The sequence below is a fragment of the Rhinolophus ferrumequinum genome, chromosome 2, assembly GCF_004115265.2.
Source record: "Rhinolophus ferrumequinum isolate MPI-CBG mRhiFer1 chromosome 2, mRhiFer1_v1.p, whole genome shotgun sequence".
In the NCBI taxonomy this organism is placed as follows: Eukaryota; Metazoa; Chordata; class Mammalia; order Chiroptera; family Rhinolophidae; genus Rhinolophus; species Rhinolophus ferrumequinum.
The window spans coordinates 28,863,542-28,935,630 of record NC_046285.1 but is presented as its reverse complement, the minus strand read 5'-3'; the positions used below and the strand labels follow the sequence as shown (position 1 = coordinate 28,935,630).

General features: G+C 39.2%; 1 pseudogene; it reads right to left on the bottom strand.

The window, feature by feature from the left end:
• Positions 1-41,591: 41,591 nt before the first annotated feature.
• On the bottom strand, positions 41,592-52,928 carry LOC117032482 (THO complex subunit 5 homolog; annotated as a pseudogene).
• Between the last annotated feature and the right edge of the window lie 19,161 nt (positions 52,929-72,089).

The following is a 72,089-nucleotide window of genomic DNA, read 5'->3' as shown; positions in this document are numbered from 1 at the left end:
CCATGTTTTTGTTTATCCATGCATCAGTTGATGGACATTTGGGTTGTTGCCACTATTTGGCTACTATGAATAATGCTGCTATTAACACTGATGTACAAGTTTTGTTCAGTCATATGTCTTTATTTCTCTTGGGTATATCCTAGGAGTGGAGTTTCAGGGTCATATGGTAACTCTATGATTACTGTTTGAGGAACTGCGAAACAGTTTTCCAAAGTGGTGGCACTATTTTGCATTCCCACCAGCAATGTATAAGAATTTCTAGAAATCTTTGTCAACACTTGTTATTGCTCATCTTTTTTATTATTACCTTATTGTCCATCTTTCTGATTATAGCCATCCTACTAGGTGAGAAGTGATATTTCATTGTGGTTTTGATTTGCATTTCCATGATGACTAATGATGTTAAACATATTTCTCATGCTTATTGGCCTTTGGTTTATCTTCTTTGGAGAAATGTCTCTTTCAATCAGTTTTCTTTCTTTTTACACCATCTCCTCTTGTTTAAATGTTGCTTTTCTCTTTACACTGCTACATTCTGATTACTCAATCCACAGCTGTAGTATTGATCAACAACTATGTATCAAGTGTGGTGCAAAGTGCTGGGAAACATGATGAATAAGGCTTGGTTTCTCTGCTGATGCCCTTTGATATCTGGACATATTTAAATGGATATTGCAGTATAATAAGATGCAGTCACAGGAAGAGAATCAAATACTGGGGAAGCTCCAACAAGGGGGGCAGCTTGCTGTCCCTGAGGCCATCTGAGGTGGCTTCAAGGAAGAGGGTCCCTGGAGTGTCTTCCCACATTCTGATTCCCTGAATCTAGGATCTCCTTCCCTTTCAATGTGTACATTTTGTTGTATTAAATGGAGAAATTATATTGCACATCAAGATGTGCAGCCCCACAGTTAGTAATGTTTGAGTTCATTAGAAAAAAATGACTAATAGAATGCTCCTCAATTCTTGACTCCATGGGTAGGACCAGGCTTTATTTGTCTTTGTATCTGAGTCCATAGTGTATGTTGAATGAATGAATCATTTCAGATAGAAGGGGGAATTACAAACTACATTTTGGGGCCTCAACTGTAATTTTTCCTTTCACACTTGAGACCCAAATAATAATAATATTCACTTTTGTGAATATTTGTGAACCCAAATGTCCATCAATGGAATATTTTGTCAAATGCTTTTTCTGCATCTATTAGTATGATCATATGATTTTCATCCTTCATTTTGCTTATGTGGTGTTTCTGTTCATTGATTTGTGGATATTGGACCAACCTTGCATTCCAGCAATATCCCACTTGATCATTGTAATTCCACTCTGCTCTTTTTAATACATTGCTGAATTAGGTTTGCTATACATTGTGAAGGATTTTTGCATCTATGCTCATCAGGGATATTGGTCTATCTTTTTTTTTTTTTTGTAGTGACTTCTTCTGGTTTTGAAATGAGGGTAATACTGGCTTTGTAAAATGAGCGTGGGTGCCTTTCCTCCTCCTGAATATTTTTGGAATAGTTTGAGAAGGATAAGTGTTAATTCTTCTTTAATAGTTTGGTAAAAATCACCTGTGAGGCCATCCAGTCTAGGACTTTTGCTTGTTGGGAGTTTTTTGATTACTCATTTGATTTCGTTAGTAGTTATCAATCTGTTCAGATTTTGTGTTTCTTCTTGACTCAGTCTTGGAAGATTGTATGTTACTAGGAATTTACATATTTCTTCCATTACTGCCAACTCAAAGAGGTCTGCTTGCCTGTGCACATCCAAGCCAAAAGAAAACACAAACAGGAGTTTGCATCAGAGAAAGTAAAGGTTTATTTAAGGAATTGGCTCCAAATCCAGAGACACAGGTGAGCTAGTGCTCCCAAAAACATGGCTCCTGGTGACCTCTAATGGCTAAATTACATAAGGGAAAAATCATTCATCATGGTTGCTATGGGAGTTGGGGCTGGGGGCTCTACTGATTGGTTGGGGCTAAGGCAGGGAGCAGTTGATTATGGCTTTAGGCCCTGGTGCCAGTCATGGCATTGTTCTGTCTGGTTTCCAGGGGTTGCGGTCCATGAAACTGTTCTGTTCTCATGAGTCTGGAGCTGCGACATAAGTGAAGTCAAGGTGTTAGCTTTGTTTTAGTAAACCCTTACTCATTGTTTGAGGTTTAGTTATTATATCCTAGTCATGGTTGATAGACCTGAAGCTTTATTCTTAAGTTCTGGTGTGGACCAGAACCTAATGTCCTAAGGGCTTAATGACTAGAAGGAGTGGACATACAACATAAGTCCAGGTAGGAGGATCCTAGGAAAGAATCAAGGGAGTTATAGTTCTATCAGGATAAACAAAGCTAGCTTGGATTAAAGCAGAATGCATAAAGTTCATATATGGTTATACTTCCGGATTGTCCAATTTGTTGGCATTTAATTGCAGCATTTTCTTGTAATCCTTTATATTTCTGTGTTGTCAGTTGTCACTTCTCTTTTATTGGGTGAGTTATATTTCTGATTTTATTTATTTGGGTTTTCTTTTTCTATTTTTTTCTTGATGAGTCTGGTTAAAGGTTTATCAACTTTGTTCATGTCTTCAAAGAACCAGCTCTTGGTTTCACTGCTTTTTTTGTATTTTTTTTAAACTCTATTTTGTTTACTTCTTCTCTGATCTTTATTATCTCCTTTCTTCTACTCACTTTGGGCTTTATTTTTTTTAAATTAAAGTTTATTGGGGTGACAATTGTTAGTAAAGATACATAGGTTTCAGGTGTACAATTCTGTAATATGTCGTCTGTATATCACATTGTGTGTTCACCACCCAAAGTCAGTTCTTTTTCCATCACCATATATTTTATCTCTTTTCCCCTCACCTACTTTGGGCTTCCTTTGTTTTTCGTTTTCTAGTTCCTTTAGGTGTAAGGTTAGATTGCTTATTTGAGATTTCTCTTGTTTCTTGAGGTAGGCCTGTATTGCTATGAATTTCCCTCTTAGCACTGCTTTTACTGTGTCCTAGATTTTGGCTCGTGTTTTAATTTTCATTTATCTCAAAGCATTTTTTAATTTCTTTCTTGATCTTATTTTAACCCACTTGTTGTTCAGTAGCATGTTACTTAGCTTCCATGTGTTTGTGTGTTTTTCAGTTTTTTTCTTGTAATTGATTTCTAGTTTCATACCATTGTGGTCAGAGAAGATGCGTGATATGAATTCAATTTTCTTAAATTTGTTGAGAGTTGTTTTATGGCTTAACATGTGGTCTGTCCTGGAAAATGTTCCATGTGCACTTAAAGAATGTAAATTCTGCTGCTTTTGGATGAAATGTTCTAAACTATCAATTGAATCCATGTGGTCTAATGTTTTTTTTAAAGGCACTGTTCCCTTGTTGATTTTCTATCTGGATGATCTACCCATTGATGTCAATTTGGTATTAAAATCCCTTACAATTGCTGTATTACTGTTGATCTCTTCCCTTATGTCCATCGATATATTTGCTTTATAAATTTAGGTGCTCCTACATTGGGTGCCTAAATGTTTACAAGGGTAATATCCTTTTATCATTATGTAGTGTCCTTCTTTGTTTCTTGTTACAGCCTTTGTTTTAAAGCCTATTTTGTTTGGTATACTCCAACTTTTTTTTTTTCATTTCCATTTGCATGAAATATCTTTTACCATCCCTTTACTTTCAGTCTTTGTGTGTCTTTCAATCTGAAATGGGTCTTGTTGTGTGGGAGACCCTGCTCGCTGCACCATGTGTCATTCAGGGTGGTCTGCGGGGTCTCAGCTCCCACTCCCCACATAAGAATGCAGGATGTGGCTAGGCCAAAAAGGAACACCAACGGACCCATAGATAGGGGAGTCACACCACTATAGTCTCACTGGCGGCTGGGTTGGAGACACAGGAAGCAGGAGCCACACTATCTGCAACCTGCCATCCACTTTTCTCTGCCAACCAACTTCACTTGCTAGCTGCAATCCGCCTCTCTGCAATCCGCAATCCACACTCCGCCGCTTGCTAACTCAGCCACCATCTTCTTGCTAGCCCCGATTTTCTGCTAGCGTAGCCACGGCAGTTATATTCGTGGCCAATGGCTCACTGGTTACAGCTGACGGCCAACTAGCCATAGCTGATGGCCATCCAATCACAGTTGATGGCCATTAACTTGCTGAGCCGGCACCTTTCTATGTGAGGCCGAGAGCCTGGAAACTGCTCTCTGGGGCTCTGTCCCCACAGTCTCTTGTAGACAGCATATGTATGGACCTTGTTTTCTTACCCATTCAGCCACCCTATGTCTTTTGATTGGAGCATTTAAACCATTTACATTTAAAGTGATTATTGATAGGTATGTGTCATTTTATTATTAATAGTTATGTTTCCCCCCACCCCCTGTTTTCTTTTTAGAGAAGTCCTTTTAACATTTCTTGTAATACTGGTTTGGTGATGATGAACTCTTTTAGCTTTTTCTTGTCTGGGAAGCTCTTAATCTCTCCTTTGATTCTAAATGATAGCCTTGCTGTGTAGAGTAGTCTTGGCTGTAGGTCATAGCTATTCATCACTTTGAATATTTCATGCCAATCCCTTCTGGCCTGCAAAGTTTCTTGTGAGAAATCAGCTGACAATTTTATGGGAACACCCTTATAGTAACTAGTTGCCTTTCTCTTGCTGCTTTTAGAATTCTCTCATTGTTTTTAACCTTTGCCCTTTTAATTACATTGTGTCTTGGTGTGGGCCTGTTTGGTTTAATCTTGTTTGGCACTCTTTGCGCTTCCTGGATGTGTATGTCTATTTTCTTTGCGTGTTAGACTAGTTTTCCATTATTATTTCTTCAAATAGGTTTTCAATTACTCACTCTCTCTCTTCTCCTTCTGGTACCCCATATGATGCAAATGTTGGTACACTTGATGTTGTCCCAGAGACCCCATTAACTATCCTCATTTTGGGGGATTCTTTTTTTTCGTTTTGTTGTTCTGATTCGGTATTTTCTGCTACATGTCTTCCAAATAGCTGATTTGATCCTCTATTTCATCTAATCTGCCATCAATTCCTAGTGTATTTTTTGTTTCAATTATTATATTCTTCATTTATGACTGGTTCTCATGGTCTCTATGTCCTTTTTTATATTTACTGTCTCTTTGTTGAAGTTCTCATGGAGTTGATCTATTCTTCCCCTAAGTTCATTGAGCATCCTTATAACCATTGTTTTGAACTCTTTCTGGTAGATTGCTTGCCTCCATTTCATTTAGTTCTTTTTCTGGAATTTTATCCTGTTCTTTTATTTGGGACATATTTCTTTGTTTCCTCATTTTGTGTACCTCTCTTTGTTTTTTTTTGTATGTATTAGATAGATCTGCTACATCTTCTAATCTTGGCAGGGTGGTCAAGATCTCTAATCTCATTGCACTAGGAACCATCCCTTATGACCTCATTTAACTTTAGTTACCTCCTAAAAACCCTATCTCCAAATACCGTTACACTGGGAGGTAGGGCTTTAATATATGAATTTTGGGCAGGTAGGGGGATACAATTTAGTTCATAGCACTAATGGAATAATTTTTCAGTTCTTTCATCCTCTCCCTCTTTCCCTGACTCATAAGGGATGTTGGGGGTGAGGTATTTATAACATAATATATTGGAAGATTTTCTTTTATCTCTGAAAAATATTCTGTTTGTGTGTGCATATGCATGTGTGTATGTGTGCGTGTAATAACTGAAATACATATTACAATTCCCTAACTAAAGTTTAAATATTGTTTCCAATCACCTCTAAGAACTTCTCTTTGAACTGCTGACATGGAAAAGAGCTAAACCAGGGGACCATAAAATTATTGCAGTAACTGAGCATTGGCTCTGTTATTATTCAAAATGTTCAAGCAGAATCTGGCCTGAGTGACTATTTGTCAAGGATAGGCTAGAGGAGATTCCAGCACTGGGTTGGAGTTGGAATAGATAACCTTGGAGATTACTTCCAATTTTAAGATTTTATGATTATCAGCAGAATATTGGGTGGGTTTGAGTTTTACCTGCTCTTTCCTACTGAACACTCTTGATGGAGGTGGTCACAAGCAATGAATTGTCCCAAATGCAAGTAGCAGGGTGGTGCGAGGAACAAAGCCAGGTTTCTGGAAAATCCACTATCAAAACTCAGAGTTTTGCATATTATTAGTATGCTGCATTATTAGTGATAGTCAATAAGTAATGATGACTTTGGAATGTTAATACACTAGCATTGAAAAGAGAAGATACTATCGCCACTCAAGGAGCAATGGTTAACAAAGTGAGAAAAACAGAGAAACATCTACTGATGAAAGAGGGCTTTATGTGAAAGGGATTGCTTACATCAGTTATTAAATTTATTCAGTATTTTGATATACAGGAAACATAAGAAACATTAACTATCATCTTTGAAAAAGATATCACAGCTTACCTTTCCCTTAGGGTAGGTGTTTATTATTTCACAAATTTGTGAAGTTCTTGGGAAGGCGTGTCATATTTTAGAAATATTTCTGTTCCCAGCATCTAGCACAATGCCTAGCACATAAGAACCATAAGGTAACTGTTGAATGAATTAGGTAATAACTATATCTGAATAATACGGATTACTTATTTTCTATATTTATTTAAAAACTTTCCTTGAGTGTATTCTTGAGATCACTATCGAGTTACAATTGACTACAATAACCTGCACATGTTTATAGTGTGCAATTTGATGTTTAGACATGTACATCCTTGAAACCATCATCACATTCAAGAGAGTGAACATACGCATCTCCCCCAAAAGTTTTCTCATGCTCTTTTGTAATCCTTTTCTTTTACCCAAGTCCATATACCTTCTCCCCAAGGAACCGCTGACGTTTCTGTCACTATCAATTATTTTGTATTTTTTAAAGTTTTATATAAAAGTAATCATACAATGTGTATTATTCTTTTATATGGCTTTTTTCGCCTGGCATAAGTATTTTGAGATTCATCCATGTTGCTGTGTTGTTGCATGTATCGATAATTCACTTTTTAAAAAATTCACTCGTTATTATTGTTGAGTAGTACTCCATTGTATGGATATACCAAAGTTTGTTTATTTATTCACCTGTTGATGATTTGGGTTGCTCCTAATTTTGGGCTATTACAAATAAAGAACATTTACCTATAAGTCTCTATGTGGATATATGCTTTCTCTTTCTTTGGGTAAATACCTAGGAGTATTATAGAATGCCTGTACTGGTATGATGTATCAATATGGTATAATTTTGAATATTCAGGAAACTGCCAAACTATTTTCAAAAGTGATTGAACTATTTTACATTCCTACCAGCAGTTTATCAGTTTATCAGTTTCTCAACATCCTCACCAACATTTGGTATGGACAATCTTTCTAATTTTAGCCAATGTAATAGGAGTATAGTCATATCTCATTGTGGTTATTTTTATTTCCCTAATGATGAATTATAGTGAGCATATTTTTATGTGTTTATTTGCCATCCATATATTTCCTTGGTGAAGTGTCTGTTCAAATATGTTGTCTGTTTTATTATAATTGGATTGTTTGTTTTTTTAAAATTAGGTCAGAGTTCTTTCCATATTTTGGATACAAGTCCTTTATCAGCTACAGGTGTCCCCCCTTATTCATGACTTCATTACCTATAGTTTCAGTTTCCCATGGCCAACCATAGTCTGAAAATATTAAATGGAAAATTTCAGAAATAAACAATTTATAAGTGTTAAATTGCACACTATTCTGAATAGTGTGATGAAATCTCGCTGTCCTGCTCCATCCTGCTCAGGATGTGAATCAGCCCTTTGTCTGTCCATTCATTATATCCGGGATTTATATGCTACCCCTCACTCCCTAACCCCCTGCCAGTTAGTCACTTAGTAGTCTTCTCAGTTATCAGATTGACTGTTCTGAAATATGAATGAGCTTGGTTTTCAATTCTTTTTGATCTTTCTGTAGCAGGTGTTGTAGGTGCCATGCCAGATTCCCTTTAATAGCTGGCATTCCCCAGCTTCAGGAGGTGTTAGCTTGTTAATGACTTAAGTCTGAAGCCTTTTCTGGAAGCTGCTGGCCTGATAGAGCATTGGAATGACCTTTTGATGGTACAATTGAGGGACCTGTTGCTCCCTGCAAGTGCTGGGCACTGTCCTTCAGGGTCCAGTACTTGCCCTAAACCAATGATCTTTGTATGTTGCATTGCCCTTGGCAGGTAGACTACACGCATCTGGGACCTAAAGGATGTAAGTTAGCATGATCCAACTCAACATCACTATGCAACTCTCAAGTTCTATGGGTCTAGAGATCCTGGTTCCAGAAGGAGAATTATTCCACCTGGGTATATAATAAGAGTTCAACTTAATTTAAAGTTACAGTGGCCACCTGACATTCTGGGATGCCTCATTCCAGCAGACCAGCAGTCAAAGGAAGAAACTGCCATATTGGCAAGGGTAATTGGCAGGTGGTCAAGTTGCTGTTATATAATCGGGGCAGGGTGGAATACGTTGGCATTCCTGGGACATCTCTGGATATTCCTAGGCCCAATTTGACTGTAAATTGGCAAGTGAGGCAATAAAGCCATGATAACCAGGGACTGAGACTACCCAGGATAAGAGTCTCAGTCATCCCATTAGATGAGTCACATGGATCATCAACAATGCTAGCAGGAGGGGAGGGAAATCTAGAAAGGGTGGAAGAGGAGGGAGATGTTGTATGTCAGTTATGATCTTGGTACCAACCTCAGCAGAAGGATAACAGTTCATCTTACTAACTTCTCCTCTTAGTTTTACCGGAAATTGCAATCAACTAGAATCCTGGAGAGGCAGGGACCAGATGGACTAAAATAAACTTAATATGAGAAACAAGTAGACTGAGATGTGCAAGGGTTAAAAGATGCTGGCGGTAGGTATCCTGTCCCCACCCCATTTACTGCAGGTGCACACCACCCCTCAGCTGTTGCAGATGCTGGCTATTAATGGCTCACACCTGCACATACTTCTTTGAAAGATGTTCTTTGGCTGAGGGGAGTATCTTTATCCAGAGATACGTGGGAGATTACACTTTTCCCCCTTTGCCTGGGGCAGCCCCATGGCTGTGGAGTAACTGATAACAGGGGCACAACAGCCCAGCCTCCTTCTGTCTGGATGAGATAACCTTTTCTTTTCTTTTCTTTTTTTTTTTTAAGACTATTCTTCTTTTTTTGACATTCAATATTATTTTCTATTAATTTCAAGTGTACAGCACAGTGTGTAGACATTTGTATAGTTTAAGAAGTGATCCCCCTTGACTAGTCTAGGAACCACCTGGCACTATACATAGTTATTACCATATCATTGACTATATTCCCTATGCTGTACTTTACATCCTCATAACTATTTTGTTAACTACCAATTTGTACTTCTTAATCCCTTCACCATTTTTCGTCCTGTCCCCCAACCCCCTCCCATCTATCACCTCAATAAATCTAGTACCTATCTGACTCCATACATAGTTATTACACTATTATTGACTATATTCTTTATGCTATACCCTACATTCTCATGACTACTTTGTAACAACCAATCTGTACATCTTAATCCCTTCCCTTCCCCTCCCCCGCCATCTGGCAATCATCAAAATGTTCCCTGTATCTATGAGTTTGTTTCTGTTTCATTTCTTTGTTTTGTCCATTAGATTGCACATATAAGCAGACTCACATTGCATCTGTCTTTCTCAGTCTAACATACTCCACTCAGCACAATACCCTCCAGGTCCATCCATACTGCTGCAGACTGCAAGAATCCATTGCTGTCCATGGCCGAGCAATGTTCCACTGGATATATGCATCACCTCGTCTTTATCCATCCATCCATCGACAGACACTCGGGCTGCTGTAAATAATGGTGCGATGAACACATGGATGCACACGTCACCTTGAAGTAGCATTTGGGTTTCTTCAGATAATTACCCACAAGTGGGATTAGTGGGTCTTTCTTTGTCTCTTGTAGCCTTTGTTTTTAAAGTCTATCCTGTCTAGCATAAGTATTGCTACCCAGCTCTTTTGTTTGTTTGTTTGTTTGTTTCCATTTTCATGAAATGTCTTTTTCCATCTCTTTACTTTCAGTCTGTGTATAACTTTCAATCTGACGTCTCTTGTAGGGAGCATATGTAAGGGTCTTGTTTTCTTATCCATTCAGCCACTCTAGGCTTTTGAGTGGAGCATTTAATCCATTCCATTTACATTGTCGATAGATACAAGTATGTAGTTGTTGCCATTTTATTATCATATTTATTATTTTTTTTTCAAGTCTTAAAGAAGTCCCATTAACATTCCTTGTAATAGTGGGTCAATAGTGATGAACTCCTTTAGCTTTCTCTTGTCTGGGACACTTTATCTGTCCTTTGATTTTAAATGACAGCCTTGTTGGGTACAGTAATCTTGGTTGTAGGTCCTGGGATAACCTTTTAATGCACTTTAGCCTCCAGAGCTCCCCCTGGGATCAGGCTGAGACTAGAGTTCCTCCAAAATCACATGTTTGTCTAGCCTTTTCTTCTGCTCCAGCCTGAGAGAACTCCATCAATAAATCGTTTATGCAGGATTCCCTATTTCAGTCTCTGCTTCTAGGCTGCCTTAAGGATCTCCTTTTCAGGCACTTCAGATTATACAGGCATCCCTCGTTTGATCGCACTTTGCTTTATTGTGCTTCATCGATGTTGTGTTTTTTACAAATTGAAGGCAAGACCCTCCATCAACAAAAAGATTATGATTTGCTTCATTGTGATACTCACTTTATCATAGTGGTTGGGAACCGAACCGGCAATATCTCTGAGGTATGCCTGTAGTTCATTTAGTTACTACTCCTCCATCAGTTAAGTTAGTTACCATTGCTCCATCAGCGTTCCAAAAAGTTGTCAAAATCTCTTATACTCTGTTGTTTTCTTTCTCATTGTTGTCCTTCTAAGATCTGCATCTTTTTATTCCTCTACTGAAATTTTAGTACGTTTTTGGAGAGAGGAGTTGTATGCATATGGCCAATCTTATAAGAAAGCTTAAACTGTCTGTATATAGAAAGGCAGGTTTATTTTTTTATTAAACATACCATTTCCACTAAAGATATTAAAGATCCCATTAAAAACGAGTTAGATAAAAAGACAGTGAAAATTAGAAATTATAATGCTTTCAGTTTTAAACAAGATTGTCAGAAATTCCAAGGAACTGTGTGTTGGAGTGGAATCATCATTTTGCTTTCAGTTTACTGTTTTCAAGAAAGATTTCATTTAATAGAGGGACATGTATGAAATGTCTGCTTACTTTGAACAGGTTTACCGATCTCTGCTAGAACAACAAATGCCAATCCTTTTATTAATGAAATAAAACAACTCATTAGGGTTATAATTACATGCCTTACTGAATTTTCACCACATTTATCCAATTCACTATTGTTTTCTTAAATATTTATTTACCATGGTCATACTTCTTGGTTTGCAACAAATTTGTGTGTGTGTGTGTGTGTGTGTGTGTGTGTGTACATATCGTTTATGTCTATGTGAGGTGTCACCGTGATTTGATGGTGATAGTTTAAACATATTTGTAGTTCTTAGAGAACGTTGTATTGGTTACCTGTGGGTCAATCCATACAGCATTGTGCTGTATCTATCTATCTGTGTATGTCTTATTGCACCTATAGAGTTGAAGACAAGAGCTATGCCTTATTTATCCTTCTACTACAGAGTCTGATACATAGTAGATGCTCATTTAGATATTGGTTTAAAACAAAATAAAACAAAACAGAAAAACCTAGCAAATATTTCTGTTTGAGACATTTCCTATAGTCACAATTGACTTGCAAGTTCGTTGTGTTAGCTTTCAATCTCTAATCTCCTGCAGGTCAATAATTTCCCTTGTGACTCCTAACACTCTCTTGTTGCAAATAAAATTGGATCAGGGATTGTGGCACAGCTGATCTGAGTACCAGGGACTAAGCACAGCTCAGATGAAGTCAGTCTTGGTGCAGGTGGCTGGTTCATTCAGTTTCACTTCACAGAGGCGCACTATTTATGTTCTTCCTTCCACATCTGCAGAACTCTTTTTAGAGTAAATGAGAATCACAGGCTTTTAGCACACTGGAGACATCATATGAGACTTTATTTTGTTCTTATGTTTTTTTTTCCTGTTATTACCAGAGGACAGGATTAATATTTGAGTGATACACAATTAGTGTTATAGAATCTGTATAATCAAATAACTTCACAGTTGGAAGGGACTTTAAAAGTCATTTAGCTGAACACTTTGCACCCTATTTTACACATGAGAGAACTAAAGCTGGAAGACTGTAAGTTACTTGTTAAGCACAGCTACTGGTAGATGCAGGCTTAGTGATGCCATCTCCGTGTGGACATATTTTAGGGAATGACACTCCGTTCTCAGATATATGAAAGTCATTTAACAAATCAGGGTATCCTGGATTTCCATTGTATTCAATATTTTAAAATCTCAGTTAACTGGAAGTTAATGTTATCTAGTTAATTAGTTTTTGTTAAAAAATTAAGCAATCAAACTTTGGCTATTAAAAATTAGTTCAACATGCATCAGTGTCTGCTCCTACTTTATATCTGCACAAGGGCACGGGCCATTTTAATCTTAAGCCAATGAATAAAAGACTATCATTTTCCAGATTCTGCAATTGAACATATAGAATGCAAGAGATCATTCTGAATGTATACTGTCCCTAGGAAGACATCTAGTACGAAGTTTTTTGACCAAATTCCATATGTAAGTTTGTTTTAATGCCTTTCAGTTCTTCTGACAAAAGGTTGAGCATGTTAAAAAATGTTTGGATTATTTGAAAGTCCGAGTTAAGCAGATTCTGCTCATTTTAGAGGTATTTAAATCTTACTAAATGACTTTTGATCATACTGGTGCCCCAGAGTTAAGACCTCGCTTAGGTGTCCTCTGTTTGGCAACATGAATCTCTTCCTCAAACATGAGGGATAGAAGATACTGGAAAGTCAGAAAGGTGCTAGCAATGACCGCACAAAGGGCACCGTAGGTCAAATCCAGAAAGAGCAAAGGGAAAGCAAGTAGGTGTCTTGGGTTAAAGTCATATGAATGGGGACTTCGGGGAGAGAGAACCCAGGCAAGGACAATGAGAGACCTTTAAGGACTGAGGGTTCAGGCAATAGCAGACAATATAGCATTGGTAATCCAAGCCAAGGGTCTGTACAAGAGATTAACGATCTGACTCAAAAGATCTGAAGAAATGGGGCCACGCACCAGCAGGAAGAATGAACTTCAGCATAGAATAAGTATAGAGACACGAAGTTTGAAGCAGGTGCCGCTCTTCATATACACCTTTCCAACACCTTGGGATAGATCTAGTCCAAGTCAGAAGATGGGACACCTGCATGAAGGCAGGTGCATTTGAGGCCTGAGCTCTTAATACAAGGGACTATGTCTCTTCCTTCTTCTCTAAGTTCCTCTGTTCTGCGCACGGTGGTTATTCCACAGATTCTCATGAAGTGAATGTTGTATGGATAAAACACACATGCACTTTGCAGGGACTCTGGACCAGATTTGAGACATATGTGTTCAGTAGTGAATGAATTAACTTGGATGAAAGATTTGGACAAATGCCCTGATTTACTGAGCCTAATTTGCCATAATTATTACTGGTCAAATTGAGAGGTACCATCTTTCAACTCTTATGTACGGTTCTGAGGCTTCCTCTTGACGGGCTTCCTGTCCTCTGCGGCTGTGCGTTCCCTGAGGCCGCTACTGAATGTGCGTTGCTTTGTGACTCCGTAGGACTGTTGCTAGGGAGCATTGCCCAGGACCCAGGAGGTCACTGAGAATTTGAACAATGAAAAGAATAAAAGACTCCATTAGCTTTCTCTTTAAAGTTTGCTTTTGTGGGAAACCTTAGGAAGATGAGGCATAAATAAGCATTTTTCAAACAGCATAATTTTTTTTTTTTTTTTTTTAACTAGAGGGAACCATATGAGCTTATATGGAAATGTTTGGGTGTTATAATGTTATGGATGTAGGTTGTCATTGCAAATAAATTGGAAGCCCCATGAACATTTGAAGCTCAGCGGTTGTGATAAGAACTGTTTTCTTTAAAAACTCGTAGACACAGACAACAGTTTAGTGGTGACCAGAGGGTAAGGGGGAGGGGAATTGTAGAAGAGGGTAAAGGGGGTCAAATATATGGTGATGGAAGGAGAACTGACTCTGGGTGGTGAGCACACCATGTGACATATAGATGATGTATTACAGAATTCTACTCTTTGAAACCTATGTAATTTTACTAACCATTGTCACACCAATAGATTTAATTAATAAAAGAATTATTTTCTTGTTCTAGTCCCATCACAATATTGTAGGATGACTGAAAAAATTACTTTACCTCTGGATCTCAATTATTTTTCTGTCTGAGAATGATATTTTTAGACTAAAGCTATAGGGTCTTTTTAAGCTCTGTTGAAGATTTATATTTTGTTTCTTTCATAAAGTTTTGGCAGATAATGGGTGTTCACTCAATAAATATGGACTGATCCTGGCTCTCACAAAGCTGTGTGGTTTTATGGAGAGAAGTGGTCCCATGGGTTGAGTAAACAAGACGAGAAGGATATGGTGAATAAATCTACACATTGAGTGTCTCGCTGAAGTTTATCATAAAGATAATCTGCTGGGTTCTGGACATTTGATAGCACGTACAAGTGCTTGTGTCAAGCAGAACTGCTGGTGACAAAAGTTATGTCAACATCCGAGTGAGGTGTAGATTAGCAGTACCTAACTTTTGAGGGAGGGCTGCTAAGTGAGACACAAGGAAAATAAGGCCAACAGGAAGGGCATCCAAGTAAATTGGAATAAAGTCCAACCTACAGAATGTTCCCAGCAGAGGTGTAAGAGATTCAGTTATAATTGGCAGAGAAAGTATTTGCTCTCTACATGAGAAGAGCGAGCAAGAACAATGCAAGGGACCTGACAAAAGAAATGATACATTCCAAAAAGATGGAAAGACTGATATGATAGGGTCTTGTAGCACAAACAGACCCCCCCCTTACTAGGTTTTATGTTATCTCACCTCTTCTTTTCTCCAAAACAGCTTCCTTTTATTTTCCTCTTCCTTTCGTCTTCCTGTCACCTCTTGAAAGACTTGAGATTTAGATGATAGCCTCTGTATACCAATGAAAACTTGTACTTGAACTGTTAAGTTAAAAGATGCTTACTCAGAGGCCCCTGAGAGATTCTCATAACAGAACTGCTGTTGGGGACTTGGGAAATGACCAGTCTCTTTGATTTCCTGGGGAAAGCCACCACAACAAAGTCCTCAAGGTCAAAGCTTAGCTTTACACTGAGCGAGAAATTGCAAATTTTGACTTTTTGGAGGGTTCACAGAGAGGTCACCAGGACTAGTTCTTACACACATTGCCAGTAACAACAGACTTGTCCACAATGAAAAAAAAAAAAAAAATTGGAATATTGTTGCAAAGTCTCTGTAGATGCATTTAAAAACTTGATGAAATGATTGATCAAGTGGCTATAAAATTTGATTAAATGGATCAAACAGTGGCTTGGAGTGTAACAGCAAACACATAAGCTTAGGTGTAGTAAGGCAAGATTTCTCATTTCTGTGACCTTTGAGATATTAAACTCATAGTCTTGTTGTTTTCCAAGGAGAGACACATTTGTCTCAGGCCTCTCTCTGTGTCCCCTTTGCCCCCAAATGTGATTTGATGTCCTCTGCTCTCTCAAATCTCTTTCCCTCTTCCCTGCTATTTCAGGCTATCGTTTCAGCGAAGCTTGGAAACCAGGCCTAAGCCTGCGCAGGCAGACTGTCTGCAAAGCTCATAATGTTACTGCAAGTCCAGGTCACCACTGCTAAACACAGGGCTCTCTCTTGATCTGGCAAAGCATCACAGCTATCTCTGTGTTTGGAGAACCCAGGTTGTCTGAAAGGAAGCATTGTTCATTTACAGCCCTCTGTCCAAAGCATCCTACTTGGAAAGGTTGTGCCAGGGGTCACTAGACCCTTTCCAACTACAACTCTTGGGCAAAAGGGTAGAAGTTTCGTAGGTAAGAAAGCTGATGTTTCACCTACGAAGAAATTCTTTATTTTTTAAAAATAAGGGGGAACATCTAAAACAAAAGAAACTTTTAATTCAAATTCAGTTGGTAAATATAGTACTGTAGTAATAAGGAGAACTTACCATCTCAAAACTCAGTTGGAAGTCCCTCTTGGATTGGAAAGCAAACTACCTGTAAAACCAGGTTGTGCTGGTTCAAACAGCCTGATCCCCCATTGGATGAAAAGCCCTTCCTACGTCCCCGCCATGTTAGTGGAAATTACAGGGAGAAAAAGTGTTTGCTTTTTATCTTAGTTTTCAGGCTTGGTGTTTTACTGTATCACTGCTTTTAATGCAAGCATTTCAAAAACGTTTAAACGCTGTTTGAGTCCCTGGAGCTGTAAGCTCATTTTGTATCTATTAGGGACTGAAACGGTAAGTCCTTGGTTTGTTTTTCCTCTTGGTGCAGTTGTAATAAACTGTTCTCTGTAGTTTGGACTTTGGGAGATGGCCCACTGTTAGCCGCTTGCTTTTTTGGGAAGCACAGCAGATAGCACTGGCTGTGGAATGTACTGGACTGCTGAGAACCCTGGGGCAGCCTGCCGAGAAAGCCCTTCTGAGGGTCAGTTTGGGAGGAGCCACAAGAAAAAAGGGTGAGGGTTAATGGCTCCCTGTGTGAGGCTTGCTGGCAGTGGTGCTTCACCTCAAATGGAAATTTCAGAAGTTTCTGTACTGCTTGCAAGAGGATTCCTGGAGTGGAGAAGCCGAAAGGGAGGCCAAGCATGATGCAGAGACTCCCCTGAACACAGCTCTGTCTCCAGGAACTCATCATCGTCATCAAATAGCATCTATTAAAAGGCCACACGCATATGGTGCAGAACAAACCACATTAAACAAGCACAGTTGGGTTGCTGGTCCTCTGGAGGGCCACAATTCAAAACACTAAAAAACCGACTCTTGCTTCTGTTAGGCTGTGTCCTGACAACCCAAGAACACTTAGAGGAGAAATTGCTTACACAGTGACTAATATGAATACAACTAATATAACATTAATTAGTATAGGTATTCTGAATTCAGGGCTGTCTCAGTGCCAGGCCTAAGGCTATTTGCTTATGGTAATACGAAATATCCTTATTGCAATTCAATGAAGTTGCTATTGTGAATATATCAATTTTATGTAAGAGGCACCTGAAGCTTGGGCAAGTTAAATAATTTTCCCATGAAAACAAAGCAACTACGTATGAGCGCCAGGACTTAAATTTAGGTTTGTTTAAATCTAAAGACCATGCTAGGTCATTATTGCCAGTTCTCATGAGAGTTGAAATTTGGCCTTGGTGGGTTAGTAAAATATTTGTATTTACAATATAATAGCTCCTATACTTTTTTATATAGCATGAAAATTTAACTACAACCTCAATAAAGTTCATAAACCACCTCATTTGACTCCCTTTATTTAAAATGGTGCTTTGGAATGGCAAACAGGAGATACGGGACTGGTGGGTCTCAGAGTCTCTGACTAGGGTAGTTTATTCACCAAATTGAATGAAGAAGACTGATCTAGATAATTGGTCAGCATCACTGAGGCTGCAGAATTTTGAAATGTACTTTCTTGTAATAATCTATGCTGGTTAATAACCCTCAGATCGGAGGGAGGAAGATTCAAATAATTTCACTCTCTTCTGTTTGGTATTTATCCTGCTTGATCTTCTCTTATTCTCTGAGCTTCCTGGACCTGTGGGTAAATGTCTGGCATTAATTTCGAGAAATTCTCAGTCATTATTGTTTCAAACATTTCTTCTGCTCCTTTCTCCCTTTCTTTTCCTTCTGGTATTCTCATTACACAGATGTTACACTTTCTGTAATTGTCCCACAGTTCTTGAATATTCTGTTCTTTTTTAAAAAGCCTTTGTTTGTTTTTTAGCTTTGGAGGTTTCTATTGAGATGTCCTCAATCTCGGAGATTTTTTTCCTCAGCTATGTCCAGTCTACTAATAAACCCATCTAAGGCATGCTTTATTTCTGTTAAAGAAATAAATCTCTACCATTTCCTTTTGGTTCTTTCTTAGGATTTCCAAATCTCTGCTTTCATTATCCATCTGTACTTGCATGTTGTCTCCTTTATCCATTAGAACAGTTAGCATAATAATAAAAGTTTTAAATTCCCAGTCTAATAATACCAACATCCCTGCCATAATCTGGTCTAACACTTACTCTGTCTTTTCATATTGTGTTTTCTGCTCTTTGGTATGCCCTGCAATTTTTTTCTTGATAGCTGGACACGATGTACCAGATAAAAGTACCGATAGAAATAGCCCTTTACTACTGTGGTGGTGAGGTGTGGAGGGAGGGTAAGTGTTCTATAGTTTTATGATTAGGTCTCAGTCTTTTAGGGAGGCTATGCCTCTGGACGGTGAGCTTCACAAGTGTTTCTCAGGCTTTTTCTTCTCCCCCTTTACGTGGTACAGGATGGATAGAGTGGGCTGGAGTTGGGTATTTCCCTTCTCCGCTGTGGAGGCTAGAGCTGATTGGAGTTAAGTATCTCCCTTCCCCCAGGTCAGTTAGTGGTTAACTAGTTTCTCCTGTGAGAAGGCTTTGTTAAGAAGAGCGGGGCATTCTGGGAAGTTTCAAAATGGATCCTTTCTCCACACCTTTTGACAAAAGAGGAGGATCAATTTTTCTCCGATATTTTCTGAGGGAATCTTGTTGAGCCCGTAGAGGTAAATCTCACAACACTGTGAGGTACCCCTGTGATTGGGTGGGTTGGCGTTTTTAACTCTCAGCCTCGTCCACGCTGGGACTTCAGTAATTGCAGCTCCCAGTTTCCTGCCTGGCACCTGGTTCCCAAGGTGAGTCTCTGCTCATTACTCCCTGTATTCTCCTGTCTGTCTTTCTAATCTTGGCGGGCAGTGGTTTGCCCTGTGTGTTCTCTTGTTACAGACATAAGATGAGGTGGTTTTTCAGTCTGGTCAGCTTTTTACTTATTGTTAGAAGGGAGTGGTCGCTTCTAAGTTCCTTACATTCAGAAGCAGAAACCAGACCCCTTCCCTTATCTTTTTTTTATTTACTAGTTTTTCCCAGTTAAAGCAGATAGCTGACTGAAAAGTACTTTGTCTGTAATTGCACAAAACAATATCCATGTTGGAAACTGAGACCTTCCACCGTTAATGTTGTCTGTGCCCTGAGGCAGAACATGGTGAGTGGCAGAATGGGATGTAGGCGGAGGAGGCTGGACGGACCAGCTCAGCACCTTAAAGGTGGACCCGGATCCAGGGGCAGGGAGGTTGTGCAGCTGACAGAAAACATCTCGTGCTATGCGAAGGTTTCTCTTAGTCAGAGTTGGGTCTCTCCCTATTTTTATTTACTCATGGCTATGTGATATTAATTTCTCCATTGATATTATAATATAGCTTATTGTTCTACTTGTTCATTATGCTGACTTTTATGAACATCTTTCCTGATAATTTAATATTCAAACTCCATTTTTGCTTGAGCATATTGACTTCCCAATTTATAACGTTTGTTCTCCTACCTGAGGGGGCTACTCTTTGCAGACACCTCACAGCTGAGCATCTCTCTGGAACTTGCTCTAGAATGAATACAGTGGCCTTGCTCAGGAGGACACCCTCTCCTGGAGGCACCCCACATTAAATAACTGATCTATCTGGGTGTAAAAAGACCCAGCCTCCTTGCCTCAATGCTGGAACACTCTGAAGAGCCATTCTAGCTCCGGGGCTTCTTGAAGGATTGGCTGATGGCCCTGTTATAACTTCATTAAAGTTCAACTTCTTCCTCTGCCCAATTCTCATTCCTTTCTCCTTTATGGGTGCTGTTCAGCATCAAAACATGTTTTCTTAAATACTAGTATTTAAGTATTTCCAACTTAAATACTAGTTGGTACCAGGAATAATCTGAAGACCTGGACTCTCCAGTTGAGTTTTGGAGCTGGATCACTGGCTGGCTGTGGAGGGCAATGCAAACCCCATCCCTGCGGGTGGGTGGGACACTGATATTCCCTGGCACGCTGTGGAATCGCAGCTGTTAGAACTTCCACAAGTGGTGAACTGGGAGAAGGCACAGTGGGAGAGAATGCCCTGGCAGGGGCGATACCTCAGGCATTTGAGAGGCTCTAGTAAAATAGTAATTATCAGGCCAGTGGAATCAGATGGCTTTTGTTGTGTGCAAGCAATGCATTGGATAAAGACAAAGGCTAAACATGGTTTAATCATGAATTTAAGGTGAAGTGTGCAAGCAAGAGGGCCTTCTTGGCAGCATACAAAGAGAATTTTATCTCCTACAACTAGAAAAAGAACAAGTGGAGGATCAAGACCAGGGCTCAATTATGAAGGTAGTGGAACTTTAGAGAGGTTGGCTTTTTCACCCCAGCAAGTGTATTATACCAAGATTGGGGCCCTAGTTAGAAAGTAGTAGGACCCTGAGACTTGAAATGGGGGTATCTGTGTTTACATCATCAAAAACCTTGACTCTTCGATTTCCTTAAACTCGCGTAGGGTGGTGACCAGGGTGATGAAAGGAGGAATATTGGAAATCTTGGAGAGAAGGAAGTCTGGGGAAGAGGCACATGGATGGACCTGTGGAGTGGGGAAAAAAGTGTGAAAGTCTTTTAATCAGATGTTAACTCCCACCAGAGAGTATCAACCCTGGAGTAAGTACTGAACACCAAGTAGACAATGCCTTGGCCAGTTGTTGTCAGCCAGCATTAGCCTTTGGTTCCCCCGCTCAGCCCCAGTGCTGGCACAGTGAGCTGCAGTGGTGGGAATGGAGGCTATGCATGAGCCCAACTGCGTGGGCTTCCACTCACCAACACGGATAGAGCTGCTATTACGGCGGAATGTCCAAAACCCCACCAGGACACTTCTTCCCTGCATCTGCCATGAAACAAAAGCCTTAATCTGTGTGTGCAGGGAGGGCAACAAATGTTGTCCATAAGGCATCTTGGGGAAGTGAATAGAAAAACATCCTCTACCCCTGAGGGAGGGGCAGGGATACATTTGTACTAGGTCTAGAACCACAACTGGAAGAGAGGCAGGGTCACTTAGAATGACACACGCTCCAAACACAGGCACACGGTGTATGCCTAACACTGAGTCTTAATCAAAACAGAGGCTTCGACCCCCTCCCGCCTCCCATCCAGCCGACAAATGTAAAGTAACAAACACCAGTGGAAAACTAATGGGAGAGTTGCAAGAGTCTGGAGCCATACCTTCTCTGAGGTTGGTGCAAAGGAAAGACCCAAGGCTCATGGTGGATTGGATATTGAGAAAACCCTCTAGGAAACTTGTCCCACCCCTAAACACAAGGTATTGCTAGAATATTTGAAGGCTGAGGTGCACTGAGGTTAACAGTAGCAACAACAAACCTCTGAGCACAACCTTTTCCAAAGAAGACACACAAATAGTAAATAAGCACGTGAAAAGACGCTCAACTTCATCCGTCATTAGGGTCATTAGGGAGATGCAAATTAAAACCACAATGAGATACTACTTCATATCTACTGGAATGGCTAACACAAAGTAACTGACAATAGTTACTGCTGACCAGGGTTGGAGCAATACCAGATGCTGATCAGAACTGGAACTTTTGGGGCACTGCTGGTAGATATACAAGAATCTATAATCATTTGAAAGACAGTTTGCAGTTTCTTATAAAGTTAAACTTACAATATGATCCAGAAATCCTTCTGAATATTTATCCAGGAAAAATGAAATTTAACATTCACGTAAAAATTTTTGTGGAAATATTTATAGTCGCTTCATTCATATTTGCCCCAAACTGGAAACAACTGAGATGTCTTTCATCTACTTAATGGATAAACAAACTGTGATAGATTCAAAGCATGAACTACTACTCACGCATGAAAAGAATGAACTCACACAACAAGACTAAATCTCAAATTTGCTAAATGAAAGCACTCAGACCCCAAAGTTAAGTGTTGTATGATTCCATCATATGATGTTTTGGGAAAGGCATCACTACATGGATGAAAAGCAGGTTAATGGTTGCCAAGAATTAGGGATCAGGGTTTTTCTGTAGGTGGGGAGCATGAGGGAATTTTCAGCTGTAATGGAACTGCTATCCATCACAATTGCGTGGTATTATAGGACTACATTTATTTTTTTTATACCCATAGAACTGTACATCACCAAGACTGAACATAATGTATGCAAATTGAAAAATTAAAAAGAAACTTTCAAATTGCAAACAAGTTGAGATGACCGAAGGAAAACTTTAAGTCTAACCAGATAAAAAATTTTAAATTTAGTAAAACTTTTATAATAGTAAAAAAAGCCTCATAAAAATAAAAAGATGAATGGTAAATTGTTCATGTATTTGCAGTAAATATAATAGACAAAGGAGAAATATGATTAATATGTTAAGACTGAATGTATCTCAATAAATTAAGAGGCATGAGGTAGAGTCTGAAAATTTTTAGTAGAGAAAAGATGGTGGCTGTTGAACATAATAAAATTTTATTCTTACAAGTAATAGAAATAAAAATTAAAACGAAATATATTTTGAACATCAAATTAAGATAGGTTTACAAAAGATAACAAAATCTGGTTCAGGCTGGATTTGTAGGGTTTAATTTGGTGTACCATTTTTGAAAAGGATTTTTGCAAAATATGTCTGTAGCTTTAAACGTATTCTTATGTTGATCCAGAAATGTAGTCTCCTTCTGGGAGACTATTTTCAAGACATAATTATATATGTTATATATAAAAAATATAGGTAATATATATATAAAATATATGTAATATGATATGTATTATATGCATGACATATACGTTATCACACACACATATATGATATATGTATGTAATTTCCCTAAGTGTAGGGACTATATAAATATACATATGTATTTATACAGTATTTGTATGCATACAAAAATGCTAATGGAGAGGTATTTCTAATAGAATACATTTGAAAACAATCTAATTTTTAACAATAGAAAACTGTCTAAATGATCATGTATTGTAAAACTGGGTATTATTCAGGTGTATAGTGTTAATATGAAGCACTTTCCTGGTAATTCTGACATGAAAATAATCAAGATAAAAAACTAAATATCATCTGCTGTCAAAACACGTAGACATAGACTTCACCAATATTAAAAATGGTTATCTCCACCTGGTGGAGTCATAGTAAATATTATTCCCCTCTCTCCTTTTTTTTTTAGATTTTTTTATTGGGGACGGGGAACAGGACTTTTTTTTATTGGGGAACAGTATGTACTTCCAGGCCTTTTTTCCAAGTCAAGTTGTTGTCCTTTCAGTCTTAGTTGTGGAGGGCGCAGCTCAGCTCCAGGTCCAGCTGCCGTTGTTAGTTGCAGGGGCGCAGCCCACCATCCTTTGCAGGAGTCGAACTGGCAATCTTGTGGTAGAGAGCCCACTGGCCCATGTGGGAATCCAACCGGCAGCCTTCGGAGTTAGGAGCATGGAGCTCTAACCGCCTGCGCCACTGGGCCAGCCCTATTTCCTTCTCTTTTTATAAATATATATTAACCCTTCTCAAGAGAATTTGTTTTTTATAATCTGACAAAATTTTATTTTAAGAAGTACCCTGGGATCTGAGAATCTTCTGTGTCTGGTTCCAGGCTGCATAGACAGAGGTCAAGGGCAAATACGTAGGAGTAGCTCTCTTCTCTTCCCTAATTGTCCCAGGAAATGCCTGGTTCTTTAAGTTAACCATTAGGCTTCTTTGGCTAGTACAAAGCAGGATCGAGGGCCCCTTTTTGGAAATCTCACTCAGTCTCACAATTGCTACCTCAAGTTGGGGGGAAAATGGGGTGTAGAGTGTGGGACTGAATTATTTTCTCTGAGGATATGAAAACAGAAAATATCATAAAGTTGTTAAAACTCTTTGGGATACAATCTGGCATATGTAAACAAAAACAACAACAACAAAATAAAAACCCACCAAGACAAATGAATGAACAAAAACATAGGCACAAATTCTTCAACCTATCAATCTCTCCTCTGGAAATCTCACCCATAGGAATGAAAGCGCTGGCATCTAAAGATACATATGCAATCACTTCTGCTCTAACACTTTGAAAATGTACATTTGTTCCAGTGCAATTGATATATTAGGGAACACTTTGAGCATAACATGAATTTAGCTTTGGCTTATGCACAGTTTCCTTTGCAAGAAATACTAAGGGATGGCAGGAAACTGCACCCAGCTGAACCAAGCTGCCTGGGAAAACACAGAACACAGGCATCTCATACATCTCCAGCTACCTCAGATCACTGTGTTGTATTAGGAGCCACACCCATCCACATCTGGTGTTATATAACTTCCCGTCTGATTTCAGATAACCCTCCTTTCACCACTTCACAATAACTCAAGCAACAACCCTTCTGGCCCACTTCCTCAAGCAAATTTCAGGTCTTTTTCAGGGTTGAGTGTCACATCTATTGTAGTATTTATGTATTTCTTAACCTTGTACCATATGTAATGTTGTGTTACCATTAGAGTCCTATATGTTTTTCAATATGTTGCCTTTTTTGGAGGTTTTTGTATCTTGTGCCCCCTAACCCCATACTCGAAGCCCAGTAGTCTTTATTGCCCAATTTTGCATAGCTGGGCGATTTCTAGAGATGTATATATCATGTAATAGCAGAGCTTAGTGTAGAAGGATGTTTATTGCAGCTTTGTTTGTAGTGGCAAAAAAAAAAAAAAAAAAAAAAAAAAAACCACCAGGAAACAAGTGAAATGACCTGGATAGGGATGTGATTGGATAAAGTGGATTATTCATGTTATGGAATACTGCACAGCCTTCAAAAAGAACAAATCAGTGTTATAATAGCACCGTAGAGAGGCTTCAATGGTATTGTGTAGCTATATATTTTTGAGTACCTACTATATGCCAGGCATGATGTTAAGTTATTTCAGTATGCAATTTTCCTAAGAGTAGGATACAAAAATAAATAAGTTCAGTGGGAGCTTTTAAAAACTAATGAACAGACAAACAATTTCTAGACAATCAGGGCTTCCTAATTTGTTGCAGGATCCATAATCATAAATAATTCATTATAATACAAATTAGACTGTGATTTCACAAGGACCCATGGGCATCCCCAAAACACAAAAGTTGTGCTTTAGGAGTATACCTGAGGCAGAGGCACTATATTCACATAAACTCTAAATGCTTTGGATATGGTGAGGCGGATGTGAATAACATCAATAGAAGAAAGTATGCCACAAATGCTAGAGAAGAGGCGTAAATGAGATGACCTAAGAATTAGAAGGTTCCTTTTCTGGCTGAAGCCTGCAGGAAGTCACGGAGAAGATAGATGTAAGATATTCTTCAAATTATAGATGGGCCTTTTATGTCAAAGTTTTAAGAGCAGGGTCATAAAGTTTGAGGGAACGAAATATATATTTTTAATAGTAATAGTCTAGAGGAGGTGGAGTTCAAGTTTATTTTATAAACATGTGAGTACCAAATCAATATGATAGTTGAGTACCAACCAAAAATCACAGATGAAAATATTCGAGTAAACATTCAAGTCACATTCTGATTTCAGGAGAACCACAATTAACTCTCTCACTTATGTTCTCTCACTGGATTTTCACTCAGAAGAACCGCTGGCGAATTCCAGTAGACTGGCCTATAGAGTTCTAGTTATGAACTGTACTTTATTGTCTATGAAATTGAGGATGCACTTTCTAGGTTTGAGGTGTCTCCTCGTTGAAATGGGGATGTTGAACAAGATGGTCAAAGCCTTAGTGCTCTACAGTTCTTGACAAATAAGCTGCCATTTTGTTTCCAAGGATTTGCAGGAATCGTGCTACTTTGCATCTGCCCTTCAACCTTATTGAAATATGGGCTTTTAAGATCTGGATTTATTTGGCATGAAAGAATAGATATCAAATGGAGTCTCCTTTCTTTGGTTAAAAGGAGGTCCATGAGCTGGCACATTCTAATATGTTGGCTCACACCCAGAAATTCACTACATTCTCTTTGCAGGAAGAAAGCAATAATAATTTATGATATATTCACTATAACTATTCAGAAGTTTGGGGACTTTTTCTCCCTAAAATGTTCCCCCAGTGATTTCAAAAGTGAACATTCATTATATGCAGCCACAAATGCTAATTCTTGTTCTCTTCTGATGGCCACAGAGACGCATCTACTCAGGTTTCCTCTGTGCTCATGATATTTCTTAAACACACACATATATGCATACACACATTTCCCATGCACGACTTTGGAAAAGATATCTTAAAGGACAAGAAAATAGAAATAAAAATGTACGAAAATCAAAATTATAAAGAACTAGCTGTATATACAAATGTCTTTTTATATTTAGGAAGCAAGTTACAAGATGTCAAATCTGATTTCTCTTTTGGCGTTAGTGAGAAAGGATTGAAACAAGTCTTTAATGAAAGAGCAAGATCCTGCAATATGTTTTTAAAAAGTCATTAGCAACTTGCTAATAGAAAATAAATCTATTTACAACTGTCTTGTTAAAGGTTAGGCTTAGGCTTATTAACTCAGTCTCATTTTCTATTGAGAGATTTTAATAGGTGGTCTCCAAAATTCAGTCTTACCGGGTTTATGATTCTATGATCATTATGGACAGTTTCCTTTCAAAAAGTCATGAATTTGTGGCAGATAGAATACTAGTATGTATTTGAACAATTTCTTTGAATGGCTTTCAATTTAGAAATAGGTTTAGGAGCTGTATAAAATTTGGTTTTGCATAATTTAATTTGCCAAGAATTCTTGAATGATTCAAAACACACTTTGCCATTCAAAACATTTTCAAAACGACTCCTGAGGAAGAACTTGTCATAAAATACATTACAAAGTAAACATAAAATTACACCTAAGTTGTGACAGGGTTGAAAGGAGGGAGAACTAGCAAGTTGAGATTTTATTTCTGTTACTTTTAGTTTTGCTGACTTACAACTGATTGCTGTGACATTGTAATTTCTGTCTCCAATTCTTACTTTATAAGATATTTTTTGAGCCAGAAATAGTCTCTCAATTTTGGAATAAAAAAAATACCCATTCCTGAGTGCATGTTATTACCAATATATAAGAATTAATAAATATTTTTCAATCCAAATATAGGGGTACATACCAGTAGCCACAAACCAAAGAATCCTCAAAATTTAATCTTTTCTTGTCATTGTTCTCATTTCTCATTCTAGGGGAGGAGAATGCCGGGATAGACTTCTGCCTATGATTTCTATGTTGCTTCCCCCCCAACACCCCCAGCTTTTCCTCATTACAGAAAATATCTGTTTCAATACTTTGTTGACTCTTACCCTTATTTACATGGAGGTTGGGGCTGCAACTTCCCATTAGAACCAGTGCACAGGTAGCACTCCCACTTCAGACTGAGTCAGGTGGCTACACTGGTGGGAAAACAAGAACAGGGAAGCATATGTTATCCTGGAGTGTGTTGCCCAGTTCCTAGAAGAGGGCTTCTCCTCAATGATTTTATACTGCAGCTCAGTGATTTGCTTTGTCCAGGTCAGCTTGAAAGTACCTCACGACTCTATTATTGTTTCTTTTGATTTATGTTGGATTGAGGGACATGTTGAAGCTTTTTATTTTTTTCTGTTGAACAGTTGCATGTTTGTGCTTCCGAGTTTTACTGTCAGAATTGACATGCAGCCTGAGCTAAGGTTATTTGTTCCTATTGGCTTTTGTTTTCACTCATGTCAATTAGAGGGAGTTCCAGAAGTCAATTTCTTGTTTTTAACAGTAGTTAGTTGTTTGTCAGAGTTCTGATCATGTCTGGAAGAAGGTCTTCTAAGGCAGCTCCAGAAAACTATTATAATAAAAGGACTTGGAAACATGAGTTCATTCACTGGACTCTATCACTGAAGGTTCTGAATCAATGTCTCCCCTTTCTGCCTCAGTTTCTCCATCTGGAATATGGGAATGTGGTAAAATATAGGGATGGTGTTATCATAGGCTATACATTTAAAATAAGGCCTTGGCAAATCCTTCAATGTCCTTTAAAAAGATCCACATTTGAAGCTACACTGAAGTAAGTAAAAATTATTTAAGAGGTTCACCCTGAAAAAGCACCATGGGAATATATAAAACAATAACCCTGTCTAAAACATTATTCTAAAGCAGCCAGTGGCCAACTGTATAGAAAACAAAGTCAAGTACCATATACATGGAGAATTCTCATCAGACAACTGAATTGAATGGCAGATGGATGTGTAAAATCTCGGTATGTAGAGAAATTTAAAATATAGGTGTGTGTTCACATGTGTTAATTCTAAGGAAGGTATTTTGTGGCTAAATTTTCCATTGATTTGGTTTAGTACAAACACACAACACCTACATGGCTCTGCTTCTCATGTGAACAGAAGTATAGTCAGCTTGGGGCTAAAAATTTGGGCCCCTTGCTATATTGAGTTCTTTACAGGAGTCATGATACTCTTTTGGCTGTTTCTTTTGCATGTGCTTCTGTTTCATGAGCCTTCTTGCTTCTTGATCTGACCTTTTCAGTACCACATTAAACTGTCAGTTTCTAGTGCTTATTTGGACCATTTTCAGAGTGAGCATATGGATTTTATAGTAAGTCTTTAAACACCATTTTGACTTCTTGGTAACTTTTTCTCATCATAATATTATTTGCATTATATTGAATCATGTATATTTTGCTGGGCAGCATGAGATTAAGGTGTAATATAGAGAGCGTGTTTTAAAACCATTTATGTAAAAATGAGAATCTGGATGAATGCCATTGCAGCCTAGCTATTGACTGGCAGGATACACAATGTACACTACTGGCATGGACTATAATTTGAAATGATTTAGTAGCAAAAATAAAACATCTTTTCTGAAATCCAAGGGGCAAAGGAGTACTTTTCACAGCAGTTTTCTAGAACATGAGCAAAGAACATGAATATTGATGTACAGTCTATGGAATACATAAACGTTTGTTATTTAATTTGGCCTCTCCAGAAAATAATTTAATGGAATACATAAAGCAGACAATTCCCTCTAGTTTTAAAGGACCCAAACCAGTGCAATTATGATTTAGCTCTCAATTCTTATCTTTGAAAATAACTGGAATGCTAATTACCGGGACATCTGTCAGGAACAAGGAGAACAGATTTGATTTGGTTTCAATTCATTCATACTCCATCTAACACTAAATTCAGGTGATGGAAAGTCTGCCCCAGAGCTGGATGATGGTCAGGTCAGGACCACCCACATGTTTATGGTTAGCAGAACTCGAGCCAAGATCATCAAGGACCCCCACCCATAATGAATCCATTTAGCACAGTCCATTCCACAGTGATTTATAATATATAAAATGCTTTCACATTTATTTCCCCTTTTGAGTCTTGCAAAACCTCTTTTGACTAAGTAAGGCAAATACAAATATTTCAGTTTTGTACGTAGAAGAATTCAGGCTCAAGGAAACTAAGTAACTTGCCCAAAGGTACAAGATAGTAAGTGGTAATGGGGCTCAGTGAAGCATTTAGGACTCTAAGTTCAGTGCTCAGCCTCCAGAAGATCCAAGTGAGATAAGGCAGGGCATATATTTGCAAATGGTAGAAATTACTTTTTTTCACTTAATAACAGACCGAAGTGCTCTGGGCCATCTTAATTACTGAAATATCCAGATGCTCAAAATTCTGTTTCATGCTGCCTCATCATGTGGACACTTTTGCCTTTGTCAGAGGGATTGGAAAACAATCTTTCAATATCCCAGGCCATTAGTAACACCAGGTGTGCTAGGAAAAGCATAATGGTAGCTTTCAGTTATACAGTGCAGTTCTTCTCAGGTGAGAACGGCCCTGTTGTATTGGCCTCTAATAAGGATTATGGTTCCTTGCTTAGTTAAAAGGACATATAAGGGAGAGAAATGCCTCTGGCATGGCAAGCTGTCTTTAAGCACTTTCCCTCTTCCTGTCCTGCCTCTCCTCTTATCAATTCCTCTCCAAAAATCCTGGGCATGAAACAAAATGGGTAGACTGGCAAATGCTGCTCGTGCAGGCAGAATTGCTTCCCAGAGGGCTCCTTAAATCTTCATCAGTGCTGCCTCAGCTTTTGAATGTTTTAACCTTCTTACAATAATCTTGATTCCTTACGGCAACCACAATTTAAAATGCCCTTCCATATAACCTTGAAGCTCAGCTACTCTTCAGGGGAATCTTATCTCTATACCTCCTAGGCAGTTAGCATTTTCCTCCAATGGGCTGTCTCACAGAAAGGAGGAAGTCCACGGCCTTTGTGACCCAATTTGAAAGGGAAATTTCCCAGGAAGACTTAATGAAAGAAAGTGAGCTAGGAAAGAGAAAGAAATAGAAAGTGACTTTAAATGGCAGAAGTAACCACTTAACAATTTTGTGGTGACATAGGTAGTTTTGGTCACAGTAATTCGAAGACAAATATTGTTCAGTTTACAAATCTCTCTCTCTCTCTTTCTCTCTCTGTATTTTATGAAAAATATCTTTATGAATTTTTGAAATTCTTCTCTTTTAATAATTTGGTCATCAATCAGTAGTCCAGAAAGTTAAAATAATTTATTTTTTTAGCAAAAATAATTTATTTTTTCCAGTACATCCAGTATTCATTACCTATTTCTTGGTCTACTAAGTGCAAACCACTGTGTGCTTTGCTGGGTAAGGTAGTTTCGGGGGAGGGAGGATACATGTTGACTCTTCCCCTCAGTAAAGGAAGATAAGAATAGCATATTTAAAACAGATTGTGACAAAACTACATGCTAAGACTGAAATTTTACAGACCACGAAGAAGGGAGACAAAGTTCTGTAGAAGGAATAGGATTTTCTTGAGCCCTAATAAAGTTGAAATTGACTAGAGATTTTACTCATTTCATTGAGTTTAGAACACTTCCATGTTTTTCTTCTACTTCTGTCAAGAATTATTTTCAAATAAGTGTAATTATTTGGGGTGTCTGATATGTAAGGTAGAGAGGATGCTGCCCCTTCAGCTGAATAGGTGTTCTGAATGCCAGGCAGCTGGCAGAGGCCTCGGATAGGTTGAGCTGGTCAGTGAGATCTCACTTGTGACCACAATTTGAGGAGATAACCGCTTGGGACCCATGTTTCATTGAGCTCCAGTCAGAGCTCATGCTGGGCTGGAGATGCCACAATATAATGATTGAAGACATTTGGCCACATAATTTAGAGACCTCTAGAAAAGCAGAGACTTTCTCCATTAATCTCTTGCTTACATTTTACAGACTGTTTTTGGTATAAATGGGGGCATTTTGGCAGTTGAGGAAATATCTTAAAGCTTTGGAGACTCCCTGTTCCCTTCAGGCAATAGTTTCACTAACGTTTTATTTGTTGTTTGATTTTTTAGTAACATATCAAAGATGAGAAATCACTGAAATCACTAAACAAACTAACAGCATAAGTGGAAGTTATGAAAATGATCTATATCTTGATGCTTCACCCTGCCTCCAGAGTGATTAATTAGTTGTTATAGACTCCATGCATGTTGAAATGGTGGTTGATATTATTTAGGACTTTAGGATTTTATTTTTTTTAAACAAAAAGCCCAAGACTTCCCTCAAGCAAGAAAATGATAGAAAATTAAAATTATCTTTCATTTCTTAATTTTTCGACTTGTACAAGAAGATATGTTTCAGACCCAACCACAAAGGCAACTAGAATCATTTTCTTTCTTTGTCTCTTTTGTATGTTACAATACACCCCAAAGACTCATATGAGGAAAGAAAAGAATACTGGTCAAATATCTATGTAAGAAAATTTCAGGGAAAGTTTCTACTTTTTTTTTCCAAGGGGATATATATAGCAGTCTGTCATATAAGTAAAAAGAATGCCTCAATGCTTTAGACCAATGACTTTGTTACTATCTTCATCTGCTCAGAGTACTTCTTGAGTGCAAATATATTTTGTGGGGTGTTTGTTGAGGAAAAAAAAAGCAGTGGAAAGAATAGGATACTTGGAAAATACATATTTTAAACAGTTGGACAAAGACAGCTGGTTCATTGTTTTTTTCCTGCCAAGCCATTTCCACTTAGGATTCAAACAAACCACAATTTGATATTGGATTTGGAATGAAATTTTCAAAGAAACACATTTCCAGGGAACATGCATGGAATTCCCTCTGATAATAACATAAAACACAAAAGGATGGAATCTGACCGCCCAGTATGGTCTCTCCTTCTGGCATCTCAGGTAACCAGCTAAAGCATGTATTTGTGCATACGAATTGTGTTGCTAGATTGTAAGCTGCTTGTAGATAGGTGCTTGATTTATGTCTCTTTTTATCTTTTATACAAATCTGTAAATAATTAGTACTCAACAGATACTCGGTCGTCTGTAAAATACTATATTTAAAACTACAATTTCACCGAGACTGCTATGGTCTGTGTTAGTAGGTTCTACTAAGAAGCAGATGTGCCCAAAAGTAGACACCAAGACAGAATGAAACTTACAAGAAAATTTTAGGGGAAATGCCTGTGAAAAAAGAATAGAAAGGAAGCTGCAAAAGGCTGAGGGAGACATCAGACTATAAGGCAGATCTGACCCGGAAGGAAAGGAGGAAGGAAAGAAGGGAGGGAGGAAGGAAACATCTTAGATTGAAGTGAAGTTCTAAGAAAAGTTTGGTGAGGCCACTGAGAAGTACTCAAGCCAAAGTTGCTTGTCAAAGAAATCCCACATCTCCCAGGCAAGGGTCTGATTTAGTGTATCACTATTGCACTCAGTCATTGATTGGGAGTAGCTGCCGGAAAGTGTGACTTCAGAGCAAAGGCACTGAGATTTCAGAGCGCAGTCCCTGGAGGTCTTAGTGTATGACACTCCCTGCAGGGGAGATCCAGGAGGCATGTTATCAAGACCACCACACAGTCCTGAGTCAAAATTTGGTCATCTCTCCAGTGACAACAGAAGTTTTTCTTCTTGGATAAGATCTATTGGCTGTGAAGCTGAACTGAGATAACGTATATAAAGGGCACAGCACATAGCACATAGTGATTGCATAAGAGGCAGCTCTTTTCTTATCATTAATGTTACCTGCCAAGCTACCTTTTACTACTACACTACGTTTTGTACTAAGTACAATAATGGACACGTTATATGCAGTGGGACGTACTGAAAAGAACATAAACTTTGGTGGTAGACAGAATGGCCTTCAAAACCAGGATAGGGCACTTACTAGCTGTGTGACCACATTGGGCAAGTTATTGAAAGTCTCAGTTTCCATATCTGTAAGACAGAGATAAAATATAATAGATGGTGGTAAAGGGAGTAGAGGAAATCAAGTATTGGTGTCTGGTACATACCAGTAATATAATATGTGGTTCCTGTTATTACTTCTAAGGATCGCAAGAACCCGTTCAAGTTATTGGTCTTGAGAGGCTAACCTATATGGACTAGACTATCGGGGCTCTCCAAGCTCTAAGGTTTCTTTTTTGGATTTGCTGGAAGGGAAACCCTTGAAGGAAGCTATGGGAGGGTGAAAACAATGAGCTCAGGGATGTATTTCCTTGGCCCCCCTCCCTGTGAGATGTGGCTATGTCTTTCTGCCAAAAGTCACTGTTCTTTACAACATAGCAGACTCTATCCATCTCTCTCTCTTTCTGGATTCTGATAACTGCTTCCTCCCCTTTCTCTTCAGGTCCACTGGGGGTAAGACCTGAGTTGTCACTGCCTCCAGTTTATTGCACTCGTCTGTGTAGCTCCCCTAAACCCATGCATTTGTGAATCACACCCCTGGAATTCACCCTCCCTTGAATTATCTTACTTGGAGTACTACGTCTTCACTTTCCTTTTGGGGCTGCCAATGGATTTTAGTCCCCCTTTCCTCAACCCACATCCTCTCTCCAAGAAATATATGAGTATTCGATGTTATTTCAGTTAAAAATAAATAATAATTTTTTAAATAGGGACAATGAAAGACAAAAGGGGTGGTGATGTGATCCTTTATTGGGAATCTGGCACCAAGATAATTGGTTTGATTTCAGAAAAACTTACAAGTTCTTTCAGGACAATGATATTTGTAAACAACCATGCCAAGACCAGGGAGAGAAGTGTGGACAAGAAACCCACTCTGTTGAACCCCTGGATAATTTAAGGTGTATCCCTTAACCTCTCTGATCCTTAAATCACAATGTAGGTAGATATGTGACTGGGAACACTTTGGCTGTAACAGTACTGGCCAATAAAATACTGTGTATGGAGGGAGATTTCATGTTTTGGTTCTTGGAAAAGTGCTTTAAAATTCTTGATCAAAGGGCAAGTATATCAGTGGATTATTTTGTCTTCGGTGTGTGCTTGGCTTGCACTTGGAAGGATTTTCTGGCTGACCTCAAGATATCTCCAGGCAAGGTCGGTATGACTCCTGTAGAGCCCTTAAGAGATGGCAGGCAGGCAGGGAAGCCTGGTGCCCAGGAAATATTTTCCTGTTTTTCCATCTGATACGGAGCCTAACAGCCCTAGAATAAAGTAGCTTGAAATTGATGGCCCCAAGTATAAAAATGTTATTAAAGAAAGGAATGAAAAATCAGACACCATCAGTGTGAGTGTGAAACCTCCAGCCAGCAGACAATTTCAAACAGATTTGCAGAGGATTTTTCAAGAGGTACTCAGATGAGATTCAGTATTTTCTTGGACCTTGAAGACCCAGACACGGCGCCTAGGTGATGCCTATATATTTGAGACAGATGACCTGTTCACGCTCTGCTTTTTGGCATTGAGAACAATCAAGGAGAGCTCTCTCTCTGGGTGGGAGATATTTTACTAATCGTTAAAGTGAAAGTTTTTGGCTCCTGGTTTGGAAGTGGCCACACACCACACGAATTAATTATGCTTTAAGGGATGTGAGTTAAACTAGATAATTGAAGAGAAATTGGATTGGCTTTGCTTTTTTCTTGGGGAAGAAACTTAAAGCACTCAGCAGCTGAAACAACAGATGCCAGAAATTAGAAGAGGGTAACAATGAAACCTACCTGTGAGAACTCTGAATGGGGGGAGGTCTTCCTTCCTTCTTCCGACACCCCTGACATATTTCACCCCCATTGTCTTTCACACGTCATTTAGGCGCCCTCTGTGGCTGTACTTCATGCTGTGACTAATCTCCTTTTGAAAAAAATGACAGTCAGTAGAGCACAATGTACGTTCTCATCATCACAATCACCCTGTCACTCTCTTTAATCTCAGGCACCAAGAACACCAAGAGCAAGACCAAGTAGGGAGGGGACTCCCTTCGTCAGGGACATTGTGTTTAGCAGAAGAAGAAATATAGATTTGGATTGGATTCTTGTTCAATGCTTACTATGATAGCTGTGCTATTTTGGGCAAGTTTCTATGGCTCTAAGGCTCATCTGTAAAACAGGGCTGTTGTTAAAACTCACCTTGCATAATCGCTGTAATGAGTACATGAAATGATGTATGTAGACATACTTTGTAATTTACCCTGTCAGTGAGAAAAAACACTTTCATTCATTTTCAATTTGTTGCCATATTGCCTTTTGATAGAGTATTATCACTTTGGGAAATTTTCCTCTGTGAAATAGATCCGTTCATATTGATTAAGCATCTGCTTTGTACAAGGCCTTGTTTGTGCTACATGCTATGGAGGATATAAAGGTGAGTAGCACATGGTTCTCTCTCTCTTAGATCATACAAGCTAGTCAGGGATTTAAGACACTCAAAAATAACTACTTTCCCCATCACAATATTTTTCTCCACCCCATGTGGCCCTAGCGGGGTTGTCAACATAGACCACTCTCCCCTTTTCATCTTTTCTCTGTTCTGAGAGTATTAGTTGTAGTTCTTTGATTTTAAGCAACAAAAATGACCTCTGGCTGAGTTGAACAAAAATGGGACATTGGGTAAGATTTTAGGCAATAGCAAAGTTAGCAGGAAATAGGTAGGTTCCCTAAACACCAAGCCTAAGACAAGGAATGAGGTGTCATATTGAGGGTTTGCTCTTCAGCAAAACTTGGAAGGAAGTGAGAGAAGCACTACAGGTAAGTGTGAGGAGCTAAGCAAGGATGTGGTCTTAGGTAAGGTCTTAGTCTGGAAGTGTATATCTTAAGGTAAGGAGGCTGGAATTTTGTAATTCCCTATCAGTCAGTCATTGGCTGCCTTGGGGTGGGGGCGATACCAGGCATCTCTGAGTGAGGTAGCCAAGGACAATGCCCTGGAGAAAGTTGCAGGTGTAAGTTGCTACCATGTTTCCCCAAAAATAAGACCTAGCCAGACCATCAGCTCTAATGTGTCTTTTGGAGCAAAAATTAATATAAGACCCGGTATTGTATTGTATTCTATTATATTACTCTCGGTTTTACAGTAAAATAAGACCGGATCATATATTAATTTTTGCTCCAAAAGACGCATTAGAGCTGATGATCCGGCTAGGTCTTATTTTTGGGGGAACACGATAGATGCAGCACACACAGCAGCTGGGTAGTGGATACACTGACTGGTAAAGGGGATATGTTTAGGGCACCATATAACATCTACTTACTAAAGGAGATCAAGAAGGTAAGATTCAGAAAAGGTCAAGACCCAGATTGCTCTTGGGGATAAAGTGGGTTTCAGCATCAAGAATGAAATATGTTAGAATGAAGGAGTCCCAACCATTTCCCCATTACTGAACGCTCTGCTTAAATTCAAAGTCCAGAGAGAGCGGCTCTGATTGGACATTGGACTGGAGAAGGTCCGTTGTTCTGTGGGTCACTAATCTGGGAACGTAAAAATTGAAATAGAAGGAAATCAGTCTGCAGTGGGAGAGAATGAGGCCATGCCCAGCAGGGAACAGAGCTGAGAGATGGAGTCTAAGAACTGATATCTTCAGGAAAGACCGCATCCCACCTTAAGTTCCCAATTGACCAATAAATTCCCTTTGATTTAAGCTACTTGAGGCAGATTTATATTATTTGCAATCAGATGGATTGTGGTAGGCAGAATGTTGATGCTGGTGTTACTCCTGTGAATATGTTATGTTACATAGCGTGAGGAACTGTGCAGATTGTAATTAAGGTTACTAATCAGCTGACCTTCAAATAGGGAGATTAGGGAGGCCTAATCTAATCATACAACTCCAGAAAAGCAAAGCTATTTCTCTGGATGGCAGCAGAAGGGGAAGTCAGAGATTCGAGGTACTGTTGTTGTTGGCTTGAGGATGAAGGGGCCATGTGTGAAGGAAATGGAGCTCTCAGTCCTGTAACAGCAGGAACCGAACTCTACCTGAAAGGGAAATCTTCCCCCGAGCTTCCAGATAAGATGCCAGCCTGGCTACCACCTTGATTTCTGCCTTATGATCCCCGTGTAGAGATGCCCTGAGATACGTCGTGCCCAAATTTCTGACCCACAGAACTGTGAGAGAGTAAGTGCATATTGTTTGAAGCCACTACATTTGTGGTTATTTGTTGTGGCAGCAATAGAAAACTAATACATGAGCCAAATACTTTTTCATTCAATAACATTTGTGGAGCCCCCTGCCTTTGTGTCCAAATGTCTAGAGCCACATGGACACAAACACTACGTAAATACTAAAAGTAAATAATTATACAAGGCTCCTCTCAAAGGTTTTATGGCCTCTTTATAAAAAAATGTTTACTTCATGGAAAGGACCATGTCTTATTTATGTCTCTGTCTCACAAAACTTTCCTGGCATGCAATATGTATCAACTCCTACTTGTCCTACTCAGCGGAATAGTTTCACAATACAGTTGGCTCAATAGTGCACAGTGCTAGGGTATAAAACACTAAGGACTTTTGGGTGGGTTGGAAGTTATGTTTTAGGGAATACTTTTTGGTTCCTGATTTGGCCTTCAATTTATATCATATGTGAAGACCCAAAAAAAAAAAAAATTCCTTTAAATGTTTACGGTTTTCTCCCCTTAAAATATAGAACTACTCGGTCTCCATGAGGATTCTTATTTTGGTCCTGGAATTAAGATACTTTAGGGTTCATGATTCAAATGCCCCAACCATCAGCATATATTTCAGGCCTAAGGCCTGGGGCTGATTCAGAAATCAACCAAGTCGAGTAATTATGTTACATCTACTTTTCAGAAAGTTAATGTAATTATGCTTAACTGTGTGTTTTCCTTGGTGACTTACATTAGTGTCCAGTCTATCATAGTTGCTGATGTTTGTTTTCTGTAACTGTTTCAGATTGTGCAGGGTGTCCGGGTCCTGACTTTGCATTTCAGGGTAAAATACTCAGGGTAAAATTGCCCTATCCGCCAGGCGGGGGTCTGAAGCCTGCCCCCTCACTCCATGGATCGCCACCATTCTCAGTTACCAATTCCTCTCCAAAGACCGTTTCTGGGGACTTGCAAACAACTGGCCTTGGACACTTTGAAGTAGCTTCAAACTGTCTCCTGACTAGCTTACATCCCCTCCTTTCACTGCCTGTCTCTCAGTTGGGAATGGGGATGTACCTTAAATGACCCCAAGCTCCACTTTCCTTATGATTCCTGTACTTGTGGGGAAATGTCCAAGTACTCTTAAATTCTGATGTTCTTCCACAGGATGGCTAATAACTATTTGACATTTCAGAGCCACGAGAGTTTAGTGTTCCAGTGACTTTGATCCGTATAATATATCTAGAAACAAACAAACAAACAAACAAACAAACAAACAAATCACAGAACTGTTCTGTCACGATTGATTCTGTTTCTGCAGATGTGCCATTCTTGAGTTACTGCTATCCTTGGAATCATAGCTTCCCATCTGAAAAGGGATAACAGTATTAAGTAACAGTTTGGGTCTATCTTTGACATCTTCCCTTGAGAAGTGTTCAATGTTGCCATTATCTTGACAGTTCAAAAGCTAGTCATGTGGTTGATATTTTACCAATGAGATAAATGTGGAAAAAATGTCACTTTTCGTTTTATTGGTTCTGTCAGTACAAACTTGGCAAGAGATAATAGTGAGGAGATATTGGTATTTAGGCGTGTTCATATTTACTTTTGTGATTGAGGATTATGATGATTTTCATGTATCCTTACAGTGACCCTGTCTGTTTAGAAGTTCTGCAATTATAGTGTCAAACCTGTTTCCCATTCCTGCAGACAGAGGCAGCAACAGTCCCCAAACGCTGGAGTTTTGATCAGATGCTGCCATGCAGCAATGAAAAGCATTTTATATTAACCAATTGATATTTATGACTTATGTGGAAAAAGAGGCCTTTCATTTTCTTTCTTTTTTGTTGTTGGCAAAGTTTGCTGCATAATTTGATCTGTCTTTTGTTTTTTGTTTTGTTTTCTCAACTCATCACTGTGTTTTACATGATCAAGGGTATTGTGTTTGAAACCTAAAATAAAGGGAGCTGGTTCTCTTTTCCTGTCTTATTATTAGAGGACCTTGGAACACATGTATGACCATGGCCTTTTACTTTTCTGGTTCAAATTACTAGAATTCAGAACTTAGCCTTGGCATTCTATTAATAGTAAAATCAATGAAGAATTAGTTCCTTACTGATTTACCCCCTACCCCCTTTTTTCTTTATGAAGGATGATTCCATGAAGAAATAAGGTAACAGCATGCTGGTGTGGCTACGAAAATAAACAGTAACAGTAATAACAGCTATTGCTTATTGAATGTCCAGTCTGTTCCAGATAATTTACATGAATAATATCACCTTCTATTTATGACAATGTGCTAGGACAGGTACTCAGACAAACCGTTTCACTGAAAGCTACTAATAGTACTACTGAAAACTTCTGCAGTAGATACAAGTAAAAATGTCAATAATTACAGAAAAGCGTAAATGAAATAAATGCTTCAGATAAAATATAAAGATTCTTAGACTGGATGACAACACAAAAGGAAGACTAAAAAAAAATGTATCAGGAAAGTCTCATCCAAAAAAAGATGCTATAGTTATTTTAATATCAGACAAAATAGGCTGTACAGCAAAAGTGTAATTAGATAATCTCTTCTTAGTGATAGAATATTTAATTCACCAGGAAAATAGAATAATTTAAAATTTGTGGTTCGTAATAACATCTCAAAATGAATAAAACAAAAGTTGACAGAACTAAAAGAGAAATAAATATATCCACAATTACAGAATGAGGCTTTCATATACTTCTCAGAGATCGAGTGATGGGACCCATAAGAAATCAGTAAGGAAAATGAAGATTTAAGCAATATGATTGATGATCATGTCTAGCAGATATGTAAAAAAATCATGTCCCCACAAAAGAATATGAATTCTGTACATGAACACAAGGGACACTTGCAAACATTGACCATATAGCAAGTCTCAATAATTTTCAAAGTCCTGTACCATTCTTTGAACACAGTGTAGTAAAGCTAGACATCAATATCCAAAAGTTAACCAGTGAAACTCCATAGACTGAGAAATTAAGAAATACATTTTAAGTAAATCATGAGTCAAAGAAAATGTCATAATAAAATTAGAAAATATTTAGAATGGAATGATAGTGAAAAATGCTATCAAAACATACGAGTGCAGATAAAGCAGCAATTAGAAATTTTAGCTTTTAATGATTGTATCACAACAAAAACAGATTGAAAGTCAATGAGTGATACATTCATCCTCGGCAGATAGGAAAAGAACAGCAAAGTAAACCCAAAGAACCTGGAAGAAAGGAGAAAATGAAGACCTGGGCTGAAATGATTGTAATAGAAAATAAGCATTGAATAAAAAGGATGAAAAAAATAAAATTTGGTTGTTTGGAAAGACTAATAAAATTGTCACGTCTTTGGCAAAATTGATCAAGAAAAAACAGCAGTCGCAACTAAACAACGTGAAGAATTTAACTGCCAGCATTAAGGAGATAATAAAATGATAGTATGAACAACTTCAGGCATGAAATGGACAAATTCCTAGAAAAATATAAGTATCAAAACTGATTCAAGAAGAAACAGAACACATCTAACCATTAAAAAAATTGACAGGTAGTTAAAGACCTCACAGAGAAAACCCTGGACTTTAGGTGGTTTTACCATGGAGTCCAACCAAACATTCAAGAAACAAATACTTTCAATTTTACAGAGAGTATTTCAAAATAAAGCAAAAGAGGAAACATTTCCCAACTAATTTTATGAGGGTAGTGTAACCTGTAACCTTTACAGCACAAACCTGAGGTGGACAATACAAGAAAGGAAAATTGCAGGTGAATCTCATTCAGGAACATAGATGCAACAATCTTAAAATATTAGCAAAGGCAATCTAGCAAAGAAAATACAATATACCTAGGTTCTGTCTATCCTAGAAATGGAAGATTTTTATTTAAAAAAATTAGAAAAAAAATCAACGTTATTCTTCACATTAAGAAAAGGGAAAAAATGTGGTCTCAACAGATGCTGAAAAATGGTTTGGTAAAACTCAACATCCATTCACAAAGACAAAACAAAACAAACTCAGCACACTAGAAATAAAAGGAGTTTGTTAACCTGAGAAAGAGCAACTACAAACAGCCTACAGCACATATCAAACTTACTAGTGAAATATGAAAGCTTTCCCTTCAATATTAGGAATAAGACAAGTATGCCTTTATTTATTTGTTTATTTATATCAGGTGACACTTTAATAGGCTAGAAATAAAAAACCTGTCTTTGGAGATAATCAAGAGCTACATGTGGACGAGAAGGGAAATCAGAGGCAAAGCACTTCAGGTGTGGGGGAGGAAACACCAGGCCAAGCAGGAGGTCGGTGATGTCTGAAGAATCCTTGAGGATGGTTATGTTTAGACAGCTTCATTCTGCTGGGACCCCTGAGAAGCCACAGACACATCTTCTTGTGAGGAAATTCCTTGGGCCCCTCCACACTGGCATCATGGCTCTTGGTCTTCAGGTAGATGTCCAGCAGCAGGCACAGGTGGCTGTAATTGTTGGTCAAGAGCTGATGGCTGTGCCAGGGGCCGCACAGCGCCTTGTAGCACACACTGACCTTGCTCTCCATCGCCCAGGTAGTGTCATCATTGCTGTTGTTTTTCCCTCATTTCCAGTTCAGATAGAGCTGGAAAATGAATGGGATGGAGGGGTAGCTGGAGTTCAGAGCCAGAGCAGCCTGGAGTTTGGCTGTGCCCCTATCCGAGGACCATGTGGTAGAGATTAGTGTCCGCAGACAGTTCTTCCGCCACAGTGTCTTTAGTGAAATGCAGCTCTGTGTAATCCTCATGGGTAGTTGTCACCCATTTAGCAGGTAAGAGACAAGCCTCTCAGGGAAGAGGTACTGGCAATCACTGGTAATTGGTCCAAAGCCATGTTCCATGGATGCAAACTGGATGGCCAGGCAGGACTGCAGCCTGGTCTTTAGCAGTTTCCTGGGGGTCTCCATGTGGCTGGCACTCAGTGAGTGGTCAGCAATCCCCCTGTGCTGGGGCTGATCTTTGGGGAAGTGGAGGCCATCCAGCTTTGTACCCACAAATAGGGGTGACCTAGGTCAAGTACATAGTCTCTCAGAGTCAGGATGCCAAATTTATCCAACTGGTACTCATTGGCTGGCTTTGGAGTTTTCTTTTCATGATCCCCAGAATGCAAACAGCTCAGGACGGAGTCAGGAGACAGAAAGTCGCCTGCACTGATGGGGGTGATTGGCTCCATGGCAATTGTTGCTTTGGCTTTTACTGTCATGCTGTTGAGGTTCATGAGATAGTAGAAAGTCAGGTGAAGTACGCTGTCATCTTCTTATTTGAGGTGCAGCATGACAGAGAGTAGGTGCCTCCTCAGCATCTCCTTGAGCTTATCCAACTGCACTCCCAGTGTGAATCACTGGCGTCTTGTGGTCTTCCCCTCCTCAGCACCCCAGTTTCTCTCACCATCTTAGGAGTCCTCATGGGCCTTGCGCAGAGCCTTGGCTGCATCCACACTGCCTTCGATTGCCACAGACAATGTTATATCACAGGCCTGTCCATAGGCAGTGGCTTGGACAAAGAAGACATAGAGGGAGGTGGCAGGTGTCTGGCTTGTGAGCCTGGTCAAACAGCATGAACAGATACTCTGGCACCGGAAGGGAAGTCTATGTGCTGCTGTTGAGGTGGGACTGCTCATGGGCTCCTTCTTTACTTCAGTCTCCCGAAGGACCTCCTCCTTGATGGATAGGCATTCTCAGTACTTCTCCGCTAGGCTTTCCCGCTACTCCAGCTCCCAATCCAGATAGGCAAGGGTTTGGTGACTTCAGCCTTGTTGATATCTGGAGCCTCCCTATAAAACTCCTCTAAACTGACCAGATCAATTTCTTCATCCTTTGACTTAAACTACAGACATTTGGCCATCTCCTTCTGCGGACACATCATCTCATACAACAGGTTCTCGAGCTGCAGGTGATAGGCTTCTACTTTCTGCTTGGTCTTGGGGACCTGATCTCTTCCTTTTTTCAACCTGATGTGGGCTAATAGGGTATGCTTCTTTAGTCGTGAAATGCACAGAGCCCTGGATCCTCCATCTTCAGTCTCAAATGCCATGTCCTTGCTTCCCCTTCCAGTCAGATCCTGGATCTCGGCCACGAGTCTCTGTAACTCCTGGCATGTGTCCTTGTAGAGCTCACAGTATCTGCCGGGGTCCTGCAGACCCACCTCAGCCTCCTCGCTCTAGTACTTACCTTTTGGCTCAGTGTCAGAAGGATTATGTTTCCCTTCAGCTGGAGCTCCATCACTTCAGATCATTTTGGGCTTCTGGTTTTGTTGTTGTTGTTGTTGTTATTTGATTCTGATGGCATGGTTGTTTGGTGAGGTCAGGCAGAAATAGCAGAGACCTCAGGGGTTGTTGTGAACATTAACACAGGAATGGGGAAGGTGATGAAAATGGTGTTGGAGTAGGGTTTGGATGGCTCATAGTGATCTTAAATAATGTTGAATACCACATGGCATCCTGAACCTGTCCCGGCCTATTTTTACAGTTCTCTTCAATGTTGTACTGAAGGCTCTAGCTAGCACAGGAAGTAAAGTTGAAAAAAAAATTAAAAGGAATTAGGATTGAAAAGTAATAAGGAAAAATATCATTAGCAGATAATATAATTCCTTACATAAGAATTAAAAAACTACAGATAAAATATTAGAATTAATGAAAGCTTAGGAAGCTTGCTATGTATAAATTTAATTGCATAAATTGAAAAAAAAAGATACCATTTATAGTAGCATCAAAAAATAAACTAGGAATAAATCTAATAGAAGATATGAAAGGTGTTTTGGAGGAAATCATATATTATCTCTAGTTTTTATACCTGCTCTAAGGGTATTAATATCATCCATCAAAGGGGTAAAGCAACTTACACAGATGTCACATATCTAGGAAATGGAGATGATAGGATATCTAGGTCTGTCCATTTCCAAGGTCTCTGTTTTCCCCATACAGTAACCTTGATTTGGGGGCCTCCCATGGTATGCTCAGGCCTACGTGACTCCTGGGCCGTGGCTGCATGTCCCATTTCCTAACTAGAGAACAGTGACTTGTGTCGTCAGGTCTTAAACACTGGCTGCCATGGCCATTCTTTCATCTCAGGTGGTCTCCTGCTTCCTGGGGGTGTGATCTGGGTGTCAGCATCTCTTCCATGGCCAGATGTCCTAGCAGCCTTAGCACATGGTCTGACCTTATTGGAACAGATTCTGCCCAGAGAACTGGGTGACATAATCCAGAAATGGGGAGTTGAAATGAAGGTGAATTTTGACCAGTAAGAGACTACACATGGGAAGGAGCTATCATCCAATAGCTTGCTTTTCTCTTCCACCCTCTACAAAGGGCTCTTCTAAGAGGTAATGGTTCTATGCAAAAACTCTGGAGATGTCCCTTCTTTGTGACTGAGGAACTAGCTGTGTTTTCCTGTGACGCTGTGGCCATCTCAGTAATGCACCATTTTACATGTGTTCTTCCTTTTTCCCTGACTCATTTCCTTTTCCTCTCATTCTTGCTTTCCTGAGATAAAACTCCCAAAGCACTAAAGCTTTGCCTTGTTGTCTGATTTCCAGGGAACCTGGTATTTGACACCTACGAAGGCTCAACTTCTCCAAAATTCAAAAAGGTGTCACAACCTATTAACAGATGTGAAATGACTTTCAGTGCATTGCTGTCAGCATTTGAAAACATAGTGAAATAGAAGAGAAGCAAAATATCAGAGTACATCATTGTCGTGATGGTAAGTACCATTTCCTGAAACTGTTATTTCAGTTATGTGTGTGTGTTTGAGGATGTATGTGCATAATGAGTTGTGATGTTAAGTGTGTGTTTTATTGTGTGTTATGGTCAACAAAGTTTGAAAGCCACTGGTCTAGGCCGTGGGTACATGGAGTGTTGAGATCATGTTATAACTGTGATTTCCGGTTGCCTGGTCACAAATGCCCTATCTGTGGAAATTTTGAATGGCTTACCTCCTTACTTTAACAAGTATTAAAATGTGTGAAGAGCCCTCATATGATTTATCTGTACAGGGTCAGCTCACATTTGTTAGCTGCCATGTTAGAGGAAGTGTATTTTGAAATATTCTTTTCTTGGAAGCTAGATGGCATGCCTTATTTAGAAAAATAAAGGGGATTATCTAGTGGATAAAATTTTATCTAATGTTCTGATGTGTCTCTTTATATGGTTTTGTGAGACTTTTATACAGGCAGATCTATTTTTCTGGTAACAACCATTCATAATCCAGGCAACCAACGTAATATGCATTTTTCCTTAATGTATTTTTCCTTAATGACATTATATCTGAACTGTATGCCTCCTCTTCCAAGAGCAATGACCTCTTTGATCTTGGAACATCCTGATTTGAAGAATGTGTATGGGGGGGTGGTGATGGAAATATAAGTTCTCAAAGCTGTGCGTGGACTTGCTGACTTTAAAAACAAACACCCAAGGCAGGTTTTAGTTTGCATGTACTGATTTAACCTGAAGAGATTAACTGAGAACAGCTGCTGAGTTGCACTTAGTTAAATATTCTGAGATAAATATTCTGGCCAGACACGTAAAAGAGAAAAACAAGAATGTTTGTGAAGACACAGAACAATCTTTAAGGTATGATCCAAAAGTCATAGAAATGGCAAGTGTTGTCTTAATTCCTCTATGATTCTACAAAATCATACTGCTGAAAGGCAATTTGAATGGACTCACAGACTGTTTAAAATTCAAGGACATGGTTAAGTTTCCAAGACCCTACTGAGCTGCTTTTAATTTTGTAATTCCTAAGTAGCAAACTGATAAACCTAGCTTTCTTATTTGGTTGTCATAACACAATCATTTCTACAATTACTGCCAATCCTTCTGAGAATTTAATGCATTTGGAAGTCTCTGAAGAGACATTTCAAAGTTCATTCTATCCACACCCAGATGGTCCGATCGTTAAAGCTTGGCAAAGACAGAGAGGTTGTTTATTCCTTCGCCATCTAATTATTATACAGTAACTAGTGATCACCGCTCTGTGTCCAGACAATAAAGGATTTGTAAGGTACTTGGAATATTTTTACTTACTTGCATATGTTAGTGATATGCTAAGTGAATTAAAAGGTTCATGTTTAAGGGGAAGGATGAACACCAGTTTCATTTTCAAAACTATTTCAGAAAGTATGCATTGACCGGAGGAGATCTGATTTAATATTCATTCTTCCTGTTCTGGAGTCAGTAATAACAAAGGCTAGGTATCAAGCATGTAAAGTGAATGCGTTTTGCAGAAGGAGACCTGACCTGCTGGTCATCTTCACAGCTGTGCACCAGTCCCCTTGCTGTCTGCTTGTTGATCACTTTTGTGGCCGATCACATTACCTTTCCTGTATTCATCTTCGTTGCTAAATGACTGCTTAGTTTCTCCCATTAAAAGTCCACATTTGTTCTCCCCACTTCTCGATCCTGAGATTGGTCGTGAGATTTGTTTTGGCTGATAGCATCAGGTGTAAATCCAGTGTGCCAGTTCCAAGCTTAGGCCTTAAGAGACTTTGTGTGTATCCACTTCCTCTCTTCTGCTGCTGCTATGTTCGTGAGGAGAATATTACACTCCTGCTGGTCTCAGGAGAAGTTTGAGAGACATGTGGAACAGAACCGTCTGGCCAAGTCCAATCTGGATTAGCTAACCTGCATCGCATGAGCTAAGTAAGTGCTTATTGTTTTATGCCGCTGATGTTTTGTGGATATTTGTTATGTAGCATTATTGTAGTAATAGTTGACTGACATGCCCTCTAAATCTACTTGTGATTTTCAGGAAATTCCTGAGCCCTGTCAGATTTGGGAAGTTTGTCTTATGGATGAAATAAGAGATTAATTGGGGGCTTTGGCTTTGTTTTTCAGCTCTAAATTTATGTATCTATTCTTTCTGGGGCTCACAGTATCTTCAAGGACAGGTCAAGTATGGCACGGTATCACTTGACATCTACACACATAATTCCAAAATATATGTGTTCCGCTGCTCTGGCCGACACTTACTCTGTAGTTAGTCAGTTTCCATGGCTCATACATCCACTAGCTCTTTTTCTCCCTCATGCCTGAGGTTACAGCAGGCTTATGTTGGTTGGAACCCAGCCGAGTTATAAAAGCATTCAAAGATACCATTACCTCAAGTAATTTTGGCATACATGGGAGGTATCACTGGGTACATGGAAAATGTTAAAAATTATTAGTACAATCCCTACAGGAGGAACTTCTTTTCCTAGATATTATTTCTGGAATCATCAAGGAGTTTCTTGATAAAAACCGAGGATCACACTCACTGTGGTATAACAGTTCCTACCCTGTAATACGTTCATGACTTCTCACAGCAGGAACTCATTATGTGAACATTCATGCCATAGCTTATCCGGCCACAGATATGATGCTTCAGTAAATATGATGCTTCAGATATGATGCCTGGAAAGGAAGGTTCTTCTCCATCTACTGGGATCTCTGTAGCTGACAGGCTGCTCCTGACATTTTCTAGAGCATGTTTCACCTCTGCTCTCCCATCAAGCAGAGGCGGGAGCATTTAATGGTGGGATTGCATATGTCCTGGAGTCACAATGGCACCTCTTGAATCCTTGTGGCACATCTACACAAAAATTTGAAGAGCATCTTCAAGTGTTTTATTATTCTGGCAACAAAGGAGAAATTATACTTGGAATTCCATTAAAGTGGGTCACAAATTCCTCCGTGAGCTTGGACAGGTAGGTAGGAGAACCGAGTGATTGCTCTCTAACAACCCAATACTCTGCATTAAACCTAGAGAAACCAGTGTTCCCAAACTAGAATAACTTCTAGAGTACCTTCTAGTACCTGAGGGTTTTAACTGGCTCCCTGAGCTTCCCCGGGGGGCACATTGACTCCCCAAAATGTAAGATTCCAACTCGGTCCCTGTGGTTGACCACAGAGGACATGTAAGCCTGAGATGAGAAATTCAGAGACTGTTTAAAATATTCCAGAGAACATGGGGTATGTCCTTCCATGTGTTCAAATGACTCTAGTATTGCCAGCTCCAGCTTCTAAGATATGTCCAAACAGTGCTAGAACAGTCGGCCTGTCCCCTTGAAAGTTTATGGGTAGCATCAACAGAAGTTGAGGCCCTACAGGCAATGAGGTATTGCAGGAGCCCAGCCTAGCAAGTTCAACTCAGACCAGGATGGACTCTGAAACACCGATGCAGAGATTGTTACTCTTTTCCCACCCCTTTCATGATTCCAAGTGTACCCAAGCATCCGATACCTGAAATTTTCTAGATTAACAAATGCCAGTGAAAAGTCTTTGATATGTGAATTCTGACTTAAGTAAGACTGGATCAAATATGTTTCCTGTGAGTCTCTATTGACTGTCTTTATCTATGACTAGACCTTGAGAGCTCTGAAAATACTGTGGCCGATAAACTTAATGCTTCAGCCAGACTCTGATATTAAAAGCCACAGTGAGGGTGGGAGATTGAAGAACCTCCTAGCTACTAATTACAGCCCGGTAGTAAAACCACAACTGGGAACCAGGCTGGGAAGCCCCAGGGAAAGGAGCTGTCCCTAGTTTTGGTGCTGACTGCCCAAAGCTTGTTTGCCCTACAGAGAACAGAAGATGTGTGTATTAATAGGCTGGTGGTTTTGGTGAGCCCCATCTAGAGACACCGAAAGAGGGAGGAGAACAGAAGAGAGGAGAATGGGAGAAGAAAGGAGTGAAGAGGAACAGTATAGATATAAATCTGAACTGGGTAAAGATGTCCAGTTTGGCTTCTATTTTTCTAGCCCCTTTTCGGGTAATCTAGGGAGAATCTCAGTAACAGCTTGACTATATAAGGGAAACCAGATACAGCCTGATCCTGGGATTATTTTACCATGTACCCAATAACCCATTGAAGGAACCATGGTAAAAGTAAGTTTAGTTATAACTTTTTGAAAGATCGGAACCATGGTAAAAGGCAAGTTTAATTACAACTCCACAATCTCAAGCTACTGTCCTATTAAAGAACAGGTTGCGGGGAGCGGGGATGGGGTTGGAGGTTGTGCAAAAGGATGCAGGCATTCAGAGTTTAGAAAAAAAGAATCCCTAGGCCAGCATAACCTTTGGGGTCTCATCTTAAGCCTTGAGTCATGTTTCTGTTAAGCAAATTCAGCCAAGCATATCCAGACTAATATCTTCCATCTGTAACCAACATCAAGTGCTAATCATTGCAAATAAAGTATAAAATCTGCTGATGCGAGGGAGGTCTCAACAAATCCTGCCATCCTCTGGATGGTGCCCTAGAATGGATGGTGCCCATCCATGCTTTGGTTTCTCTGTCTTTAAGCCCTGTAGCTATCTTATGTGCACCAAGGCATTTCCCCCACCAATCAGACTTAGGATTCAGGGCAATAAAGGGGAAATGTCTTCCCTCATATCCTGTAGTTGAAGCATTTCCTGCATGTCTGTACCCTGCTTTGAAGCTTCATTCTGTGATCACTGAACACCAGATAAGGATTGGTCCCCCTAAGGATTCTTCCAGAAATTCCTGGCTCTCGGCCTACTGTCTTGATGTCCATCTTTTTATGAACACATCACCCATAAAAGCAAGTACTGCCTGTTTGGGTCCTACTGTTATCTTCTGCCTGGCATCACTGTTGCCATGTCCTCCTCTTTTCTACCCACTGACTGATTCTAAGCGCAGCTTTAACTCCCATTTCAAAAGACTTTTCAGAAGAAAGAACTATGAGAAACAGTTTTGTATAGTGGCTAGGAGGACAGATTCCAGAGCCACACTGTCTGGGTTTAGATTTTTGTCTCTGGCTCGGACTATCTCTGTGTCCTTGAACAAGTTACTCAAACTCTCTGTGCTTTCCTTTATTTGTTATAAAACAGAGATGGTAATAATAGAACCTACCTCATAGGACTGTTTTGAGTATTAACTGAGCTTCATTCTCTTCTTTACAAACTGCGTCAACAAAAGCATAACACATGCCTTGTATGCTAATTGCCTTACACGTATCATCTTTTTTTGATCCTTACAACTGTCTGAGATAGAGCCATTATTATCCCCATTTTATAGTGAAAGTCAGAGAAGTTGAGTAACCTTGTAAAGATTAAACAGCCATCAACTTATGTGGCTAGGACTTGAACATAGGCCTGACTCCAAAGTCTGAGCTATTGACATTATATTATATGACCTTGAATTGGATAATTGTCCCAGTTGAGGCTCGTTGTTCAGTTGGATGCCCAGCCTTTATCCCATCGAGCCCTGGTCTTCTCAGATTTCTGGTCAGCCCCCAGATTGTGCAATTTACTTGGTTACAGCAGTTTAGATAGAGGGAGTTGAGCACAGCAAGAGTGAGCTCTATAGAACAGTAATCCTTTTGTCTTTCTTTCCTGTTGAGTTTGACTCATTCAAAAAACTAGTCACCTAGCTGTGGTCTTGATTGAGTGGGGCAGAAGGGCTTCTACTTCGCCCAAAGACATTCAAATCGGTACGTGAAGGTGCCATCTTGTGTGTGTCGTGATGCTCTTCCAGGAAACCAATGTGAGTGTGGATCAGTAAAAAAGGTAAAAGAAATTTAACAGTGGAAATGGAGACATTTTCTTTTGAAAGTCAGAAAAGAGTTTTAACTTAGTGGAATATATTGAACCACTTTGAAAACATTCTGAGACTTGAATTATCGCACAGTGCAAAATGTTTCAAATAGAAAGCTCATTTTTAATTCAGAATAATAAAAAAAACTGAGAACCCTTCCTTGCAATGAAATCTAAAATAGAGTCAAAGACTTGACCTAAATCTATTTGAGTTTGGAAAAAAGCCACAAGTTTCGCGCGCGCGTGTGTGTGTGTGTGTGTGTGTGTTATGGACTGACTGTTAACATACCCCCAAGTTGATATATTGAAACCCTACCCTCCAGTGTGATGATATTGGGTGATAGGACCTTTAATTTGGATGAGTGAGGTCATGAGGGTGGAGCCCTCATGACTGGGATTAGTGCCCTTGTAAAAGAGACCCTGAGAGCTCTCTCACCTCTGCCACCACGCGAGGACCCAGCGAGAAGGCAGCAGTCCACACTAGAACCCACCATGCTGGCTCGCTGATCTGAGACTTCCCAGTCTCCAGAACTGTGAGAAATAAATGTTTGCTGTTAAAGCCACCTAGTTTATGATATTTTTGTTAAAGCAACCTGAATGGACTAAGACGGTATGTGTATGTGAGTGTGTGTGGTTTGCTTTTCTTAGTCCTCTCTCTCACAAAGTGGTGTGAGGATTTAGTTTGCAAATGACAATGTTGTGGTGCCTTTTAACCCAAAGAAAGTCCAAAATTGCTAAGCTATTTATACTGCTTTTTTTGGCTCTCCATATTGGAACTTAAGTGCTTTAAAAGTGTTGAAGGAAAAAGGAAACTTTCAAGCTACTCAAAGATTTGAATCGCAGTGTTATCTAAAACTGTACTTAAGAGAGAGATTCATAAAACAGTAAAAGGAATTAATTAAAACCTTACATAAAAAAAGAAGCAGGCAGCTAAAAATAAAAACTACCATAGAGAATAAATAATAGAACTCTTCAGATTAAATGAGTAAGTCTTTCCGGTTTCTACACTCTCAAGCACTCTGAAGGAACATATAATTCTGTCACTGTGACTATTATTATTGTTAGGTAATTGCTTCAACTTAACAAGTTATTAATCTTCTGTCCTTTACAGGATGTATTGCTATATAATTAAGCGTCATAATATGTATCCATTGTTGCTAGTTCAAAGTGTGGCTCTGTATCGTTTTATTATGAATCAGTCAAATGAAAGCAGTAATGTTTTTAGCTGACAAATGTTTTGCTCCTGGCATCAGAAAAATAATTTGTTACTTTTTAATATTTGCATCTCCATGAAGAGCAACGTGGAGATATTCCATCTTGATGTTCTCTTTTAAATTTTTGAGATAGGTGAACACTGTGTGAAACACCCCCTGCCACCCATTTTGACACCTCTTTGAAGCCACTCCTTCCCCCTCAAAGGCCCACACCCGACTCCACAACTGACCCTCATTTTTTGGCAACTTGGTGACTGTTTGATATTCTCTGATGCTATTCCACTCTATGCTGGTTCTGGGTAGCGTGTCCTGCTGGGAATCAATCTCCTACAGCTTTTTCCTCACCTTCTCCTCTTTCTTTAAATTTCAGACGCTCCTTTCTTCCCCGTGTTCCCAGCTGATGACCTTGTTATTTCACTTGGAAAAAAGAAGCAATCAGGAAGGACTTCCTCTCTTTTCCACCAACAAATCGTAACTGTGCCCGTATCTCGTTCCTTTCCTCCCTTCCAGATTAACTGCACGTGTTCTGTTCTAAAGCTAAGCCCTCCACTTGTGCATTGGATCCCATTTTCTTTTGTCTAACCCAGGTTTTTCTCTTGCAGTTATCCCATTTCTGTCCTTTGTGATTTCCTCCATCTCTATTGGATCTCCCTATGAGCATAAAAGCTTCTTGTAAGGACTCTCACCTGAAAAGAAAAAACCCCAAACCTTCCTTTGATCCCCTCATCTTCTTCCACTAATGAGGATTTTGTTCCCATCATGCCACTGAAACTACACTTGTTACTGTCACCAGTGACCTCCGTGTGGCCAAATCGCATGGTTAATTCTTAGGCCTCACCTTGACTTTCCAGGAACAATGAAACAGTTCAGCATTCCTTCCTTTGAAGCATACTTTCATTGCTTGGCTTCTAGGACACCTCTGGTTTTCCTCTTCTTGAGCTTCTTTGCCTATATTTCTTTATGTTAGGCAAAAATCCTTTGCTGGTTCTTCTTCTACTGCCCACCTGGAAACACTGGAATGCCCCAGGGTCCCTGGACCCCTTTAGTTCCCCATCTACACTTACTCTTTGGGTGACCTTATGGTATTCAGTAGTTTTAAACACTATCCACTTATTTCCAACCGTAACTCTTCCCTGAGATCCAGACATGTCTGTTCAACTGCTTAGCCATTATTTCCATTTGGAAGACTGGTATACAGCACAAACATAACATGGCCAAGACGAGATTCTTGATTTTCTCCACGGATTCTCTTTCTCCTTGAGAAATCACCACTGTTCATCCAGAGGGCGTAAGGCAAAAACCTCGGAGTCCTTCTTGAGTTCTTTCTTACCAAGTCTACATACCCAATCTTGAACCTGTTCTTGTCACTTCTGGTTTCAAACCATTACCCAAATCTACGCATTTCTCACTGTCTCTACTGCTATTACCATAGTCCAAGCCACTGTCAACTTTCTCCTTGATCTCACCTCTCAGATATCCCTTCTTTCAGCTCTCTAAGCTGTCTTTCAGCAGGTACTCTAAGACCCCAACGGTATGCCAGGCACTATTCTTGGTGCTGAGTTTGCAGCAAAGCACAAGCCAAACAAAAATCCTTGCTCTCAAGGAACTTAAATTCTGCCTGCTGGGGAGCTCTCCTTATTGTCCCCCTGATCCTCTCTTTCTCTGTTCACGCCTTCAGTTTATTCTTCACATAACATCCAGAATAATCTGTTTAAACAAATTGGAAAAGGATCCAGTTATTCCCCCCACTGAAAGCCATCTCCTGGCCTCTCTGACTTCCACTGCTGCCTTTCACTTAGTCAACACAGGCCACCACCCCCGAGCTCACTGAGCTCATTCCAGCTTCCTGGACTTTGTACACATTGTTCTCTCTGTCTAGCAAGTTCTTCTCTCCGTTATTTGTGTGGGCGTGCACCCCCACTTCATTCAGACTGTGATCAGTATCGCCCAGAGAGAGTTTCCCTGCTCACCTTTCCTTAAATAGCTGCCCCTCACCATTCTCTGTCCCTTGGCCTTTGTTTATTTTCTTTGAACCATTTGTCACTACCTGACATAACATTATATATATATGATATATATGTATATATTTATATATTTATATATATTTATATTTATCTGAATTTTGTTATTCTCTCCCACCAGAATGTGGTCGAGGTAAAAGATTTTGTATCTCTTATTCCCTGTTCTTTTTCCAGCATTCAGAACATTGCTTGCTGTATGGTGGGCAATGAATAAATATTTTCTGTATAAATAAGTTATTGAATGAACAAAAATTATATGTCGTAATGGAGAAAAGGCCCATTAAACTTGGAATCAAGAGAGCTGGGTTATAATCTTGGTTTTCTCATTGACTGGTTATGAGACATTTCGCAAGTCACTTGGACCTCTTTGAGCCACAGTCTGTACATTGAGAAGTTTGGACTGTGAGTGTTTAAATCCCAATTCTGACATTCTCAAATTCTGTGCGCATGGTGTCTTCACACTAGAGAATAACTCCTACGCCTCATTTGGCCCCAACAGGACTGATGGCATTTTTTCTAGAGCTGCTGGGAAGTAGACATGGGATTTTTCTTTTCTCTGTATCCTGTCAGGGTTGAGATCCCTGCCAGGAGGGAAGTCACAGCATTTGCATCTGCACAAATATTTCACTCAAGAACCTCCCCAAGTTACCTACTTGGGAGGGAATGAGCCAGAGTGGGGAATATCACACGGAAAGAGATTCAGTGGTGCTTTGATCAGAAAGTTCACTACATTTGCTTTCGATCACAATGCATACTCACTCAGGTCTGTAATCACTTACTCTGTTAGGCACAAATCCTAGCAGGGAAAAAATAGCATGTGTACACGACTCCATCTGTGTGAGCCCCTGCCAGAAACATTTATGAATCACTCGTCTCCTGATAGACAACTTGCTTTCCTCGTTTGCAATCATATTTCCCACAGATGTTGCCTTTGAATTAGCCATTGTCTCATTTAGTTTTGATGTTTTCTCCTATTTGAGACCATAATATGGGCAAATCCCACCTACCATTAAAGCTGGCAGTATTTGCTCAACATTAAAGGAAGGAGACGTTTGGGGCAAGCCAGGGAGCTGGAATCCAGGATCCAGGATAGACACTTCTCCACAAGTTTGGAGTTTGGTATTTCTCAAGTCCTGGCGGCAGGGATGTTTACTCTCAGGTTATGCAAAGTCCCAGCTTGGGTTCTGGAAAAAATGAGCTGACAACTTTGCCTGAAAAGAGTGGCTTGCTAATTCCTGGGGGACATCTTGCTTTTATTAGACTATAGCTATTGTGGTGTCTATCCTGAGCAATGAGGGTGTCACTCACTCTAGAACCCCTACCTATCATGCATGCCCTTTATTGTCTGGCAATTTATATTGTGTTCCACATCAAACCTGTTTATAGCCATATTGTCTGGATCTCAGATGTTACTGAGAAATTTTGGAAAGTAAAAGGTTTTCTTTGGGGTGTATGTAGAAGTGAGCACACTGTATTTACAGAAATAATCTTCCCTTTCGGGTCACTCTGCCATTCAGACTCTGTTGATTCTTCCTTAACTTCAATTAGATTTTGCTTCTCCTTTACTTTAGGTGTAAAATCCTAACCCAAACCCTAAAAACCAAATGTTATTCCTTTATAAATACCATGTCTGAACATGCCAGTGGTGTGTCCAATTTCAGATACATGAGCTTGAAGTTAAATGCAAATTCTAATTTCCTTTATAAAGGAGCTGATGAAAATCCATTGTGAAAAGGTTATGAGAACAAGCTTATCTTATAATTGCAGCCAAAATTCAAGCCATTATTTAAGACGTGAAGCATTTGGCAACAGAAAGATTGTTGTCATTAGAAAGGAAGCCCGACACATTACTCTTGGGCTGAGAAAAAAATCATTTAGCTGTCATTGTTACTTAAGGAGCGACACAGGAAGATGGCAGAAATTAAAATGGCCATTTTTACCTTGAGTAGTATAATTTAAATTTTTTTTTTATCTAAGAAGCAGAGATAATGAAGAAACATATCAGAGAGAGATTCATTTATTGGTTAGTACTTGACATGTAGCTAAATTTGTATTCCTTTAATGCATAGAGGAAGCCAGTGGAACTTGACCACAGTGGTGGTAAAGAGATGAGCACTTCCTTTCTCACCAGTATAGTATTAGCAGCCCGAGGTCTGTAACTTAATGATATCGTTGTCCGATTTGTAGGTATTCTTATTCTCATTTTTGGAAAGAAGGGTTAGGGTGAGGCCACTGAGGTCATCCTGGCTGGGTTTACCTTAGCTTGGATGAAGAGGGAAATGGCCCCTGGAGATTTGCGAAGGTAAGTATTTGGAAGGCTCTGTTATTTTTGGAGGCTGCAGAAAAGTCCAGTATACTTATCACCAACTCCTCCCAAATAGTTCCTCCAGATGTCCCTTCCCTTGGTGGTTATGCTGAATCACTGTCTAAAATGGTTCTGGCTGTCTCGTTTCTCATATCCTCCCAATGCATTGTTATTTCTCTCTTCTTGATATGAGAGGAAAATCAATGAACATTCCCCAAAATGTTTTCAAATGGATTTCTTGTTCTAACGTATTATCTCATATATATTTCTTTCGCTTGTCAATCATGCTTGCGCTAAGCTTGCATTGCACTTCCCTGTGGCTAGACTATCTTTTTCCATTTTGGGGGAGGTGAGAAAAGAGGTGGCACATTCAATGTAGGCCATTAAGGAGAGATTAACGAAGAGACTATTTTCTAGGTTGTGGGCAAGGTTAATGGAAACCAACCAGGAATGGTGAAGCACCTTAATCTCCCTGGTCTCCCATCCTCTGATTTGCTACTGGTGCCTCCCGCTGAAGACAGCCAATTGAAAGCCCTGGGGAGCTCCTAAATGCAAGGCAACTCCTGGTGCACAGAGCAGTGGAAAAGGTCGATATATCTAGATAGACAAATAGAGAGTATTCAGCACCGGAATTACTTCTGGAACATTCTCATTGTCCTCCTTTCCTAGTTGTCTTTAGGCTGCTTTCTTATCCTGTCAGTTGGTATCCTTAGCAATCCAAAACTAATTCTTGTGTGATTGGTCAAATGAATTAGGGACCTAACATACAAAATAAAGAAAAAGAATCAAGGCTTCTTGTGCATTTGCTTCTCATCTACAGGTTTAACACACCTAAGCAGAATATAGGAAAGTATGTCTGCTGTACTGTCTCATCTCTTGTGGTCCCAACTGCAGGTGAAGTGAATCTGGAGGAATGGATGTGTTGTGAATTTTTCAGGCCAGGTGCAGGTAGCTGAGAGTTTATTATATTAAAAATGTTTTATTTTTGTGACTGTGGTTCTATTTTGTTTAGGGTATTCCTTCCTTTTCCCTGTTTATATCCTTATCCCAATCATCTCTTTCTATCTCCACTTTATTTTTTCATGTCTTTAGATGAATACCCCATTTTTTTTTTTTTTCTGACATGGATGAAACCACTATTGTGAGTAGCTGAGAAACCATCAGTGTCTTTCCTTTACCCTCCTTCCAGAGTAAGGGAGTTATAGGCTAGTTTCTTAAGAATGTGGATGCTCTTGGCTAAATAAGAGAAATATTTTAAAGACGGATTTCCTAAATAACCCGCTCTCCCGTGAACCTCCACCCTGCAGTGGATTATGGAACTTGTTCATCTCATTGAGGATGTAGCTGTCCTCCCAAGTTTGTAAGTGGCCCAGTTTCTTCCCCTCAGATTCTCCCTTCCTTGAGTCCTCATGACAATTTTTTCTCAGACTAACTTCTGGCATTCCTTCAGGTTTTATCTAAATGCCTTTTTTTTTTTCCTGGAAGCTTCCTCTGATTCCCAAGAGAAGGATAAATCCTCTGTTGTGGAACTTACTACACTGTAATTAATGTTTTATCTGTCTTTGTCTCTAGTTCATAATATGCTCCGGCGTGGCATGAACAATAAGTGTTCTGTTCATCTCTAGTCCCCTAACACCAAACAGGCAGTAACTACTCATTAAATACTCACTGAGTGAAATTGACTCTGATATATCCAAAGACCAACCAAGTTGCAGCATTGGGGGTTTGGAAACCCAGGACGTTTATCATTCATGGTAGGCCACCCTACACTGTCAGGCTTTTTAACGGTCTTCTTTATTTTCTTTTCTAAAATAGCTTTTTAAAAAATTTGTTTATTTGGTCAGTAGCAGGTTTAAAAGTAGAATTTTGCACTTAGCTCCAAGTGTGGTGGAATTGCAACCTTACAGCAATTTACAAAAGCTCTAAAAGATTTGGCGAATGTTTTTGCCTGCTGCATTTTTGTAAGTATTTATTTTGGGAAGAGGCTGCAAATTTAACTTGCTTTTCATGGTCCCTTTCTTGCTTTATTTCTGTCTGAAGGAAACTGATATGAAATGAACTGGAAACTTTAGCATTCTCTTTGTTCTTTTTTAACTCTATTATTAAAACAATGTGGAAACAACACTGGATTTGGACTTGTAAGCCCCAGGTTTCAGGCCCCAATCAACCATGTTTTCTCATCTGAAATAGAGATGATAATAATATCAACTGCATTGGGTTGGTGAGGATTACATGATCCACGTAAAACATTTAGTGTAGGGCTTTGCAAGTAGTAGGTGCTCACGAAGTGATGATGGTGGTGATGATGATGACAGATGCTAGATTATTTAACATATCTGAATGCTTGCTGTTTTACCTACATCACAGAATTGGGAGGGTCCTGGAGAAATGAGAAAAATACATGTGAAAGCACTTTGTAAACTACTTAACTGTAATGGATAACAATAAAAATATTGATGGTAGTAATGAATAATCGTAAAAATAAATGTTGTATGTGTATTTAACCCCCATTCCATAGCACTCAGTTCTGTTCTGAACATACTATGCTCTCTCTTTCTTTTTTTCCTTGCTTGGGAAATCAAGAGTTATGACTGGGAATGAAGTTTAAGCGAGCTGGTCAAACTCATCAAAAAGCTGGTTAACTTTTCTAAACTTAATGTATCAATTTCAAAACCTGAAAAGTTAATTCCACATTTCACAGGCTTTTTTACCTATAGTGTCCCCAATGCCAAGAAAGTTTGTTGATTTAACTTTACATTTGTAAAAAGTAACACTTAGTTGGCAAACAAATACTCCTGAACTGAAGGAGATAAGCTTGCTTTAAACTTGAAAGTCATTGCTTGTGGTTTTGTTTTGTATTTTAAAGAAAAGACTATTGGTGGCTTTCATTCTTATCACAAACAGCTCAGGTTTCCAGATTGCCGGCTGTGGGGTCCCGAGCAGAAGTTCATTGGTATTTTCCTTCAGAGGTGCTTTTGCAACAAATCTTTAGGACTGCTAGCTCTTTCTGTTGAATGCCACTAAGAAAGAGGTATTTAGGAGAATTTAAATATGTGGAACATTCTTGGGACAGTCTCAGCTTCAACTTTTGATTGTGTCAAATTTGACTTAATAGAACTTCTCTTTCTTTCCTTTTCAATTAGCAGTATTACTGAGCAATGAGTACATGATAAAAGACCGGAAGAAAAAAAGATAAAAACAAAATATGGAGTACAGTAAGTTCTCATTTAATGTTGTCAGTAGGGTCTGCAATTTTAAGTGAAACGAAGTATAAGGAAACCAGTTTGCCATAGCCTAATTGCTGTAAACAAGAGCTAAGTTCCTATGGCACCTTATCAATGTTATAAAAAAAACAAACAAACAAAAAAAACAAGCATCTTATTTGAGGACCCCGTACAGAGAATTGATAATCAATCTCTGAAGGATTTTGAACCTGACGTTATTGAGTAGATGCCTTCTGAAAAGTTGTCTGCTAATCAGAATCATAAAATGTTAGATCTGGAAGGTGCCTTGAAGCTCATGAGTTAACCTCCTTCCTTTGCTAAGGAGGAAACAGATACTTCAGTTACTGACGAGCACCCCTTATTGTGTTATGTTCACCATGCTTTTCTGCATCCCTCTTATTAGGTCTTTGTTATCACATGAACACTTGCCAGTATTCAGTATAATCAGTGTTGGCAAACTGTAAGTGTTAATGCCTTTTAATCAGCTAGGCTTTTAGGAAACATGGGCTGAAAGCCTGGAATAATCCTGCTTAGCTCTAGAAATGAATGGTGCAGCAAGTTTTAAGAATTTTTATTCGAATGAATGATGGTGAGAGAAATGGCAATCATGTTCACAGTGACAGAAGAAACCGCAAAGTCACATGTTGTGTGAGCATGTGGGTGTGTGTGTCCTGGCTTCACCATGTGTTTCACATTCCCAACTTTCTTCCGTGTTTCCCCGAAAATAAGACCTAACTGGAAAATAAGCCCTAGCATGATTTTTCAGGATGATATCCCCTGAACATAAGCCCTAATGCGTCTTTTGAGCAAAAATTAATATAAGACTTGGTCTTATTTTTGGGGAAACACAGTTTTTACATTTCCTTCTAGCTTCTGTATTATTTAGCAGTAAGTCTGGGTGTAAAGCAATGCGTCTGCTACCTAATGTTACTGAAGCAAATAAACCATAGCACTGTGAACAATGGCTATTAACATTTTCTTGCTATATGTGGAAATGGGGGCGGTGCAATCTGTCCTTGCTGGATGCCCTTGTATGGACCAAAATTGACCAGTTCTCTCTCATAACTGAAGTCCCTTTGACCATGGGCCTAGCCCCATTCCTTCTCTTTCGTTTTTTCTGCTTCCTGATCAAAAGTGTGAGATTTGATGCCCCAAGGCCTGAGAAAGTTAGGATACTTCTACTGCTAGTAATCTTGGTCAAAATAGTTGGAATCTAGGCAATTGGTTAAAAAACAAAAAAATGACATTTATCCATTTAGCCTTTGATTTTAGAACAAATTTGTGATGGGTAATCAAGGTGAATATTAAAATGGATTTTATTAAATGTTAAAAAACTGCATGTCAAGAGCACTGTTTACCTGGAAACATCCATAGTACGAGGTCTGACAATTAAGTTCGCGACCTTGATGCAATGATGTTGCTAACCTTTCTTGATACCAGAGGGATTGTTCATTATGAATTTGTACCAATGGAAAAACAGTTAACTAAGTTTACTGTTTGGAAGTACTGAAAAGGCTGCATGAAAAAGTTAGACGACTTGAACTTTTCGCCAACAATTCATGGCTCTCGCATCACGTCAATGCACCAGCTCACACGGCACTGTCTGTGAGGGAGTTTTGAACCAGTAAACAAATAACTGTATTGGAACACCCTCCCTACTCACCTAATCTGGCCCCCAATGACTTCTTTCTTTACCCAAAGATAAAGGAAATGTTGAAAGGAGGACATTTTGATGACATTCAGGACATCAAGGGTAATACGATGCCAGCTCTGACGGCCATTCCAGAAAAAGAGTTTCAAAATTGCTTTGAAGGGCGGACTAGGCACTGGCATTGGTGCATAGCTTCCCAAGGGGAGTACTTTGAAGGTGAATGTAGTGATATTCATCAATGAGGTATGGAACACTTTTTCTAGGATGAGTTCACGAACTTAATTGTCAGGCCTTCAGAAGTCCATTTCAGATTTTTAGAGTATCACACTAGAGCACATGTCAGTGATTGCTCTAAAAACCTCTCCATGGACAGATAACACGTTCATGATAAAATGAGCACTGTAAGGACGCCACTGTCCAGTTTCTCCAAGTCTTTCTGCTGGAGCTTTCCCTCCATACCTCCACAGCCTCTGCATGACAAGAACTCTACAAGACTCTTTTAGAGGGGATCTTAAAGTATCCCAGGCTGTAGAACATAAAGAAGAGTCTGTGTAGTGCCTTAGGCCCGGGGCAGGAAACTCCAGACGTGGGTGAGCTTCGCTTTGCTGGACATTTCCAGGATGGCCTGTGGGCAGCTGTTGATAGGTGGAGTTTTCTTAGATGAGCAGCTGCTGTGACTCCTTAGATTAAGCAGCATGAGGAACTAACTCAAGTGACCTTGGGATGTGAAGGGGAGGGGTGGGGAGTGGGCTACAAAACATGGTTCTGCTCTGGCTTCTAAGGATGTCCCCTGTGCCAGACAAACAGTCTCGGCTATTTTCTCATATGCTAGTTCCTTCTGGTCATCCTTCCTCACCTCGGGTCTGGCCCTAGGTTGCTTAATTGCTGTTCTTTGAGAAACATTTTTGTTTTTCTGAGATTATGACTTTTCCCCATATTTTTAGTGTTAAAATGCTTTCCTTTAATCAAATGATGGTGATCATGGATGGTATTTCTTGTTTTTGACTGCCTACTTGGCAATATTGGCACCTGGCAGCCTTCTGGCAATTCTTCACATTGTTGTGGTGTTTGTTTAGTTGACTGGTCATTGAACTCCCGATGTCTGGAACACCAGGGTGTGCAAGGCCTAAACGCAGGGGTGGCCAGGAAGGCTTGTGGGCAAAGGAGGATCTTGCAGACGCTGTAGAAAGGGTAGACAGGGTATCGAGTGCCAAAGGAAGGGAGGAGCAAGCAGGTACTTGACAGGAAAGAGGTTAAGTCAGAGGAAATGAGATTAGGCAGCAAGGAACAGGCCTTGCCAAACCCAGTGCATGGCAGGTGGAAAAGAAGCAGGCTTAGCGGCAGAGTCACAGCACAGGGACCTGCTAATGTGGGTGCAGGGCTCTTTCCTTGGAGCGTTGGGTGGTGCTGGGTCTTGAATGGAGAAAATACAGGGGAAATAGGGACAACATTAAAAACTATTATACTTTATACTTATTTAAACTTTCTCTTTCCATCTAAAATGTCAACTATCCTTCTAAATGGAAAGTGTTGAATTTCTCGTATAAAAGTCTTACCCAGTATCAGTTACAATTACTAGCACGTGGGAGACATGCCCATTTACCAGCATCTTCACCTACACCAGATATTGTTCATGTTTTTAATTCTTGCATCCAAAAGTAATGGATGAGAAAAAACAAACAGATAATGTACTGCTGTTTCAATTAGCATTTTCCTGATTAGTACAGATTCAGCATCTTTTCTCATGTTCAGGGTCATTTGTACTTCTTTTGAAATTACCTACTTGAAATTGACCAGTTAGTGTTCAAGGTTTCTTGTAGCAGCCAGCTCCCGGTAATTAAGTTTTATCAAAGGATAGAATATGCCCTCTTTTCTGAGTTGGCCTATCTACCTACCTGCTCTGAGAGTGATTTAGATCTTGATCTTGGATTCAGAGAGCCTAGGTTCAACTCCTGGCTCTACCGCTTGCTGTGCAACCTCCCTACCTCTTAAAGCTCCTAGCACATCAGCAATAAAATGAGGGTAACATTAGAACTCTACTCCGCGGAGTTCCTGTGAAAATTAAGTGAGGAAACTGCATGTAAATGGCTTAGTACAAGATTCGGCACATTACATGAATGGTAGTGATCACATTTAATGCAAGGAATTCTAGATTTTTAATTACAAAGAGTAAGCGCACTCCTCTAGCACAATTAGTACGATTCCTCCTCTTGAATCTGAAACCCACGTCTGGTTAAGATACTCTGAGGCTTCTGTTTTGAGTTGGCTGAGTTAGCTGCAAGTCCTTTTGAGGTATTTCTGCACTTTAAGGTTAGTGCTCACTTTGCACTTATGGATTACCTATTTTACGCCGTTCAGAAATTTGAACATATACTGCCAAGTTATAAAAGGTTTGGGAATTGTTGCCGTGTGGGATCTTGATTGAAGCAAGGTATAGAGTTAACCCGAATCACAATAATTATTCTGGGTTGTAAATTATGAGAGCGATAACTGGAGTGAATGAAGATCTAAGTGTATGTAAAAGAGAATTAATTTCCAGTTTTCTGCTAGAATATTCTAGAGAATTATTTGTCATTATTGTTAGTGATTATAACAACATGGAAATGATCATATAATTAAACACTACCTTTATAAAATAGTTTATTACTAAGGTTATTTCATAAAAGTGGAAATTGAGAATTTCTCCTAAGAATTCTATTAAGCAAATATACTACACTGAATAACTATGAGAAAATATGCAATGTTTCTTCTTTTTCCTCTTGTTACTGAATTATAATGTGCAAAACTATGAAACATTACATAAAACAGTTATAAATGTCACTCCAGTCTCTCTTACCAATAACTTTTATTCTATGAAACTGGAATTTCTATTAAAATGCAATAGGCAGAACTAGGAATTTACAATAATAATCTTGATAGCTCCATGCTTCAGAGACTTTTTTCCCATTGGTCTCCAAAATTTACATGGGATTTTGAAAGAAAGCAGATGTTATGTCCTCTTGGTGGATATCAAATGCATATGGCCGTGAAGGAGCTTTTTGCGTGAAAGCACACGAGAAATCAGGCTGGCATGATAATCGAAGTCCCTCAGTTCCCAGAATTGGACCCGTAGAGCGCCAACAAAACTGAAGTTGAGGCAGTAGGGTGATTACCTCAGCTGCTCAGCTTTGCTTCTTGCATCTCTAAATGGTGCATTCATCAGCTCTAGGAAAATGAACAATTATAAAACAGGGTTGGGATTTACTTCTAATTCTTGGGGGCCTTTCCTCATTATTATCACATATGTATTGTGAATTGCTTAACATTGATTAATTGTCAGATTATTGTAGAATGAAGGCGATCAAGTAAATGGACACAATTCTTTATTCTAGGAATTTATTTTTTAGATGGGGGAATGCCAGTGGGGTGATTGATGCATGTGGCGTGGATATGCCTCGTGTCAGGTCATCACTGAGGAAAACCAGGCATCTACAAGCTAGACAGACATGAACATCAGTGGAGACCAAGCTAATCGTAGTGGCCTGCCCCCATGAGGATTCACCCTCCTGGCTTGGAGAGTGACAGTTCAGTTTGGATCGCAGGATGAGGTAGGCCAATCAACTCAAGCCTTTATAGCTCCCTTGTCACGGCATTGTTATGTCTTTCTGACTCTCCTATGTGCTGCTCTATCATAGATTTGACAAGCTCCATGAAAATTAGATGGGATATTATTAAAAAAAGAAAAAGAAGAGGATGTGAAAAAAGTATATGGAGGAGAGTGTGTTAACAGAGGTTTCCTTTCAGACAATGCACAAATATAGAGCATTTAGCTACTTAGAAAAAAAAATAACACCAAAAGTGGAAGTGATTTTAATTGAAAGTTGCCTTTTAAGTAAGTGTCTTCTGGAACACTTTCTATTACGTAACAGCACAAAGTAAACATGGTCAGGATGTGTGTGCGACTCAGGGTGAATGACACAACTGTAAGGAAACCGAGCTTCTACACCCTCATCAAGGTCCAGGTGCTGGTGCTGGTGACAGCTAGAAAGAGACCCAGGGCACTTGGGGCCAGGTTTTGAGGGCACCGCGTTGTGTCTTCAAATGAAGGCCAGTCCCAGAACTGTCGTTAGAAGCTGAGCCTACCAGCCACTGAACAAGATCTGCCAAGGGTGGGACAGTGCAGCGTTGCTACTAGACGGCATGGGACAATGGGAAATGTCTGGACTATGCGTAGAAGACCTTAGTCTCGGCTTTGTCTTTCAGTAGCTGTGATATTCTGGGTAAATCGTTCCACCTTTTAATAATCCAGTGTCTTTGCATGTGAAACTGGAAGATGGGACTGGATACTTTCCAGTGTCCCCTTTTAGCTCTAAAAATGCTAATGATTTGCTGGTTTTGACAGGCAATACTTACCTTCTTTCTTTTTTTCAGGAAAGACATTATGTAGCTCATTTTTAAAGTGAAAGGTTTAAATGTGTAATGTTTTCTGTTGGTTTATTCATATATATTATTTCAGCAAATGAAACACAATTGACATTTAAATGAAGCATTATTGCAGATACGGTGTCCATCTTTTTTGAGGCTATAATTCTTTAGGAATAAGGAATATTCTATGATACCTGGGATATGACCAAAATTCCACAGAAATAGGATAAAACAGGGCTTCACCTAGTCTCCAGAAGATTGGCTTTCATTATATGCATAATATTTCTGGTTTTTTGATCTTTAAACTCCACCCTGCTGCAAAAATGCAATTTGTGCCAAATACCACATCCAGGGATGAGGCAAATTTAATCTCTTTTCATTCTGGATGAAATACAACTGATACATTTTTTTTATTTTTTTTTTTTACTATTTTGGTGCAGTCTTCAATAGGAATCATTACTGTATTTAATCAACAAAATTTTTTCAAAACTGTGTTGGCAGCAAGATGGTATTATAAAACTGACAGCTACCAAAGTAAAGCTTTCTAATATATAATTGGCAAATATAAATTATAAGGAGAACCTCTAATTTATTTTGGGCCCCTGATTTATTAAAAATGCTTGCAAGAGATATCATCTCTATATTATATGCATATTTTATTATTTTCCATTAAATCTACAATCTATGTCAGGCGTATTTCAGTTAGATTTAAGCAGACATTCCTTCTTCCTTAAAAAATGTAGTGTTCACAGTGTTGTCTGCTCCCATTTAGGCAGCTTACCAAGTGTATTGTTCCTATTTCCTGCATGCTTTCAGTCACTGAAAACCCTCTCCATGATAAAATAAAGATATATGGGCACAATATAGTCACAAATAATCATATATGGCATCCAAGTTATATATAAGTAAATTTATGACTCATTAGTGTACAGGTAATGTTTAAAATTATGGGAATGGATATTGTCACCCAAGTGAGAGAGGGTAGACATAGATGGAATGGGTTTAGGACTGATCTCTAGAGAAATTCAAACTGTAAAGGTTGAATAGAGAAAGAGGATCTTGTAAAGGAGATTGCAAAGATGTAGATTAAAGGAAAACTGAGGAATGTGTATCATGGAAACTGAAACAAGATAGAGTTTCAAAAACATATAAAAAGAAACTGAGGAAGTGTCTATAATGCTGCTAATTGGTGACTGAATCAAATTCACTTAGCAAAGTGAAAGAAATCATGCTCAAAAGGGCATATACTATTTGATTCCATTATATGACATTCTTGCCAAGGAAAATTGCAGGAATAGAAAACAGATTAGTGATTGCCAGGAGTTGAGCATGAGGGTAAGTTTACTACAAAGTAATAGAGAGTTGGGGGGGTGGCTGTGATAGAATAATTGTATAGTTTTCTATATTATTCTCTTTTGCATTTTAAAGATGTCACTCCATTTGTTTCTGGCTTTCATAGATTTCTGTTTTAAAGGGCATGTCTGATGTAATTTTGATTGCAGTCCTGTGTGTAATGTGTCTTTTTCTCTTTCTTCCTTCAGGATTTTACCTCTGTGTTTTGCTTTCAGCCAAAATCATGCTGTGTCAATTTTTTTTTTTTTTTAATTCTCTATGGTGTTTTTGAGCTTCTTGGGTATGTAGTTTGATGGCTCTCAATAATTTTAAAAGTTTCAGCATAATTTCTTTAAAGATTTATTTTTCTGTTCTGTTTTCTCTCTCTGATATTTCAATAACAGTTATTTAGACTTTTTGGGTTGTACCCCAGCTCTGTCCTTTACTTTTATATTTTTTAATTCTCTCTTTTTAATCTTTATGCTGTAGTTTGGGTAATTTTTATTGATTTATCTTCCATGATCATTGAATCTTTCAATGATCAATGATCAATGATTCTTTCATTGAGTCTTTCTATTGACTGATGAGCCTTTTGAAGACAGTCTTGAAGTCATGATGCAGACTTTTAATGAGCTGGTGTATTGAATGCAGTAATCTTGATTAATATATATTAAAAATGAGATGGTTGTAATACTCTATTGTACTGTCCAATTTGGGGTAGTTAGTAAGCTTTTCCTAGCCTCATAAAATAAAATGGCAGTTGTCTCTCATTTAATGAAGCAGTTTTTATTATGTAGGTACTACTCGTTCCATGGAGTTTTTCTAAATACGTATTTCTTGTAAAGTTATTTTGTTCTGTTGTTTTTGTGGGAAGGAATTTTTTCTTAGTTGAAATTCACGTAATACCAGGGGTGCTAAAAAAATGTACACATTTTAAGAGATGTTATCTGTGTATTACTTTTTGAAGCGGAATTGAATTATGGTAGCGATGTGTAGTATGACATTCGCTCAAAAGATGGCGTTGATCAAATGAATGCTAGTGTCATTGATTGTATTACAATTTTAATAGTTTTTTTCCTTTCTTAAAATGTGTATACATTTTTTGGCACCCTCTGTATACAATTAACCATTTTAAAGTGTACTATTCAGTAGTATTTAATTACAATTCAATAGTATTTATTCACAATGTTGTACAACTACCATCTCTTTTTAGTTTCAAAATTTTTCCATCTCCCCATAAAAACACTTCATATCTATTACATAATTACTGTCCATTCTCCTCTCCCCATGTCCCCTGGTAACCTTTAATGTGCCTTTTGTCTTTATTGATTTGCCTATTCTGGATGTCTCATATGAAGGGAATCATATAATTTGTGACCTTTGTGTCTGACTTCTTTCACTTAGTATAATATTTTTGAGGTTCATCCAACTTGTAGCATGTATCCATACTTTGTTCCTTTTTATGGCTGAATAATATTCCATTTTGTGTGTACCATAATTTGTTTAGCCATTTGTCCATTGATGGACATTTGGGTTGTTTCTATCTTTCAGCTATTATGAATAATGTTGCTATAAAAATTGCATACAACTATCTGTGTGGACATAAATTTTCAGTTCTCTTGACATGAAATATACCTTAAAGTGGAATTATTTGGTCATATGGTAATTCTATGTTTAACTTTGTGAGGATCAGCCCAACTGTTTTCCATAGCAGCTGCACCATTGTACAGTCCCACAAGCAATCTATGAGGGTTCCAGTTTCTCCAAATCCTTGCCAGTTCTTGTTATTTTCCATGTTCTTGATGAAAGCCATCATAGTGGGTGTGAAGTGATATCTCATTATGGTTTTGATTTGCATTATCTTAATGGCAAATGATGCTGAGTACCTTTTCAAGTGCTTATTGGCCATTTATAGATCTTTGGATACATATCTATTCAAGTGCATTGCTCATTTTAAAATTGTGTTGCTTTTCTTTTTGTTATTGAGTTATAAGAGTTCTCTATCGAATCTAGCTAGACTTAGACTGGTTAGACTATTATCAGATATAAAAGGTGTGATCAAACTACAGTGAATGTTTAAATTAAAAAAATTTATTACAGTAAAAGACACAATGCCATTCATCCCCCTTGCATCAAACATACTTATCCCATCGTTCTTGCCACTTTCTGAAGCAGTTCTAGAAGTCCTCTTTCGTGAGTGTCTTTAGTTGCACTTTTTTGGCGGTCTCGGTGTCCTGAATCAATTAACTTTCATGGTCATTTTGACTTTGGGGAAGAGCCAGAAGTCGCTCAGTGCCAGATCCAGAGAATAAGGTGGATGAGGACACACCGCAGTGTTTTTATTTGACAGAAATTGCTGTACACCAGAAGCGATCATTGTGACACAAAGCCTTTCCATTGTGATCACAAAATGCGATGAATGCTGCTGCCGAATGCCATCCAACAGAAAGGCAGGGATCTTTAACATGGGAAGCGGCACATCGAACCTTAGTAACAATGTATGATAAGTTTCAACTTGTTCAGTCCAGTAAGTCAGGTGTGAGCGACAGTTGAGAGAAGGTGAGTTTTATAATAAAAGGTGCCATAAATCATCCTCCATCATGACAATGCTCTGTGCCACACATCACTTCTGGTATACAGCAATTTCTGTCAAATAAAAACTTTATGGTGTGTCCTCATCCACCTTATTCACTGGATCTGGCACCGTGTGACTTTTGGCTCTTCCCCCAAAGTCAAAATGACCATGAAAGGAAAACATTTTGAATAAATTCAGGACATCAAGGCAGCCATGACAGTGCAACTAAAGATACTCACGAAAGAGGACTTCCAGAACTGCTTCAGTAAGTGGCAAGGACCATGGGATAAGTGTGTTCAAAGTGAGGGGGGGTATTTTGAGGGAGATTAATGGCAATGTGTCTTTTACTATAATAAATTTTTTTTTTATTTAAACATTCACCATATTGTTTGATCACACTTCGTATATACACACATGACTGAATTCACTCATTTATCAAATAGTAAATGAATGTCTGCTATAAGTCAAGCAGTGTGTTAGACACTTGTGATGGTTAATTTTCTGTGTCACCATGACTGCATTACAGGGTACCCACATGAAAAGCTATATCTGGGTGTGTTTGTGAGAGTGTTTCTGGATGAGATTAGCATTGGTATCATGGACACAGTAAAGTAGCTTGCCCTCCTCAATGTGGGTGAGCATTCTCCAATCTGTTTATAACCTGAATAGAACCAAAAGACAGAGGAAGGAGGAAGTACCCCCTTTGCTTCCTGCGCGATTGTTGAGCTGTGGTGTTGGTGTTCTGCCCTGCGACTGGTATTTACACCTGTGTCTCCCCTGCATCTGCAGCTGCAGAAGGCAAATTCTGGGGTTTCTCAGCTTCAATCATGATGTGAGCCAATTTCTCATAGTTAATTTACACACATACACACACACAACCTACTAGTTCTGTTTTTCTGGAGAATCCTAAAATGGTAGTAAACCAAATATGTGCAAATCCTAATGCACAGAGCTTGTTATCAACAGGAGAATGATCGCTCCAGCTGCCTACTACTTGCTTCTCACTTTCACACAATGCACAGTGAGCGTTGTTGGCTGCCTGCTGTGTCGTAACAATGCCAAGTCTGTGAAAGAGAAGAAACCCACAGATGCCTTCTGTCTCTTTTACTTGTTCTGTGTACCCACACAGAGCAGAAGAGAAATTGGATATTGACAGATTCCTATGGGAGGAATTACCAGTATGTAAAAGTCAGGAGGTTTTTAAACTTCTGGACTTGGTTTTTGTTTCCTTGTTTGACTTCCTCTGCTTGAGTAAGTACGAAAGGCAATATGATCTAATGGCTAAGAATCTGGGTGCTTGGAACCAGCGTACCTGGGTTTAGAGCACAACTCTGCCACTTTTAGTTCTGAGACCTTAGACATACAAGTATGACATACCTCAGTTTCCTTACCTATAAAATAGAGAAGATACTGATACCTACCCAACTAATTTCTTGTGACTTATTGTGCGGATTACATAAATTAATACATGTAAAATACTTAGAGTGGTGCTTGGCACATAGCAGGCATTCAATAGATATTAGATGGTATACACAATTTTAAAAACCCACTCCATAAGAGATAGGTATTTGGGAATCGGTTTCTTTATAATTTTGTTGTAGTAAATTATTTTGGAGTTCTTTTTGTTTGTTTGCTTTTGATTTTTTCCTTTTGGTGTTTAGAAGAACCTTCGGCCAGGATGAAAAACATGACCTAATTTTGGTGTATAGTAAGATAGAGGCTGTAATTTGGGTGCTTCTCTCCCTGAAGACTCTCCATGGCTTAGTTCCTGGCTGTCACTTTTGTTCTGAGGGCTTCAGGTTCCCTATGCAACAGAAACACTGAACAGATGTTACGAGGCTGAGCTAGTGGTGGCCCATAACACTGAGCGCCTTGACTGATGGGTTCAAAAGCTTTCTCCTAGCAATCCAAGATTGCCAAGAATGAGGGAGCCAAGAAGGAAAGTTATGGCTTTTTGCAAAACCCATAAGGAGTAGGTCTCAATCTGCACTTGACAAGTCTGAGGGTTTAGAAGACCGTTTTGTGGTACCGCTGAATCTCCAGTGTGCTGTGTTCCCAGGGAAGAAAACCAATAACAACAGATCCCACAGCTCATACCATTTGCTAAATGGGCTTCCTCACAAGTGGGGCTCGGGGAGGAATCTCACAATTTCCTGCCACTTTGTCTCTGAAGGGTAAGCAAGGAGAAATTTTCTCATTTCAGCTGCTTTCATTGCTTACAACTGTAGAGAGTGTAGAAATGACTTTGCTTTTTATTTTTGCTTCCATTCCAGTGCTTACTTTTATCAGCTTTACCAAATTTCGTGTTGCCCAACAACCCAGAGAATTGACATAATAAAATTCACATCAAAAATTCTGTATCTCACCAGCTTGGGGTTTTCACATGGAAAATTTCTTGTAGCTCTTTTTCAGTTGCTACAACAGAAAAGTGGAGCAGGTATGATGACAATGACCAAAATGAAGCAAG